Source organism: Chaetodon trifascialis, chromosome 1 (genome assembly GCF_039877785.1).
Source record: "Chaetodon trifascialis isolate fChaTrf1 chromosome 1, fChaTrf1.hap1, whole genome shotgun sequence".
NCBI lineage: Eukaryota > Metazoa > Chordata > Actinopteri > Chaetodontiformes > Chaetodontidae > Chaetodon > Chaetodon trifascialis.
The window spans coordinates 23889562-23961650 of NC_092056.1; the positions used below are offsets into that span (position 1 = coordinate 23889562).

A 72089-nucleotide genomic window follows, 5' to 3' on the forward strand; every position below is an offset into this window, starting at 1 on the left:
AATATGTAGATTTAGATTTGTGTCTCGAGGCAAACAACCCTCAAGCAGCACAGTATTTCATTTCATGCTGAGCATTCAGTTGCAGTGCCGCATAAATATGCATGAGGATTCCTCCAAACCCATGATATAAACACAAGAATATGGCCAATGACAGGCATTGGCGAATGGTCCCATTGGATCAAATAGAATAACCTGTCTTTGATGCTGCAGAGATATCAGCATTATTACTGTGATTATAGGACATATATGAGACAGAATAGGACTTGTTAAAACACTGCTTCCTCTGTGGCTCATATTTCAGAATCAGTTTTGCCATAAGCAAAGTAGAGTTCAAATGGGCTGGGATGATTAGAGCTGTCTGTGGTAACCAAGCCATCCCAATAATGATCTGAGGTCAACGTCAACTGACTGCTGAACTTTTGAAAAAGACAAGTTCATGCATTTTGTATTTATGAAAATGAAAGCTACTGTTCTCATCACACCCTTTGTTCTATTCAGCTGGCCACAGTCATTGCAAACTGAAGTTAACAGGGTAGGTTTGCAAATATTTCGTTAGAAACCAAAGTGCTTGATACTTTAAGATTATGATCTGATGATGCTGCTAGATGGAAAGTTAAGTGATCGCAAAGTTATTGTAATTCATCCTGAGGTAAGCATGAATGGGTGTACCAAATTTCATGTCCGCTAATAGATGCTGAGACACTTAAAACCGCAAATGGACACCATGAATGTCTGTACTAATATTCCTGACAATCCATCCAACAGTTGTCACAACATTCCACTAAAAAGCCAATAATGTCAACCTGCTGTTGGCGCTGGCAGTAACCCCACAGGATCACCAATGTCAGAAGGTTTTCATCCTCTGAGGATCATGAATCTCTGTACAACAATTCATGTCAGGACAATCCATCCAGTGGTTGCTGAGATATTTCAGTCTGGACCAAAGTGGTAGATAGACCAGGACACCTCCATGATTCACAATTTATAGCCAATGCCAAATCTCAGTGCCAAAGCAGAAAGCTAGAGTGTGTGTCCTGTCACAGACCTGAGACCAACTTTGGACTTTTCATTAACTGAAACCACAACTTTGGCTGTTATTTATTTGGCTTTTGCTGATACTGCAGAGAATTAGAATTGTGAACACTGGCATTGGTCTCATACGCATTGTTATTCAATATTCAATAGTCTAATGTGGATGTTCTGGCAATGTGTGGCTAGGTTTTGCAACAGTCAGTCGTCCTGTCAATCTCATTTGTTTCCCTTCACCATTTCACTGACTGCTCTCAAAGTCAAAAATGCCAAATCCAAAAAAGGTATTCACTCTGCAAAGATAACTTTATGCAATGGAGGACGTCAGTCTATCACTTCAAAGCATTTTGCTGCAGCACAGTATAAAATACTTTTGATGTTCCCAGTCACAATCAGCTAATGGGACAATCGCATGTCCAACTCAAGTAGAGACAAGTATGAAGGAAACATTTTGAAAGAATCAGAACCAGATAAAAATGTTTTTAAAATGCAAATGATACACAAACCCACAGTCATGCATCTGGATTCATTTTGATGAAGAAAAAATAACTTGATTCTATGAAAAACTGCACCAGCCTGCAACATAATGAGCAAAGTTCATGACATTCGTCATTTGACATTGCGTAGATTGTACTGAATCATACTGCATACATACATGACTGTTATTTCTTTTCATCCACTCCCTGCCTTCATCATGTTTTGACACTGTGCTGAGAATAGGTAATAAGCTGTGTGACTGTGCTCTCTTTGTATGATAAGGTGACAATGGCCCTGTGAACACTGTAATTTACATGTGGAGCAAAACAAAGACCTGCTTCTTCTCTGTTAACACTGAGAGACAAACAAAAAGACGTTCGTCCTGACATGTTACAGAATAACTGATTGCATCCTACAAGAGCCCAGAACTATTAATCATTATGCATTGGACGTTCATTACAAAAAACTCATTACGCTGGACCATTTGGAATATGTGCAGCGCTATGGGGCACATTCATAATATTTTTCATGAGCAAACCTTTCTGGCGTAACAGATGTTCTGTCATAGCACAAAGTAATTAAAATTTTTGTGGCATACTTCCTGCATTGAAGTAAACTAGTGCAGCGCCATTCAAAACATGGCCGATCTGAACAGGTCAACTGCTTGGCCTCTGGTATTCCTGCTGGCAGCTTTCTCGAGAACCGCTTATCCAATCAGCTTCATGCTCGACACTGCGCTTCCTGAGTAATACACCTGCCATGACATGGTTGCATCTGCTAGCAATGCTAAAGTATAAGCATCATTTGGGTACAAAAGCTCAGAATTGTGTTCAACTGAATTCTGAATGTGAGATAATCAATTGGCTGCTGTCATTGCTCAGAGCTAGCAATTTGGGACCAGGCTATTTTAGGAACATCAGTGTTCATTCTGAAAGTTACATCACTTACACTTAAACATGCTTGAAATGTTTGACTTTAGCAGAACAATGTAACAGCTTACATGAGTTTGAAGGACAGAGTGTGTGTTTGGGGAGATGGAAAATGCCCTTCAGTGGTGTAACAGTTAATATGGGTCCCGTCTCCATACACTACACAGTGTGTACTTCTGGCGGTACTAACACACTACAAATAAACATGCCCCATAGATCTCAGGAGCTCGCACTCCACACTGCACTTCCCTGGGCCCTCAGCAATACACCGTCCAATTGTGAAGTCGATCAGATGAACGGTTGTCAAGAAAATTGAAGGACAGACATAATTCAGACAGACAGATAGAGACTCCCTCCAATTTAGTTAGATATTTTAAAAGACAGCAACAAGACATGGATGTTTGAATGCAAAGGTTTCATTTAAGCCCTGAAATGATTGTTCTGATTATTTTACCATTTAAAATGACTAAAACACAACAGAAGACCAAACTATATGTAATGAGAGTCATTCCATCTAAATCTACATTGACATACTACTACTACTAATAATAATGATGATAATAATATTGCAAATTTCCATAGTCTTGAGATCTCTGTCTCTGAGATGTCACCTGCCATCCCAGTATAACAGCCTTTAAGGGAATGCTGTTGTGATGCTTACAGCATTTTAATGCAACATTAGGAAAACTCAACAGAAAGACAACTCCCCTGCCGTGTACGTTCAATAAAGATAGTTCCTAATGAAATCTGCTGACTGTGAGGTAGATGTAGATTCAGGAAGGTCATCTATGTGCTGTAGCTGCTCAGTATGAAGAGACATTCAGGCCTTTTTTTGAGTGTTAAATCAGCCAGTCAGTAAATTGGGTGAAGCGCAAACTTTATCCTGTGCAAATGAGTCAAAATAGAGAACGTGCCTAAGTCAGTGTGTTCCACTGTGAACAGCAGCTGCTTTATTTGACTTACTATAGAGTGATCAGTTATCAGTGAAAATGTGGTCATTATGGAGTTATCATGGTTGTCTTCTAATTAAGTAATATTTTGCAAAATCATCTAGTACAATGAAAAAGTGTGTGATGTGTCATTCAGATTTATACATTTACTTATTTCTTATTATTCTGTTCTTCACTCATCGGTTGAGCCAGTGTGCCAGGGTGGGTTCTTGTTTGGATGTTCATCTCTTTTTCCTTTTACACGCTATTAATGTGGATAAATTTAAAGAAATTAAACAGAAAAATCAAAAAACCTGAGGAAATCTGAAATTAGTTAAAGAAAACTGAAGCATATAATGTAATTACTTCTCGGATTTAAGGGGATGTCAATCAAGGGCGTATCTCGGAATCGCTTAATGGGATATTGAAATATCCTCTTCCAGCATGTGGCACGGAAGGCAAGTGCTAATTAGTATGAATGACGAGTGCTAAGATGACTAATGCTGCTGAGGACAGGTTTTAATTGAGAACAATATAATGAAGTGTCCTGCAGATTTGTCAGTATGCAGTCCTTGTTCCTTATTGGTCCACAGAGGCAAAATAACAACAAAATAGCCAGCGGTGTGTCCAGCAACAAAAAGTGTTTTTTTTTTTGTTTGTTTGTTTGTTTGTATGTTTTTCTTAGTGCACAGGTGTCATTCATTATTATTTAATCTGGGAGATTAATCCTTTAATTTTGTTAGCAAATCTTAAGCAAATTTTACACATTGTCTTTACTTATTAGTATGTTTCAATTCAACACACAGTATGAATATTAAGTAGGATGGGGAGAAACTGCATTCTGAACCCCATTTCCATCCTCTGATGTTTCACAGATAACATTTGGTACAGTATACCTGTCAGCAGTCTCTGAATACAACAGTATGTCCATGAATTCCAAACAAACAGTAGCTTGGGGCATTAATTATATTACACGTGTTCAAGTGAAAGTCTAATAGGCACAGATATGATTCAACAGTGCAAATCCAGTTAGAATAAAATGAAGCTTGTTTACCTTTAATGTCTAATCTCCCTCATTATTACTGAGAAGTGTAATATAGGCTATGGGTCCCGAGGGCTCAACATAAAACACAAGCACAGAGGTTGGAAGAAGAGAATAAGGGTGAGGGTGGGGGCTGAAGCCATTGCAGGGTGAGTTATTTTGACACGCTAGCTGCTGTATGGAGCATGCAGCAGCCTGTCAAATCCAGCAGTTTCTCAGTTTGGTTTCAGGAATCACTTAAAGGTACTCGCTTTGGTGTTGATGGGAGTGGATATGTATGTACATATATGTATGTACATATGGACAGCTCCTCAAAGGTGAGGTCAGTGGATGCAATGTGGACCAAACTGAAAATCAAAGTATACATCAAAAAATGTTTTCCCCAAAGATGGTTTCTGTCACTTTAGGCAGCTCTTAACACACATCATTTTTCCTTTAAGTGTAGTTTTAATTAGTTATTAGATGTTGGGTGGGTGTATAGGCAGAATCTTGATACCAGGGCTCCATCCCCTCATTACTACTGTGCAGACTCTGGTTCAAAATGATGTCACTTGAGCAACATGGCAGCGCCTGTACCTGGAATATATATATTGACAGTGGGAGGATGTGGAGACGTGTCTTCCATCTTTATTTACAATCACTGGAATGGACCAAAACAGCTGAGTTGCAGGCACTAAAAGCAAAACAGTCAGCCGAAAGATGCTAAAACAGAGGGGAGCGGCAGAGTCAGTTAGATATAAAGATGGTGGCACTGTGAGCGACATCTCTCACTTGACATATACTTACATTTTGCACCTTATTAAGTATTTATTGCAGCTTTACCTCACAGTGCACTCTTTGGCTGATCCGTCCTGCAGAACTAGCCTGAACAATTTGACTGATCAGCCTTTGTTTCATTCCTGTGAACTAATCAAGAATATCATTCAGCATGCCACCATCTAAAATGAGAGTTTAGTCAGTGAATGTTTTCAGACATCAAGAACTTTCTCAGCTGCATGACATATCAAACTGAGACCTTGGAGCAAAGCTCTCCTTATACATAGCAGAGCTCCTCTTCATGATCATGTTGTAGCTATTATCATTACTTAAGGAATCTATCCAAGAGGGCAACAGAAGGATAAAGATGATGTGTAATGACTTAAGGCCTGAAACACAGTGTGTGCAGAGAATGTTCTCTGATCTACTAAACAGAGTATCACTGCTGAAACAGCCATTGATTAGGTTTTATTGCTTTTTTCCCATTCAGCCTTACAGCCTTTTAAGATTTTTAATAAAATATGGACAGTAACTGAAGAGCATAATTATTATCAGCTTTTATATGGGGCATATATTGTATTCAGAACAGCGAGTTGTGTTATGGCTTGCTGTGAGGTTTGGAGTGTGTTATGCCTTAATGTTTTCTGTGTCTAGCTGCAGGCCACTGTCTATCTCTGAGAGGGTGTCAGACTTAAATTTGTCAGTGATGAGTGTGTGTGTGTGTGTGTGTGTGTGTGTGTGTGTGTGTGTGTGTGTGTGTGTGTGTGTGTGTGTGTGTGTGTGTGTGTGTGTATGTGTGTGTGTTTTAAGTCTCAGTGGAGTGGCTGTTCAGTAACACTCCACAGAAATGACTGCGCAGCCTTGCTACTATGCTCATTTTTACTCCTCTAATGGCATGATGTTTATCTGAGAAGAGAACACTTCATGCTCTGAATTCACTTAAGTTTTTCTCTGCCTTGGTTGTATGATGTTTCTTGAAAGAAACAATGTCCACTCATTGCTTCATAACTAATAACTATTAATACTCCTCTCAAGGAGTAGATAGTAGCAATGTTTTTCTGTGGAGCAAAACATTGTAGAGGTAGTTAATTAACCCTTTTACATGGTTTACTGAGCCGCTGCCAGTCAAGGTGAAGTTCGAGCTGTTTTCTGATGTGCAAACAAAAAAAGTAAAAGTGGTTGTGATAGAAGCAGATGTGGAGCCAGTTCAGTGTCACTGCTCACCGTCAGAGTATTTGTCAGCGCTATCAGTTCATGGGCAGCGTATTGAAATGCATTATTACTTTCAAATAAGGGGACGTGCATGTTCCAGAAATTCATTCATTCACTGAGAATAATAATTAATAATTTATTCAGGTAGAGCAACTTACTAGTGGGCTTTCTTCCACTGTTTTACAGTTTCCAAATGATTATACTGCTTCCATCACTTACTCTCCATTTTAACTGCCTTCAGCCCCAGTTGACAAACTAAATTCTGACTCGGACTTCAGTTACTCTTTTCACTGATGTGGCTGTTTATCCCACCTGACACAAACTTCCTAGTGATGTTCACTCAGTGATTACGCTTAAATGAATGCATCAGCTTTATTACACTTAAACAGAATCTACAGCTTCTTTCAGCACTTCCATTTTCACCACTACTTCAACCACCAGTTTGACTTCTTGCAGTATTTCCACTATTTATAACAGCAAATTACAGCTGCAAGCTCACAAACATGTTCTGAAAAACATATTAGCCCTCTCTACTTTTAATTATTTCTTACCTTTATTTTACTTTTGCTTTAGTGTAGTAGTGATAACTATAATAACCTATTAATAATAATAACCTAATCTCCTCCATCTCATTGTCTGTTAAACACCAGATTTAGCTGCATGCATAATCTCTCCGTGATAGTAATCATAAGAGCTCTGAGCATGACAAGTACCTGAACATCAAATCTGAAATGATTTAAAATGACAAAAGTGAGATGGCAAATTAGGTATTTGTAACACAAAATTGTCCTCAGTGGAACTTCAGCTGCAAACATCAGTCCGCAGTTATTTCTAATGGTGTTGCACATTGACAGAATCCCACATTTAATATGAAGAGAATTGTACAGTAAATAAAGATCATTGGGTTAATTAATTATTTTGCATTTATTACTCTTTTCTACCTTTGTATAATTACTCTGCGGTGCTTTTATTGAATCCGAGCAGAAGCCAGCAGAGGATAATTTGTTTTCACGTTACCAAATGGTTCGAGTGTTGCCAGGCTGAGAGGAAATGACATATGGTAGAAAAGCATAATTCATCTGGCTGAGACACTGATACCCAACCATCAGAAAAGAAATTAATTCGGTTCCCCAGCTGCACAGCCAAACAACATTAAAAACAGGAATAAATAACAGCAGCAACCGATGTACACACACCACACTCATGTGGTATTGAAAACCAAACATCCAATAACCGGGCTGAATTGGGAATGAGGAGCTTGCTTATCTGATATGCAGTGTGTGGGAGACTGCGTGGGTTTCTTTTTTAAATGTGCGTATGTGCAAGAGTGAATGAGATTTGATTGGGTGGGCGTATCAGTGTGTGTAGTATGTGAGGGCATTGCTTCGTTATGCATGCAAGAGCCACTATCAAACAGGAACATGACGAAAAATGGTTTGCATATGCATCAATGTGTCCATAATTACAAAGTAGATTTCTTGGCGACTATCATGGATTGTTGACCATCTCTAAGCAAGCACTGGAGAGCGTTCAGATGAGGATTATCTCCTCCAGCACAGCCCAGCAGAGTTTACCACTGTATGTCATTGATTAAGCTCGCGTATAGTGCATGCCAACACACATCCCACTCGTGCAGTGTTCTCTTCTGTCTCATAACAAGTGCTTAAATGCACCCTCATCTAGCAAAGACAAACATGCATACTGTCTGAAAGGTAAGGAAGTATAGAGTATATTTTAGCTTATTGCTATTATGTATCAATTAATTAGTCAGTGTGTGGAGTATAATTCATAATTGTCTGGCATAGCAAGATTCAGAGGTCTCGAAACATCAGTATGGCACATGACCTATATTCTATCTTATATCCACAGACTTTGTATGATAATTCCCAGAGTTAAAGGGCAGAAGTAATTTCAGCTGACTGAAAAAGGAGAAAACAAGACAATGAAGTTGTATGAGATACATATGTATTTAATAAAGGAAAGGTCATTTCCAATTGCACATACTTTGCCTCCAGGTAATGTATTTTTAATACCAGTTGCTAGAGTTATTTTAATTTGTGTAGCAATAGAAAGTTTACATGCCTGAAATGTACCTAAAATGAAGTCCTGGATAATTGTTTTGTAATTGGATAGTATGAAAACAAAAAATCATGGTGTAAATGCATCCATTGTGCACTGAAATATCCAATCATGTAAATCCTCTCTCAAGCTGTTCAGACACACATTTAGTCACAATAACATCAACCTGTGAATGCAAGGTTGACATTTATCAGAGGTATAGAAATGGAAATTCCTTACTTTACTTTTGTGCACATATTCAAGAAGAAAACTGTGGTTACGAACATACTTGTTAAGATTTAAGAACACTGCACATGATGTTTTCCAATGTTCTGTTACTTTAACAGCGTCACTCTGTTACTGAGCAGACGTCTCATTACCTCCACCTGCATCCAGTTAACGCCCAAAGTAATTTCATGCTATAGACCTTGGTACTCCCACCGGACAGTGAATAAGATGTGACACTGACACTGTAACATCACAGATTATTGAATGGGAGAATGGTTGTGATTAAACACAATCTACTGTCTAATGGTATAGAAGAAACATTCTGACATGTTTCAAAGCAGAGAGGGTAAATAAAGAAAACCTGACATCTGCAAACAAATATGACACATCAACAAAACGCTGCTTATGTATTTTCATGGCAGATAGCATTGATTTTCGTGTTTATTCTGACTATTCTCTCCACTCTGCATAACTGGATGTGGCAGGTGAATGAAAGGGCTCGCTTTGTGTGTTTACCGCACAGCTCGGAGTGTAGCGAGCATTATTTAGCGTTTTATATGTGGAATTCTTGTCTCCGGCCATTTTCAATTGATATGATAGTTTGTGCTAGAAATTCAAAGTGTACATGGTAGTAATAATAATAGGCCTTTTTCATGGCAGACATTTTGATATGTGGTAGCAAAAAAAAAAGAGGTGTAATTGATAGCATTAATTATGGCTGTGCTCCGTTCAGGTGTGCATGTTCCAAGGTAATGGTACTGTGCATGATGCTGTCTCACTGACATGGCTTACTGGGACACTTTCATGTAACACAGCTATCATTAATATTATTAATCACACATGTGCTTTTCCCACTATGTCAAGTCAAAATGTCTGCAGTGAAAAGGACTGTGCTATATATAGGTTTTGGGTGGATTATCTCTTCAATGTTCCACTAATGAACTATTCATCTTGTCTGATATTCACAACAGCAAATGTCTTAATGACATTACAATATAATTAGGCAGACTATTTAATTTAGCTCCTTTCCTGTAATTTCCAGTAAACAACAAAGTCCTGTTCCTTGCTTCTGTCTCTTAAAACTCTTCAGTGACCACTAACATATCAGTATTTTTTACTCCGCCCAGTTTTACAGGCTTTGCTTTTTATTTCTTTATGACTTTCTCGTAACTCAAACCTTTCAACTGTTTCAGCACTAAACCACAAACTATTTTTACTTTTTCCTCATACTTACAGTACAGCTACCTGTGAACCTGATCATTCTTACAGTTGGTGGGCTTCTATGGATCCCTGGTGCACTGTACACCAATTCTCCCCCAGCGCTGTGAAATACGTCAACTCAAAAATAATATATCTGATCTGGTTATCTGGGAATAACAGTTTCCAGCTGCTGCCTAAAAGTAACACTTGCACAACCTTTTTGTGTTTTGTGACTCAGAAGCTGAGGAGAAAACTGAGGAGAGTATTGAGAGAACTGTACACACACCACATGCACAAGGTAAGTGTTAGCATGGTGTTGTCTGCAGTGTCAGTATAACCATAGACAACAGTATGTGGTTGGATACTCGATAGTGGGGCAGCACTGAAACCTGCAACAACAAAGTTCCATTTCATTAATAAAGAGTCAAAGGAATGATGAGATATGACGAATGATAATGATTAGTTGTGATATTTTTGTTCACGTCGGAAGGTGGCATTGGAAGAACATTCCCTATTTAATTCATTCAGAGGTGGCTCTGTAGCTGTGGATGGCAATCAGATTAACCTCTGGGTCATTCTTTGAAGCAACGCTCCAGTCAAAGCCAGCAGCAATGCAATAGATTATGTTTCTTTCAAAACTGTGCAAATGAAAGGTGATTGATGTTATTTTGGAACCATGTGTTTCCCATTTGACCAAGCACTTTTGTTTGCCTAAACTTTATAATACATGAATAACAGTGCTGTCAGGGCAGAAAATACTCACATGCATCCATTTCAGAAAAGGCATCGGTTGTTTTCTAAGACTGTTAACACTGGCAAATACTCATTTTTCTAAAACACATATTCATATCATGAAATAAAAAAAAAAAAATACTTGAAAATACTATAGTTAGGATAACAACAATGGTATTGTTCTCTCTGAGCACCTCCACCCCTCCCATTAGCTGTGGTACTTTCTCATATTTTTCCTAATTTTTTCCTAATTACTGAATAGACTGTTATTATTGTTACTGCATCTCACCATTATTCCTGTATGTGGTCTGAGACCAGGCTAGAGTCTGAGCCAATTTGTAGCTGATCTGGTTTGTGGAGACATTAGTTAGTGCCTGAGCACAAGCTGGCCATGACTTGCTTGCTTGCGAGGAATCAGCATTTCAGATGAAGAGATGAATGAAGTGTATCGACATGATTACATTGTCCAAATGTAGATAAAAGGATACTGGATATTGTAAAAGTGCAGATACTCTGAAGTTAGGTGGCGAGGTCAAAGGGAAGACAGGACCCAGGTGAAGTTTAACTTTCATTTTAGGAATAAGATAGAAGAGCAAGGAATTATCAAACAGCCTTAGTTAGCCAAATGATAAAACCACTGATGGCTGATAGAAAAAACAGTAATTGTTCAGTATAAGGTTAATAACTGCTTATATACCAGTTTTATGTCTGGAGTAACTAGTTAACGCTACAGTGCCATAGATCAAACCCTGTTTGTTTCCCCTCACATAAATGTGGTGGTCTGAAACTAAAAGAGTATTCATGAAGTGAATTTTAGAGGTGGTACAAAGGTCAAAACAAAGATGTAATTAGATGCAAACACTTTTGAGTTTCCCTTGAGGTGAAGACCAGGCTGGAACTTGCTAGCTAGTCACAGCTAACATCGGTACGTTAGCTGTTTGAGGCGAATAAACACCGACTGCGAAAATGTTCCAGTAGTCAAATGTGAGTAAAAACGTATGAAAATTCCCAGATGTCAGATGAAATTGCAACAGTGTGCGGGTGTTTTCGCACAAACAAACAAACAAACAAACAAACAAACAAACAAACAAACAAACAAACAAACAAACAAACAAACAAAAACTGGCACCAGCTCCCTGTTAGCTAGCATTCAATTATGCAAGTGAAAATGGAATGAAAAGTAAAGTTATATTTGGCTACAGCCTGTAACAGGACGTAAGTGCAGGAGCTTTATGTTTAATAAAATGCATGCTGTCAGTCCCCGTTGACATAGACTAGCGTCTCTTAAAAGCTGATGCTGAGACAAAACACAGAAAAGAAGGATGTAGTACATGCCTTAATAAGGAACATAGACATGGAGGAAAAAGAGAGAGAGACTCCAGTAATTGTAATTAATTATCATATGCCAACATGTCACATGGACTTAAATGCAGTGTTTTCATGGGAGTGGCTTCGTGTGTTTGGGGAGTGGCTGACTTGTTCACACATTTTGCCTTGTTCATCACAACGACAGGCAGAGCCGAAGGCAGGACTCGTACCGCCGCTGTACTACATCACGTTCACTAATTGCACCATCTGTGGAGTGTTGTTGTGCTTGTTTTACAAACCCTCCAATCGCTGTATTTAGCAGGCGGGCGCGTGCGGCCAGCTAGCTACTTCCTCCTCGAACTGCTTCACCAACTAGTTTCCCAAGTTTGAGAAATAAAACTTCTGAGAGACACAGCGGAGGATACGGACGCGTTTCTCGGCAAGCGTACTGTTTCGAGCGTGCGGACTTTCTTCGCGGTTATACTTTGTTACAGTTTTCAGTTTTCCTGTGTATCTGAAGGGGGAGGAAAAGGAGGTGGACCCACGCTCGGTCGCCGGTCTCGTGGCTTCTTTGTATACAGCAGCAGCTGTGTGTAAATGCATGGGCACACTGCGTCCACCGCTCCTTGAGGGACAGCGTACTGGGCTCAGTCTAACCTTCTTGTGGGCTTCCTCGGAAATGAAGCGGCCGAACCAGGTGTAGAGGAGGAATACCAAAACTTTACCCGAACCTTCTCCTCCTCCCCCCCACCCCACCGCAGTGTCTCATTTAGCTCGACAAAGCTTGGGTCAGTTTCGCCGCCTCTCGTTCTCCGTCTCTCTGTGTGCGCTTGGATTGTAAACGGCAGAAACAAATTGATCTCCGTGCAGAGCAGGCTACAGCTACAGCTGCGCGGCTCCTCTCACACCATGGATGTAAGGTTTTATCCGTCTGCTGGTGGGAATTCTATTCCAGGGGATCCACCAAGCCTGGATTTTGCCCACTGTTTGGGCTACTACAACTTCAATAAGGTAAGGAGAAAACCTTGTGTTTTGTGCTGTGTGACCACGCTGGTGCTGAAAGCACGAGTGCGCCGTAACTCCGGGCTGATCAGCCTTAGTGGCTGAAAATGTGCCCGAAATGAAGTTGAATCAAAACTAATCGCATGTTCATTGTCTGAGTTGCTTCCACTTGTTTCTCCCTGACTTAAGCCAATACTCATTACTGCCTTTCCGGAGTTGCTGCTCCGCCCTCCTGCCACAAACTTTGTTGTTCCGTATTAGTAATGGAAATTAAAGCAAATACAGGTGTAGCGGCACAGTGTTACTCTTGCCCAGCTCAAAGCGGCCACGCTGCACTGCTGAACTCTCTCCAGAGTGATGATGTGATCCACAGTCATGGACGCTGCTGGCCACACATGTTCCCAAACATCAGTGATGGATCATTGCAATCACACCCCTCATTACAGTATGTGCATCAGAACGTGATGATAGTGAGAGTATCCAGTGTCAAACAACCTGCTCTGCTGGGCTGATCATGTTTCATGAGCCACCACATGAGGCAGTTAAATGCCATGTTGCAGGGACACTTGGGCATGCATGTCACTCTGTTTGTAATCTAAATCAATGTCAAAACCACTCTCACTCATTACAACTTCATTTAGAGTATTCAGCTGGCTTTGGCACACCGGGATTGCTGGTGATGTGTAGAAAACGACTTTTCTGATGATCAGTTTCCACAACAACAGAAAGAGAGATAGACAGCACACTTTTCATGGGTTCAGTATGAATGCATTCATTGTCAGCATGGTGCTGTGTTGTGCATTTATCTTATGCATGGCATCAGTAAACCCTGAGACTGTCATACTAAGTCAGCCACATGTACAACAGTTTTATCTTCTCTCTCCCTATTTTCTGCATTGTTTACAAGTTGCTTTATTCATTTCCCTCCATCTGTAGAAAAGCAACCCTGTTTCTAAACTGTGAATAGGAACATTGCTGAGGTATGACAAGTTTATTACATCTCAAACGAGAGGCAGAGGTTATGTAAAACACAGATGATAGTTTGTGATATTTTGTCAGTGACGTAACGCTTGAACTATTCAGCCCATTATCCATCATGGGCTTGACTCCCTTGTACCTCAGCAAAAGGGAACATCACCATGACGGAGAAATGACACAACTGCAGCGTGCTGTTTTTATGAAGTTTAAACAATGGTTACACCCCCCTCTCCTCCACACACACACACACACACACACACACACACACACACACACACACACACACACACACACACACACACACACACACACACACACACACACACACACACACACACACACAGCACCCCCTCCCAAATTATTCAGCCCTATAGTACAGCTCTGTTTGCCCTTGCAATCTGATGCTGCTCAAAACGGTTACCAGGTTTGTCTCACTGTTTCATCAGCTCTTTGTCATGTGGCCAACTTGTCATATGTGCCCAATTTCATCATGTCTTCATCAGCCTTGAGAAATTTTAACTACATTGCTTTGAATTGGTGTAAGAGTTTTTTATTCCTGCTCATAAATTCCCCAGGTCAAGTGAAATTTTCCATCTGTAACAGTAATTGGCCACAATGCGAAAGGAGACAGAGAGGGAGAGGGAGGGTGGTGAAAAGGTGCTTATCCAGTATCTCCACGTTATGTTGGAGAGCGAGGGAGAGAGTACAAAGCATGCATTTCATGCTAATTACAATGCCTTTCCATGGTGAACAAATAGGCTCTTTTGCATGCATCTTTCAAATAATCCTCCAATTTATTTGAATCAGCTCAATGACAGGTAGCACTACGCCGAGCGGTTTGTCATCCGAAAGATGTGGCACACTCGCAAGTCATACAGAACTGAAGCATTACTACTTTAATCTATTTATAAGCTGTCAGAGCATCTTTTGGAAACAGCAAAACTTTCACGAGATGTGCAGTTTTGATTTGAAAACAGGCAATACCCTCTCAAAACGCTGGCACAGGAAATGTTCAGTTTTAATGACAACAGAGACAGACTGGCCCAGAGGCACTTTGACACATCAGAGATTCCTTTAAATTTACAGAAAAATCCAAACGAGTGGCACAAACTTAATTAGGCGCTGCAGTCATGACTAATGAAGCTGCCTGTTTTTTGGCACTGAGATGAAGGAGAAACAGCAGCGCTGAAGAGAAACATGCCACAACTTCACACAGTTGAATAATGCTCATAAAATAAATTTAGCAAGAAAAATCTCTGTAATCTAGAATTACACAGAGAGCCGTTATCAAAACTTTGCCCAAAGCTGAGTTTCTGAGATTTAAACATTAAATGCAGAGTGTTCAGGTGGGTGACAGGGCTGTCACAGCAGGGTCCGTTTCTCTTAAACTACCTTGACTTAAGGTTGAACACGGATCAGCTGTGCTCAAGGGCATACCCGCCAAGGCCCCTGCTTTTACTGATTGCCTGTAACTGATTGTTTGTTACTTCAAGTTGTGTTGTTTTCAATTTATCTGTGATAATGACTCTTAGTTTTACTGGCTCTTTGTCTTGTGTTACAAACACCTGGTTGTAGTCAGTGAAATGTATAAGAGCAGCTTTTTAAAGATCGCAGAACTTTAAATGATTACATGTGTTTGTATGTATTTATGCATGCAGCTCTCATGTGCCCAATTTCTTATTTTGGTGATGCCAGTGATGCAAGACAGTTAAAGTTATGGTTATGGTTTTTGTGGGCAAGGTCCACAGTCATGCACAGCATTAATCAAAGAACAAGGAGCAGTTTAGATTCCACTGGGTTTGGTATTTGTAAAAGTCAAATGTGATTGACTTTAATGGTTTCATGAAAGGGATCCACTGTTATGCCTGTATTTATGACCATCTGGTCCATTATTTCCTAAGGTTTAATAATGTTTCAGATACAGTATCCATTTAGTGTGGGCTTTCATTACCTCCAGGCGCAGAGAGACTGAAATTACCAACAGATGTTGATACAAACTCTTCACCTGCACTGGTGCTAACACTTGAGGTTTATTTGCAGAGCTGATACCACCACTGCTGAGACATCATAATTCTTAGTAATTGGGAATTGGCCATACATTGCAGTATTTTAATGACACTATTGCAGAAGCATTTAGATAAACACGGGGACAAATAGCACACTGTAGATGGAAAGGTGCAAACTAAAATCATCTTGTGTGACATACTGTAGTTTTGGAGTTGTTGAGCACTGTTAGAGGACTTTCGTGCTTAGTGAAGCATTTCAAAAGACAAGTTATCAAATTTCCTATCAAGCTTCTGTTGCCTTAAAATTTCTAATCCCTTCGATTTTCTTGGAATCAAACCCCATTTTTGTTCCTATTTTTATTTTTTGTACAATAGCCATTCAGTGTATTTGCATTGAGTAATTACTGCTCTATTTGTTAGTTTTCATTGGTAGTGGTGGATTCAAAATATTTTGCACCAAAATGGGACAAAAGGCAAAAACACTTAATTTGATCTATTGCATTGTAAACAGATACGCCAGTTGCTCGTTTGTTGTATTTCTGACAAAGCAGCTGCTGTGTTTGGCGCTGTATTAAACCTAATTTGCTGTTACTACAGCAACCACGATTGTCACCAAATCAACAGGTCTAAATTTTAGGGATTACAACTAAGACCAGTTCATAATAAGGCAAATCCCTCATTGCTGCACATATTCTACTTTACCTTTTTAGACATACGAATATATGTACCATGTACCATTTTCTCTGTATTTTATCTTTGTATTTTAACACCCACAGACTAACTGTGCTTTTAAATGATTACAGAGTTGTTCAGACTGTAAGACTTGACATAACTGTACAGGGCAGCAGCTGCCATTATCAGAGGATTTTACTGAGCCTGTAAAATATAGAGTAAGTGAAACAGAAGACTGACCCATGTATATGTAAGGAAACTAAAAACAAAGATTTAAAGGTGGGGTGAGTCACTCTGGAGAAACATTGTTGATATTCACTGAATTTGAAATTCACGGTCTGCTAGCTGTCCGTCCTGTGTGTGCCCTGAAATAAAATCTGCTTTTTGTGCACAGCCCCGGCTCTGGAAATGGGAAACAAACAAAGTGGCTCGGACCGAGCCACACAGCACTTTTCCAGCCAGTCAGCAAAAGGGGGCGTTCTCGCTCATGCAAAAGACAAAGGGGAGGGGGGGGGGAGATGGGGGCAGTTAGAGAGATGGCAAATCTGGCATGCTAACGTGTCGCATTCTGAGGAGAGATTGCAATATCAACGAACTTTCTCCAGAAAGACCCAGCCCACCTTTTAAAGAACCGAAGGAACGACTTAAGTGACTTCTGCAGTAGGGCTGTGTCATATCATCTCGTTCACAATAACACCAGCATTCAGTATGTCATTCTGTTACGCACAGCAAGACAAGCATGGCTGAAAGTGAAAGAAAGGAACATTGCCAATGACTCCGCGATGGAGGAGTTAGTTCCTTTAAGGGAGCAACTTCAGTCGATGAGAAGTGGTTTGGTTATACAAAAGATCAGATGTACAGCAAACCACGGTAATATGAAAGAAGTGCAAGAAGGCTGTAACAGCAGAAGAGGGCAACACAACAAACTCATTTCACCACCTCAAGCAGGAGCACCTGGTTGAGTACGAGGAGAGCCAAAAATCCTGTGAGGAGAGCTCACCAGCTATTGTGAGTTCTGGACCAGACAGACAAGCTGCATTAGCTCAGCAGGCATCGGCAAGTCTTTGTAGGGCCCCAAGAAATCTGCTTAAATTCTTTCCAGATTCCATTTGATTTCCTCCTAAATTCCTTTTTTCTGAATTGTGTTTTATGATTGAAGCACATTTTGTAGTGAGAAAGGGTGTGTCTGCCAACGTGGTGCACTTCTGAGAGATGGTGAAACGATGAACTCTTGCGCCGCCTTTCTCTCTCGCAGATGACCCCTTCAATTCGACTGTGTGTGCATGCATGCGTGTGTGCGTGCGTGCGTGCGTGCGTGCGTGCGTGCGTGCGTGCGTGCGTGTGTGTGTGAGAGAGAGACACCAAAACATGTCAGCATAGTTTCTGCTCACCCGGCTTTGGCAAAACACTTCTAATGGTCGGGACAACCATGACTTTTCTAAATTGCATCCTCATTTCTGCATCATTATTGCAGAAATATTGTGATATTGTTTTCGAGCCATATCACACACCGCAGCAACAAACCTTTGCACAGTGACCTCTTGTTGTGTCCAAACCATAGTGGCCTAGGCCTCTTTTATCTTTGCTGTCCTTCCTGCTTCATCAGGAGTGAAGGGGTTAACACTCTGCTCAACCAGGGGGCCTTGTGCATCTCTCCAGTGTACACAGCTGGTGCCATTTCATCACACACATTCTAAACATATCCAAACAGCTTTTAGTGTGTGTGTGTGTGTGTGTGTGTGTGTGTGTGTGTGTGTGTGTGTGTGTGTGTGTGTGTGTGTGTGTGTGTGTGTGTGTGTGTGTGTGTGTGTTCTCTTTTTGTTTGGGGGGGGGGGGTGTTAACCTCAGAGGCTGTCTGCTTTGTCAAACTCAGCAGTTGATGGATGTGACTTCAAGGTGCATGTTAAATGTTTAAATGTTGAAGAAGTGAATAGCTGATGTGTTTTGCTGAGTCTTTTAATTGCAGCTTGTCAGGAGATGTAGTTCAACAGATTTATTAAACACCTAATTTTCCCACCGAGATTACAGAGTGTTATTTTTAGTCGGCCTGCTTGAAAACATACTGTACTTTAGAGCTCCTGCCTCTGAGAATGACTGCTCTGTCTGAAAGAGTGCACGGCACACATGTTTGCATGAGGCAGATGTTAACGTTTTGTTAATGCACAGCTCTCCACTTCCTGCGTGATGCCTTAACACTTATATCCGTTGAGCAAACCTGATGATAGTTGTTATGATCCACGCTGATGCGGTAGCAATTGAGACATACTCGTTGAAACTATAAATGTTTAGAAAACAGAGTTTTAAGGGGACCACACTGACCGCCTCTGTCACTCTCTCTCTCTGAGATGCTGACACATGGCATATTTGTTGCTGTCTTAGCAGTATAATCTCATGATCTGGACCAACAGTCTGAACCTGTGGGAAACATAAGACCAGGATGTGTGCTTTGTTTACGAGGTGGATATGACAAAGGCTCTGAAATCTTAGACAGACATAGACCATTACCCACATCAGCACTTGTACTGACCTTCTGTAATGCTGCCATCACTGCTCATAAATCCACTTCATTACATCTCTGCGTACATTGCTCAGTGCTCAGTTCATTTGGGCATACCTCACTCTAAAGCTGTTTCTCAGCTGGTGGGTTGCGGACCTACCGAGCATCAGAGGTACTTCTGACGTGGCTGTAGACAAAGAACAGCTCGCTGTCCTGAGTCGGCTGTAGGTTAAGATCTTATGTTCCAGTGTAAAACCAGTCAAGAGTCCGTGCTTACATTTTGAAAGTCATTACACAACAGGGCTACAGTGCGTGTATCATTGTATGTTCTTCCTTGAGGATTAACTCTGGCTGTGTTTGTCCCCGCTGAACAGAAGCAGCCTTCTCTGTGTGGACTATTTGCGGCTTCATGGCTGTTTCAAAAACATCTCATACGGTGATACAAAGAGGATGAATCCACAAGAGAGTCACATTTGTTATTGGATTTTTATCATGTACACAACATCACTATATCATCCATCAAACCATGCAAGTGCCTGAGAGAAAAATGTTTTTTTGACAACCATGAAAGAGGAGTTGGTTTTTCCGTTGAAGCATCTAAAGTGTTGTCTGGTTATCTAAATGTCCTGTAAAGGACCATTAGTTTTTCTCTGATTGCTTATATTTTATTTGTTAACTCATTTCTGTGCATCCGATGCACAGTATATAGTATACTGTGCATCGGATGATGTAGATGTAGATGTAGTGCAGTACAATCACAGCTAAAGTGCCTCTTGCTTTCGTATTACTTTCCTCCAAAATGTGTCATTATTTGATGCATTGTTACAGTGCCAAGGAAACGTGACGCAGTGATAATTCAAATGTTTCATTTTGTTTGATGCTGACTGAACTATCTACAGCATAAAAGAGAAGTCCACACTCACTCCAGTTGCAAAGTTGTGTGATACAGCTCAGACATATTTAAGCTGAAGTGTATTTTGTGAGTAGATTCGCAAAGCTACAAAAGCTGAGCTCTCACCACAAACATTCATAAGTCATAGTTCCACACAGAAACAACTCAACTATGAGGAAGTTGTTAACCTTATCTGCAGCTCCCTATAAAAGAAGAGTAGATGACGCTGTCAAGCTCAGTGTGGGGTTGAGTTTTAGTTTTGAGATTTGATGATCTTAAGACAAGACTAAGATACAACCTGAGTCAAGTACCAGAAGCACTTCAGTTACTGGTTTGCTAAGTTGTATATATGTCACTGACACAAACAATAGTGAATCTAATGTTTGGGTTAGTTTATCTTGTAAGGTCAAAGATAAAATTAACCCCCGGTGTTTGCAGGAGTCTCCTCATATTTCTGTGAAATACTGTGGCCCTTTGAATCAAAGCAGGGCCCCCACAAGAGATATTCTCCCCTCCATGATAAACTGTTTTAATCTGGTTTTGGTTCACTACATCTTTGACAGCCTTAACCTTGCTGACTTATTAAAAGGAAGGGAAAAACTCCCTGTGCCCCAGAAAACTGCTTTTACCATGAATTAAGCAGTTTTCAAAAGGACCAGTCAATCACTTCTGGTTGGCTGATTCAATAAGTGTTGTGTCCCTTTAGTGGTTAGCCTCGCTGTTAAGACACATTCATTTTTAAAGCTTTCCAGAGAGGCAGCCATTCCATGTTTCATAGATCTTATGTCCAATTCTCTTAATGGGCTCACAGGCTGTATCAAAACATTCAGCTGTTTTCCTTTGAACTCGACTTGCTCGACTTAAACCCTTCTCCTAAGCTCTTTTCAGGGAGCACAGGCCACTGACGAATGTCCCTCATCTTCCACAGTTAATATTTTCTAGGTTGGACTAGTTGAATTTATTGCTGCTATCTCCATATTGGACTTCTTTCCTCCAGCTGTTCCTTTTATTTACCAGGAGTTATTTCTGTAACACATAAATTAGTCTTGTCAGCCAAACAAGAAATATTGTCTGGGTGTAAGATTTCTTAGGAAACTCCAATTTGGCTGTGGCCACTCAAGCTAAAGCAGCTCAGTCATAGAAATATTAGTTACTGTTAAACATTGTTCATGTGTCAGGTTGAGTGTGAGTTTCTTTCTCATTAGCAGTGTATGGGCTTCAGGGGTATAAAGTATTACATGTTACACTGTGCGATTAATCCACCTCTTTTCACTTGCCCCCTCCTACATCACACATTCCCATGATGCAGTGTGTTACCAGGTTGCACTAAAAGGCTTGACAATAGCAGCAGGTGTGCAAATATCCCTCAGACCCACTGGGCAAAGAGCTTAAACAATGGGAGTAAATAAAAGTTTTATTTGAATTGTCAGATAGATGACATGTTGGAGCAAACTGAGACAGAGTTCAAGAAAGACTGATTTTCACATAACATGTAGATCACAACAAAACATGTAAGTATCACGAATAGTGCTGCTGCTTGCAGGTAAAGTAACCAGCGTCGCTCCTGCTACATATTTAGCATATTCTAGACAGTTGTGCTTGTCAAACACTCCTCAAACATAAAGTCTGTTTGTAGCAGTTGGATTATGTTAATGTATATCTGTGCAGTTACTGCTGTAGCAATAATAACGCAGCCTATAAACCTACTTCACCCCGTAAATGAGCTTTAATAGTCCCCTAGAATTGGAAGACTGCCATCTCACTCAGCCACACTTTGATTGGATCTTTTATGTACATGCATTAGCTTGTCAAGAATATTCTCTGGCATGAATGCTTTGTTATTTGCTGTAATTCATGTTCAGTTTGAGCGATATCAAAATATCAGGATGGATTGTCTCGCTGTGCCGTGATGAATAAAGCAGCTGTTCTTAGAAGCATATGTTGGCCCTCTGTGTTCCTATACTTGGTTTGTCAGATGTCACGTGTGAAACGGCCCTTCTGCACCACAATTTTACAACAGCCACTTTATGTTTTTCTTTCTGCCCTCGTTCTTGCTGAGTCACTAATCTATCACTAATATTTACATTTTTTTTTACAAGCTTTTAACAATTTCCCACCATGGAGAACTTTTATATTTGTGCAGACTGTGCAAACCTGACTTGAGGCATGAGACAATACTCAGTGACCTCTTTCAATATTGATCTAAGATCACAGTCTTCCCCGAATTCTCAACCAAGAGCTTCGAGTTGCCTAAACATAACCAGAAAAAAGTGAAATCATGCTTCAGTTGCCAGGACTGGATACTGTAGGCAAGCCAAATCAAAGATGTTCTGTAGAGGCGACATTTTTTGACTCAATAGCTCACTCTTACATCATTCTATTGGCTATAATTAACTAACAGTTGTCTCTATTTGAATGAGTAAAACTCTCGACATGTTACTGAAATACCCCAGCTTTGAGGATTCTTTATGTCAGATTTCCAGTGAGATGAAAATCATGCAGTATTCATGAGTCTGGCCAGCTTTTATTCAGTTACATGATCAAAAGGAACAATGAACATGGCCTCAGGAAAAGCTCTAGCCACATAATACAGGTCCAGTCCCTGAAACCTCGACTGGGACCGTGAATGGGGTCCATGACATTCTTGAGTCGACTTCTGTTATTTTCGAGGGTTGAAGTCGGGGCTCATTCACAGCATGTCCTTGTTTATTGTAATGTGTGTGTTTCTGCTGGCTTGTGGACTTTCACATGCGGTCATAGTGTGGTATGGCAGGAGTAGAATCAAGATCAAGGTCTCAGCATTGGCAGGGTTTCCCTCCATGGACTACCACTGACTGACGATCCTTTCAAATTTGGATTTTAGTTCCTCGTCTTAGGAGGTTCTGACTCATGGTGTAACTTTTCTAATACCTGCACAGGCTAGGGAAAGGGATGTCTCTACATTTGTGCCCACTCCCGCTGATAAACAAGAAGAGAAGCTGAATGATTACACTGTTTCAAAGGCATTACAGGCAGCTGATTAAAGTGTTAGGTCGGAGTTAGCCAAGGTTAACCGTCCATAATGAAACACTTTGAAAATAATGATACGCTGCATGGTTTTATGAGGGTTTGTGGCTGCTCAGCTCAGCAGTGGTGACCTTCACCAGTTCCACGAGCTAACCATAGCGATCCCGGAGCACCCCCGTAGTTTCGAGACTCCATTAGCTTCTGATATGCATCTAGGAGAGCAGACCTCATACAATTGCCTGTCTCTGTAACCATTCTTGTGTCACTGAGGTGGCTGAGCATCTTCATTTTCTCACTCTCATCACGAGATATGTCTTCAGCGACTGCTTTGATTTGTCAGAGTGGATATGTGGCACAGCAGGCCAAGATGAAGATGTCAGAAAAGAGCAATTTTACATTATGTTTTATGTTGTAGGCAATCAGCTGACACTCATCCAGAGAAACCTAAATGAATAAAAAGTGATTGTAACTTTAGTTCTGACACCATAACACAATCAACAGATTGCATAAAAAATGACTGAACAATATTACATCACTTGTGAGCATTTGTCATCTGTTATTGCAGGGCATGTGGTCTGTTATTAAAAACAGCTGCATATTGTACACCTGGGTAGCCTGGATTATACTCTTGCCAATACTTCAAGTTTCATATTGAAATCTGGCTGCAGTAGCATGCTATATAATTACTGAATAAGTAATACCTGTCTAGAAAGAGAAACAACAATATTATTTTTGGTTGAAAAGTCTGATTAAATGTGAACACTGCTGTATATTCATTCAGCAGAGTGGTGTTTGGCCTATTATTTATATAATGCTCACCTTTTCCCCCACCTATCACAGTGTAGTACCTGTACTTGTATTTACTTGTACGTGTATTTATATGTTTGACCATAAAATTCTTCGTTATTAAAACAACTTTTAAAAGGGTGTGTCAATCTCATACCCAAAAGACTAAGAGGCATATTAGTAATTGACAAATGTGGACACTTTCGCTTTAGAAACTGTGATAAACTGCCACAATATTTGTTCTTAATGACTCATTCAACAGCCCATAAATTGTATTTGAATATAGTTGTTTATATCAGAGTCCACAGTTTTCTGTAAATTAGTACTGCATTTTATGTCATTTGCTGATTTGTGCCATTTGCTGCTGTATGGGGGTATGTGGGATGCATGTAAATGCATAAATAGATGTTTTTTGTTTGATTGTTAGTTTGGGAGATTTCCCGTTAAGAGACAGCTCATGTTCAGTTTCACTATTGGTGGGTATTGATATGTTTTTTAGAAGAATGCATTCCAAACAGGAACTAATTAACAAATAAGAATAATTGCCCGGTCCTTTCATTCATCACCACAGTCTCTCATAACAGGTGAGCTTCAAGCAGAAACAACAAAGTACTACATAAATCAAAGTAGTTTCCTTTGCCAAGCCAAAACCCCCTGGGAGGTACCTTGGTGCTTAATTAAAATCCAGAAGGATCATGTTTTAAGTGTAGGTGAGTGAGCACTGAATAACAATGACAAATCATGCCCCAGAGCATTAGTGGTGTGTTTTGGAAAAGAATAACAACATCTCTCTTTGTTCTCTACAATATAAATGAGATTTAATGTGAAAGAAAGCTGTTTTCTGTGCAATGTGGCACGAGAACTGTGGTAATTAATATAGCCCTTCCTGGCTGCAGAACCTGCCAAAACCAGCATTGACATATTAATCTCTTAATTACCCATACAGGATTATAATGAAACAACTCATTATTAGACATGATTTGATGGTTTACCCTTTTCAGCACACTGTTTATCATCCTTTTAAGCCTTTCAATCCCTCACATACATGTGTCTGCGGCAGGATATATACCATACTTCTGTTTGTGTGTTTGTCACGGGTTTTCACATATCGATATATATTTGAGAAGTCTCACAGGTCCAACAGGGTGCAAGTTGTGACAGAAAGGCAATGGTTATTATAATTCAAGAGATTTTCATTGAAATGTTGCCTCAGCTGTTCAGAGTGATTGTATGTATTAGCAGACCGCAAGAATCAGAAATTCAGCAAACTGACTTCATAATGTCCCTCAAACGACATGTATCTAAATCGTGCTAACATTAGCTAACATTAAGCCACCACAAGCTACTGGCCATATCAAATAAGACTGTTTCAGTAAAAACCCTGAGCATATTCAATTCTTGTTTTTTCTTATTTCTCTTATGACATAAAGACACCTCAAGTGGCTAGTACAAAATAAATTATAATATATTAGTAGTGGCACAAAGACATTTGCTTCAACATTCTCCATATTGAACATATTATGGCATGTCGGAGGCCACGGTGGCAGTTTTCTGGGCTGTTGTTGTCCCTGATCGTTGAGTTTCTAGATATGACAGTTCTGGACTGACCAGACCAACTACCGATGATTTGTGTCTGGACTACAACCAGAGATACGTCAGTAAATGATCAGACCAAACACAACGTAGGATCAAATTTTCTAGGGACGGCAATCAGAATATAACTTGTGCTCTGTACTGCTATTTCTGCAAACGTTGTAATGTGCACTGGCTCTTAGGAGAGGCTAAAAAAAGAAAAGTACATTATAAAAGGGAAATGTGTGTAGTTATCAGCAGAAAAAACTCTCCCAAGTCAAATCCGCTCAATTACAGAGCTCTGGAGAGCTATCCCCAAGCAACCCTTCCATTGGCTAATCAGTCACAGCAAATTGCAGTGGTGAATATTTCAGACTCGACAGATTTCAATAAAGACATCATGATTATTTCACTGTTGTACACTACCCTCAAGTAATTTTACAGGCCTTGAGCCAGAGCCAGCATGAACTGCATAACTCCTGATTTAAGAAGGTGAAAAAAGTCGAGGGAGAAAAGACAAACACAAGCGCTGTCAGTCAAAGTGGCAAGCTAATTGGGTCGATCTCTTTAGCGAAGATGAATGAAGAGATTAACTCTCCCTGTGTGTCCAGTGAATCTGCCCCTCTGGCTCCAGGTAAATTAGCTGATGACAAGTTGACAGTGGGAATTCTGTTCCTCACTCTGACTTAAACCTGCAGTCAGTATTTCCAGCATTGAAATCTCTTTGTTGTTGCAGGCATTGTTTATACATTGATTAATTGGATTAGTGGGATTTGTTTTTCAGGCTTTATTAACTGAATGCTCCCGACTGACATGAGAACGACTTTTACATATATTTTAGGCATTTAGAATGTTTGGTTGTGTCTTACGAATCATTTGCATTCACTTGTTCCTCACAGCTGCATATAAATGACAGGATGCCAAGATATCTGGGCTACAGTTTGCGCTCTGCACATGATATATACTGGCAGAGAATTGGAGAAGCAGGTTAAACGTGAGCCTAATGAAGACAAATGAAGAGTGATGGGAGAACATGTGCACGGAAAGGTGTGAGTGCAGAGCAGACTGTGACCTGCTTTCATTTATTTTAAGGGAGAAACTCACAGCATGGTCCTAAAATAGAGGTCAAGGCTCAAATACAGAAAATGTCAGTGACCCCTTTTGTTTAAGCCGCCTGCTCTGGAGAAATGGGCTAGAAGTGCACAGAGGGAGCTCTGGTCAAAGGAGGAAATCAATACAGCTGTAAAGGGTGGTTGTACAATTACAATGTATACGCTTTTTTCCAATTGTAAAAAGAGACAGATTCAGGGTTATTTACTGGTACACTTTCGTGTGCAGTTATGTTGGAGGAACATGCACAAGGGACAAACCCTTGTGTTTTTGTACATTATTTGGATTACTAGTTATGTTTTTTTAACCACATATTAAATTTACATATCCCAGATCTGTGTGTTTATTGGATGTTCACCAATAGTATAAAAAGGGGAAATTCACTCCAGAGAAAATGGTTGCATTTGATTGGCCACACACTGACAAATGCCATCAATAGACAGGATTTTTGCAAAGAGCTTTCTACTCTTTTTTTTCCATGTGTAAACATTTTGCTAACTTACCTTGTTCTCTTTAAAAAGCACTGCTTCAACAAACAGCAGACCTCCAGGTCTCCATGTGCCTTTGATCTCCAACCTGTCATTTTACACAGAGGAAAGGAATCATTTTTTCATTATGACTAAAAGATGTGTAGCGTTGTCTTTGTTCCAAATCTGTTGAAATGTCAGCGCAATGATATGGAATCAAAGTTGAAGCTTAGTGTTTGTAATTATTCAAAGCCGGTATCTTAATCTCGCAATGCTTTTGAAGTAGGAAATGTTGAAGTGACATTTTAAGTTTAAATACTGTTAAAAACATTAGTGAAGCTCTTAGCCTGATGGTTGCTGTCACAAGAAAAACAATGTCTCCGACTCAACAGCCGTCAGGTTTGCTAATGATGTCCTGGTGTGCTGTCAATCTACCAGATGAACGGACAATAGTGGGCCAAGGAGAGAATGCTTGAAAAGGCTAATTGCTTTTAAGAGCCCGCTCAACCATTCTTTAACTACTATGTGTGTGCACAGATGTCTTTTCCAGCTGCTATTCCATTATGGAGCTCAAAGTCATTACAGACGCAATGCACTGGCTTTATTTGGGAGCCTTTGTTGCTGTACATCAGGTCATAATGATTTTAGATACAGTATTGCAACCACAGGGCACGGGGGAAAATGGCACGTGCGGGAACAACACAAAGCACAACATCTATAGATGTGTGCATTTTATTATTTCACCTAATATGCCCCAGTCATTCCGTTAATCTCTGCCAACTTGTTGATTGTCAGTTTGGAGACACATTTCTGGAGAGGAGCCCGAGAGTATTTGCAGCCGGACCTCTGTCAGTAGCGCCAAGCAACACAGCCACAAATTGGAATGTGGTACAGCTCCGGGAAAGCAGCCAAGATTTAAATTAGACAATAACCTCTGCTCTCTCTATATTGCCTCTCTTTCCAGCTGCAGGCCTAGCCATTTGTTTAATACAGTCAGCCCTGTAGTATATAATAGACTGATATATGAGTCACTGCTCAGCAGTTTGTGTTTTTCAGATTTATAGAGATTGAACAACCGGTCGGTTTGTGCTTACTGTGGGCTTATGGTAAGAATAACAGAAAACACAGGTTGCACACCAACTACGAAAGTACTGTCACAGTAAACACAAGATGGTTTTACAATCTATAACTGGAGTCAGCAATTTTGATCAGCAAGTGCTTGGAAGAGACAAAGAAAATTCATTTTAATTGCTAACTTTTTTCCTGAGGAATAGATTGTTTGTTTGTTTTTTTTACCATGTCACATATCCTACAAAGAGTATCTTCTATATTGCAGTTTATGTTTGTTTGTGTCGAATACCATTGAATTTCAAAGTAAGTGGGACAAAAGCAAGCTAGCCAATAGGCCAAGTTGCTATACTGAAGTATAATTTTGTTATTGCTTATAATACTTTAATTTAAATGCATGTTATCTGCCCCATTTTAGTCCATGTACAAAACCATAAGACTTTTCTGCCATTACTTGATAAGGAAAAGAGAATTGTGTTGAGTCCATCACTAAAAGCTCTTGACTGTGCACATTCCCAAAGCCAGTTATAATGAGTGTATTAGCCAGTAACGGCACACAGGGAATAGAAAAATGCATCTCTGCTGCAAGAGCAATAAGAGAGGACTCAACTCCCAGCAGCTTTCAGCGGAGCTTTATGTGAATCCAAGTACCAGAGCTCATAGCCATCCGACAAACCAAGAGAAGTAGCACAAGCATCACCGTTAGCATCACCAAAACAAACCTATTTCCAGAGGCAGAAAGCTGTTACTCTCCCTTATGGCATTTCACTGTGTCATTTTTAGTTATCAGCTTCTTTAACCCCTCAGCAACCTCTTGCTCCATAGTGGAAGTATGGTAGAACAGAGCAGAGCAAGCTTGCTTAATGCTTAAAATCCACACCTCTGATACCATCTTGAGTTGGAGTTGCTTCAAAGCTGCTGAGAGTATACAGCCTTGAGACATGGCTTAGCAGTAAAAGCAAGACAACACCACCAAGCCAAGCCGTTCTCATGTTGCTTCCTCAAGAGCTGTGTGTCCATGCAACAGAAGCCATTGTGAGAAAGCTACACCATGTTTCTGAGACCCTCTCTATTGCCTAAGCTCCTTTGTGGCTGTGGGCCAATGGCTTTGCACCCCGCCAGATCAAAGATGGAACCCCATTTAGCTTGCGCTTTCTTTTAGGATTTGCTCTTGAAAGTACAGAGCACACTCAACAGCTAGGAATAAAACAGGATGTTGAATGTTGACCTGCATAGTATTGAGACTTCAGGGCCCAGGTTATGGGTCCATTATGACAAATGCTGAGACCATCTTTGTTTTGGCAGTATTTGCAAGTCTTAGGCCTTAGAGAAAACATAGCTACAGGCTGAACCTCAGTGTATTTTAGCTGTGTTGTGTAACCTGGTGTTGGATGTGGCCATGCTACCACATTATGGTGTTGATGTGTTACTGTACTGTAATCTTGTTTACTCTGAAATCAAAAACCTGATGAAAGTTGTTGATGTTAAAAGTTTGGGGAGATTTAATTGAGAATAAAGAGTACATTTAGTCATACTAGTGGTGTTGCTCAAAGGATGGCTGTGTCACTCTGTCAGTTATTTCTAATAACTGTCAGATGGATTGCCAAGAAACTTTGTACAGACATTCGTGGTGCCCAGAAGATGACTCCCATTGACGTTGGTGATCTTCTGACTTTTCATTTAGCTCCGCCGTGAGTTTAACATTTGTGGTTTTGAGTGAAATGTCTCTACAACTATTGGATTACTCCAATACTTTGAACTAAATATAAGGATAAAACCAAGGACATTGCTGTCAGCCTCAGCTGTACTTTGTATGCAGTGCTAATGTGTGTGAGCATGCTAGCATGTTAAACTCAGACTGAACATAGTAAGCATTACCCACTAAGCATCAGTGGGTATTTCCATGGTGTTGTCACGCTGACATTAGCATTTAGCTCAAAGCACCCCTGTGCCCATGGCTGTATTTGTGTGTTTAAATTGGGAGACCCATTGTTAAATTACATCATATAGGTGATGATCCCAAAATTATTTTGGTAATGTGTTCTCACCCATTCAATGCAATAGTCAAAGTCGCATAACACTACTGTGGTGTAATATAGGTGAAAGAGTATTTGGAAAAAATGTGCAGCATGTGTTTTAACTTGTTGTAAAAGATGAGTGATGAGACAGCGTGTGCCAAGTTTAATTTTCTGTGATTGACAGCTTTTCTGCCTGAACTAATGTACTGATGCAGTAAACTCGCCTAATCTCATTCTCAAATACTTAAAAAGAAATGCAAAGATATTACAAATGCTGTTTCACCCTGGTCTGTTTGTGTCTCCATGTTATCACTCACTGCCTCTGTGCTGAATATAAATGTAGCCCCAAGGAATATGCTGAACGCACCAACTAAAGCTCGCCTTTTACTGTCTTTCAACACTGCCATAATGACTGGGAAGCTTGAAAAAACATAATACATATTTGCTGAGCTATGAAATCGTTTAAAGTTTTTCCTTTATTTTGATAGTTAAGCTTGTCATTTTGGTTGGATATGCAAACTTAGTTTCATGCCCTGTGACAGAACTTGAAGAAGAGGCTCTTGCCTTTGGGTTTTGTCGTGACAGCCTCCCTCTACAATTGCTTCCTCACATACTATTTTGGAGACCTTGATGATGACATCTTCCAAAAGTTAATTGTCCAAATTTCAACCTGAATCCTGTACATGTCAAACACTCTCTGATCAAACACTGAAGAGAGGTCTGTTGTACCAGGAAACATGGTCTTCTGTGGCAGGTTTGAGATCTCTGCAGAGGTTTAAATGATTCCTCTAGGTCTTTGTTTACTAAAGCAAACTGTGATGGCACTTGTTCAGGCCACAGTGTGGTTTGAGAGAGGACATAATAAGCACACAGCCTGAGCAAAACTGTCATCAGCTTGATTCAGATCCCAGATAAGACCAAGACTTTTTCTCACACCGGATCCTCTGGACTACTGTGGTGGCACTCACACTGAGAGGCAGAGGAAGAGTGAGATGCTTACAATGAACTTCCTCTCAATTCTACCCTATGCAGTTGAGGACTAGCAGTCCTAATAGTGGAAGACAGTGCTAGGCTTGGTGGTGGGGTGGGGGGTAATGATTTTAGCTTTAAACTGAATTACCAATCGATTCGGCCTGCAGTTCAGAACACAGGTTGCGAGCCGACTGTGTGGACATGGTGTGTTGTGGACTCGCTTTACAAATTGACTGCTGCACACATAGGAGGAAATGTATCTCTATATGTCAGCTTGGCAATGCTTGTGCGGCGGCCTGCTGGGCGTGAATGGGCCTTGTGATAACCAGAGAGGCAGCTGCAGAGTGTTTATGCTGAATTGGGTTGCAAATGAGAATGTATTTGGTCAGGGGGATCTCGGGAATCAGACAATAACTTTTCCAGAAGCTACAAAAGGCCTGACCAGGATTGCAGGGAAGAAAACGGTGCTGCTCTTTTAAGTCTCCAACCCCCTTCACTGAATAAGAGATTTGAACCTGGTGGTAGGCTGAGCTCTGAAGGAAATTGCATAAAATAATATGTAGAATCAGAATCAGCTTTATTGGCCCAGCATGCATACAAGGAATTGGACTCTGGTTTTTCATAATATAATATAGCAAATTGCAGTGGGTTTTTCTGGATTGGAGGTTGAGCTTTAACTGTGGTATTTTTGCTGTCTTTTATGGAGACCACTGCAGAACATATTAGCACAAGTGTCATGTTCCAGAGAACATATGCTAGGCTGTGATTACTGAGCTCAAGCTGAACTGTAAAATCGCTTGTCAGCAGTTGATATGTTTCTGGAAAAGCCTGGACTCTTGATTCAATTAGTTTGGTGGTTTTCAGTGGGGAGAAAGAATGTGTCCAATTTGGTTACCTGCTGACAGACAACACTCATATTGGGACTTTTTGATTGTGTTGGAAAACCAAGGAAAACCAGTCTGCTGAAGGTGATTTGAAATTCAGATCAACGTCACCGTGCATCTTCCCTAGTCATCCTTGATCATTTAATCACCATTGACAAAGCAGTATTCAGTGCTCAGATGAGAAGGTATAGGCAAGTGCGTGTTTATTTTCCATTTGTATGCATGCAGGGATGACAGCTGTGCTATCAGAGGCTCTTCAGGCGTGTATTCTGTGGATCTTGGTCGTCCAGTTCATGTTTACTGATAGGATCTGTGTGGTTACTCCATCATATGGAGGGTGAGATGGGGTCATGTTGGTGCAATATTGTGTTCGCCCTGAGGTTGAAATAATTTTGTTTGTTATAATAGCTGTAAAACACCTTATTTCCCACTGGACGTTCTTTCATACAAATATTCCTGCGCTGGGATTTAAAAGGTGGGAGGGAAATTCAAGCATCAAAATTACGCTGGCTTCAGTCAGAAAAATAAAAAATGGGCAATACGCAGGCTGATGTTGTTTAAAATTTCATTGTGACTCGTGTCTGATAATGAATAACTGAAGCTTTCACAAAGATTCAAAGAATATCCCGCAAGTATTATCTTACCTTAGAATAAGAAGAAAGGCAGCACTGTGCATTTACAGAAACCCCTAGAATTTCATATTCATCCCATTCACTGCGAGGTTGCTTGGTTTTCTGTCTGCCTGCGATCATGCAGACAGTGGAGTCTTTTCACGTTAGGATCAGGGTCCATGTAAGCTCTTAATTCTCTCCTGTTAAACAGTTATTGAAGAAATGTGCTGGTGGTGCAGAAGGAGTAATAAAAACACTGAGTGCCCAGTGTTTGCTCTGCCATGTAGCCATGTCTGGCTCTTAGAGCGACTCATATTACAGAGCACCTTTAACCGTGAATCCACTGTTAATAAAAGCCTCCTACCCACAGCTATTTTAAATCACTCTTTTCTATGGCTTCCCTTTGGGTCCCTTCTAGAAGTACAAGGCTGCTTTTTGGAAATGTGAAGATGTGAGATGCCGGTTTCTTCAATGCATGTAACATTAATGCCTGAGCTGTTGCTGTAGTGCTGGTTGTTTCAGGAGTTTCAGGAGCATTTATTTTGCTAAAATCAATTGATTCCACTCCTCAAATTCTCCCAACTTTTAATTTGTGCGACATCTGATTCCAAAATGCTTCCCCATGCACACACACTGTTGTTTGGCCCCTCACATGGACGCCTCTGCTCTCGTCTAGCTCGTCACATCATTGTAATTACAGAGCCTTCATTGTCTGTGCTGACCCATTTTAGCACGATCCCTTACCGTCAGCTGCGCGGCCCCTCCAATCACACTTAATTTCATCTGGCATTCGACTCAATCGGCACTGCCGTGAACATGAGCGCCAAATGCCTTTCCGTCCCAAAATGAATTGGGAATAACAATAATAAGCTCCACTCCCTGCTCTGGTCATCCGCGAGGCCTGCGGCCCGGGCTGCGCCGCCACATGGTACAGCTTTTAATGGTGAAGATTGATACCAGTGGCTGGGGACATTTCTTGGGACGTTAGTCACAGTTCTCTGAGGAGATGTGGAACTGCTCTTAAAGGGCCCTGGAAACACAATAAAACATGACTCACAGAGACAGAGCCCAGGGAGTTTCACACCACAAATTAGCACTTGGACTAACTTAATGTTGTTTTCACTAATGAAGCTAATGTCCATGCTTATAGTATGTAATTCAACCATACCTCTCAGTGTGGTGTTTGTTTTAATGACACATCACTTCCTGGTTCATAAGTACTTACATGCTCGTGAAGTTGTCTCCCACATTAATCAGTGATGTGTAACATGGCAACTAATTGAGTTGAAAATGTGTGACTATTCATGCCCGCGAGAAGTTTGCGCATAATGAGATGAAAGGACCAGAAACATTTCTCAGCTTGTTTTCTTCCACACAACAGGCAGGGAAGTATACAAGCATCTGTAATAATAGTAGAGATTTCTGATCTGTGTGTATTCCTCTAGGATTCTCCGGCAACTATTTACAATGAAGGGCAATTGTCTGCTCACTCTTAAAAACCTTATTCACATCCAGAGAAGACACATGGATAGAAAAAACAGAGACAGCAGTGCACGAAGCCCTATCTCCCCCCACAATCAGAACAATGTTCCTAGTGCTTGAAAAGAGAGGGATATCTCTGAGACTTCAATTTGTTATCTAAAAGAAGAAGGGGGACGGAGTAACACTTCCAAGATAAGCCCAGCATAAGGTTAATTACCAGCCGAGTGGCTGACGTAACCCAGCCATGTCATGTCTCAAAGTTACACACAGCTGGGAAATGAAGGAGTGCTAGCTATTGACAGATGTTCCTCACTTGAGGTGTGTGTGTGTGTATATATGTGTGTGTGTGCACGCATTTGTGCAGTCAAGTAAACCCCCTGTGCTTGAGTCAGATATAGTTTAGTGGGGCAGCTCCAGGTAAGACGGCACCGGAGGCCCAGACAGAACAAACCACCTGCTTCAGCAACTGCTAGCAGAGCTTGTGGCTCCCCTTCTCATTGGTGCGTAACACTGTTAACATTGCTGCTGATTCCCTACTCTCTCTCCAGGGCATAGACTAATTAATGGATACCATTCGCAGTTGATTAGCAGCAGTTCTTTCGGTAATTACATTCGCATACTAACCACTCAGAAGAAAAGGAGAAGGGAAAAAAACACAAAGGGCTGGAAAATATATTAATGCACTTCTCAGTTCGCTCTGATCTTAATTTGTTTCTACAATTGTTTGGCTTCTGCTTAGATAAGAAGTCATTTTTTTCTCTTTCTCTCCGTCTATTGGAGTTCTTCGTCTCATAATGTTTTAAGAGAGTGACTTTGTAATAAACACACAAAAGAGATTACTGCAGAGCTTTGTTGAAACCGTGTTCTCAGTGGAACCTCATGAAGACGCAGACGCATTGTGACTCTTTCTCCTTTTCGCCGTGTAGGCTGGGTTTTGCTCTCCTCACTCACAGAGAGGTGCATTGTGCTCCTGGGCCCAGCTGCTAGCCCATAATTCTTCATTCTATGTCCCATTGTTCCTACCTGTCAGCATGGTTGTGTCTCCAAAGAAAGGAAGTGGCTGCCATTTTGCCAGGGGGCTATGTGTGGGTTGGGGTGGCGGGGGGCGGGGTATGTTGTGAAAACATGTTATTGCTTACCAAAGTAAAGGGTTTTAATAGCTTATCACCGGTCTTAAACACTAACCCGTCTGTGCAGTGTGACACTTACATTGTTGTTACTCATTATTATTAATAACCAATTCATATCAACTGAAATGAACAGGTGACTGCATGAGGAGAATACACTGTTGAATGTTATGTTGAAATCAGATTCTTCATGAGAATGGATAAATGTCAAAATCCTCTCAGTGAAACACACTGTAAAACACAGCTCCCATCAACCAAAAGTGTACTCCATCCATATTAAAAACACTCTCCACCTCCTTATTTCCCCTCAGTACCGCTCCTCTCCCTTAGATTATTTGAAGATAATAACCTGCCACTGCATCTTGATACTTGGCTTTGTGATGCAAACATATCCTTAATTGCCATCCCATAAGAGCTGAATAGCCAGGCCAGATTCTCATTACCCTGGTTTGAATTGGCCTGGGCCTCTCACATGCCTCTCGTCATGTCACAATAATGGCAGAGTGGCAGAATGCGCTTGTGCATGTAAAGAAAGGGGTTAACTCAGTGTGTAAACATTCAGAGCCAAGTGCGACAATCTGTTTGAGTGACAGGTGTACATTATGAACGGGGAGGGAGCTCAAGTTGCACCGGATATTATCAGGACACTAGTAGGCTCATTGTGGGTTTTGTTTTCTTCATTTGCAGTTCCAGAACAACAACTACATGAACATGGCCGAGGCGAACGGTGCCCTGCTCGCTGCTGGTGATGTGAGTATGCTTCACTTTTTTCCATATTGAAATTACCTTTTGAATATGGAAAATTTAGCTAATGCAAACATACTCTGCAATACAAATCAGCCAAGCACAGTGGAGAAAATGTGTCTTTCCTATTTTCTTACTTGGTAACAAGTAATTTTGGTGTCGTGTCATTCTCTAGTTAAGGGAATATAGATGGGCAAAGTTGGCAGCAGTAAAATCCAAAATCAAAAAGGCCTATATTTCACACAGTAAAGCAAAGCATCCATAATGGCTGATTCCTGTTTGAATTTCGCCATCTTTGTCATTGGCAACTACATTATTGCTTGAAATGCTACCTTTCTTGAGATCCTCACAAGACCATGAGCTTACAGAAAGATGAGCTAGGCTCAGCCTATATTGCCTTATACGCTGATGTGATGTGACTGTCTTGACTGCACTCTGTAAATTAAAGTGATATCCCAGAAAGCTAAGGATGAACCTGTTTTCTTCCTCTTTTCAAACATATAATGAAGGAGCCCAAAGAGATTCTGTAGTTCTGTCACTCTCGGAGCCACTCTATGTTCTGCCACTTACTAAAAGTGAAATGTCATCAACAGTCTGTGGAGCTGCTGGAATAACTGTGTACTGTACTGTTGCATTAAATAAGAAGGGAATACTGTAGTTGTTTCTCTGGAGGTATATAACCACCACTCTGAGCCACAGTTGTCCTAACAGTGTGCTAAATTTACCCGTTCTATTCCCCCTCCACCCACTCCGCTGCCCTGTCATTAGAGACAAGTGCACCAAAAATACCCATCATCCTCTGTGGTTCAAACGGGCCAATCTCATCCAATTTGCAGGGGAGATTGATCTGGCTTCAAAACCCACAGCAAAGCAACATTACACAGCTCCAAAATACTGAGATAGATGTCATTGTTAACCTCATTGTTTTCATTCACGTCACTTGGGTAGTTGGGATGCAGCCGTGACATTCAAGCTCCAGCAGCTACACAGAAGTCTTTGGAGTATATGACCTCGTGTTCATAAAGTGGCAGCTTCACAGAGTGTTAGGGAAGAAGTTTAATTTTCCCCTACATTTACGCTGAGTGGGCACATCCTCTGTATCCACTGGCTGCTGAGGCCCACTGCAGCGGGGACCACGCCGACACAAGCTGCTTGGAGAGCGTTCAGCCCCCAGCTGTGAGGGCCCACTGTGGCAGTCAGAGAGAGGAGGGCTGGGCTGGTGGGGGGGGGGGGGGGGGGGGCTCCTCGAAAAAAAAAACAGGGCTACTCATTTGCATTTTATCAAAAGGAACAACTGTTTCCAGTGTTAGGGCACAGATGGTATTGTGCTTAGGAGAGAGAGAGAGAGAGAGAGAGAGAGAGAGAGAGAGAGAGAGAGAGAGAGAGAGAGAGAGAGAGAGAGAGAGAGAGAGAGAGAGAGAGAGAGAGAGAGAGATTCAGCATAGATTGTTATTTTCAAGCGATGGAGTGTCCAGAGTATTATTTGTTGCAACCTGAGCTAAAGGAAGATTAATGTGACTTCCACTTTGAGTTGTGAGGTTTCACACTATCTCCACTGTAATGCTATATTAATCTACTTAATGTGTCTGGCTTGGGCTGAGGATACACTGGGAAAGGAAGTCTACATTATGAGGGCTCTTTGATAAACAGCTAATCTTGACAGCAAGGCTACATTTATGCCACCACATTTGCTTAGCTATTGTTTTCAAATTGAACCAGAGGGTTATTGCATAAAAATATGCATTCACTCCTACATTTCTGTGTGGCCTCTCTCAAATTAGGTCTGGAAGGATTCTAATTAGCGTTGAGTTATTAATTGGACTCATGCAAAAAAAGCCTGTGTAGGAAGCCTGAGTACTGAACACTAACACAACTTACATTTTGCTCGAAAGACAGCATGTACATGTGTTAGCATAGCTTCAGCCTGGTGAAATTTGACTGACAAGTTTTGGCCAGTTTTTTCCAATCAGCTGATTTTAAGTGAGACCATGTAGCTTTTGCAGACAGCTGCCACTGTGTTTTTTGTGTGCTACAAGCATTGCCGCAAATGCTTTAAAGCTAAATATAAACCTGTTTACATTCAGCTACTATTCGTCTGCAAAACACATACTGTATTTTTAAAATTGCACACAGTATACATGTAGTAGTATACAGATTGCTTCTACATTAGAACAACAGAGCTGTGTTTGCTGTTTAGATGGCCAATGTATCATTTACCTTATGCACTTAGAGGATGAGATAAGATGACCTTGGTGTGCCTGGTAAAGCATGCATCCTTGCAGAGAAAGCTTGTCTACTTCCCTCAGGGAAAAGGATACTGTACACAGAGATTGTCTTCCACTCAGATGTATCGCTTTACTTTCCCAATTAAATTAGAGACGTGTAATGAACTATAAATATGTAGAAATGGACTACAAATGATCCAAATTTGAAGTAATGTTGATTAGGGGTGCCATGGTTGATGTTGTCATTTGAGTAGCTGCACTCTGTCTGTCTAGATATTTGAAACCGGATCCTCAATCCTGCCTCTATTGATTCTGAGTCCTATTATATGCAGTAATTGCATGCTGCTGCCTTTAACAGGTCTTGGTTATTGCATCTGTGAATTGCATTACTACGTTTATTGAAGGACTGGGGATATTGCCTGAAAAGCTTTTTCTTGCTCTTTGTCCTCATATTGAAAGAGCTCCATGGCAGCACAGGGATGAAACATTGGAGGGAGAACTTTAGTGATACACATCCCTCTTTGTATGTCTGTGTTTTTCTATTTTAATTATATAAAGCAACATACACTGTTTAACGCACTATTTTGTAGACCCTTTGTGCCCAAGTCACTTTTAGCCATGCTGACAGCGTGGCTCTAGGGATGGCAGTTTTGGTCACCGCTTTGGTCCAGACTGAAATATCTATTGGATGTAAATTTTGTGTAGACATTCATGCTTCCCAGAGGATGAATAGTCATTTCATCAGTCGGACATATGATAATAATATAATATATAATACAGTATAGTACAGTATAGATTGGTCCAGGTTTAAGACTTCCAGTGGACACTGAGGACTGGAGATTTCCCACACACCTGCTCAGGATGCTCATGCTGGGTGCATCATGTCTCTCTGTTACAAGCCCTGCTCTGCCCTCATACCACTGGACCCTGCAAGTGCCAATGGACACACACACGCACACACACACACGTACTCTCTCTCTCTTTCTCACTGTTGTGCTCTCTCTTGCCCACCCTTTAACATGTACATGCCTACACATCCCAAGCCAGCATCTGGCTTGGCACTTGGCTCTGCTGAGCCTTTCAGAACAATTTAAACGGATAATCAAGCTGGTGATGCAAAGAAAGTGGATTGTGCATCTCTTAATCTCCGATCAGAGCCCCCTAAGCTGCTCCTGGTGCAGAATTAGACTGGTTTTATGAGAAATGACACTAGACAGTGTGCAACATTATAAGACTGTGCGTTCCAGTAAAATCTGGCGAGTCTTCCCTGGGGAGAGAGCCTTTTCTTTGCAGACAGCTGACATCTTCCATACCCCCCAAATGAGACACAAACGCCATGTCTCCATTATCACTGCCCCTGGTGCAGATGTTAATTTGTATCATCATTAACAAAGAGGGGCGATGCACACAAGCACAGTCTTTGATACTGATCTTGCCTTGTCTTCTCTAGCCCACAGTCATTTTTCTTCTTCTTCTATCCTCTACTTCCACTCTGTTTAGCAGACACTAAACACTAGCATTCCTGTCCTCCAAGTTCATGTCTGTGTTTTGTTCAACGGTCACAGTCATGCTTGCGCTGCTCGCTTACAAAAGTGGAGCTCAACTCAGCCAACCTTCTTCTTTGACATCCCAAATCTCTAGGTTGGCTCTGTAATTCAGGCCACAGTGCACCAGCCTATAGGATCCAGTGGCCTATATAGTGCTGCCCTGATTTACCTTACACAGTGTAACACCACAGGAAACCTACTTACATCAGCAAACAGCACCCACAGTTGAGCCAGAGAAAAAAAAATATGAGTGATATGTTTCCTTCCTCAAATGCATTCCTGCAAGGGCTTATGTGGATAAATGTGGCCAAAGTATCACAGCCTGTTCAGTGTATCTGACTGTACTGGACAAGGAAAGACCATGACAGGGCTGATACTGCTCTGTCAGAGAGATTATAATAGTGTGCCAGTGTTTTCAGACTGCTGCATGATAGGATACAGATGAGACTGGGGCCACAGATCTCAAGGCTGGTGTGGAGCTTGACCCTGCTTCACAGGAGACACTGAAAAAGATGAAGACCATGATGACAAACAGTCTCCAGTCCTTTCAATGTACTGCTGGAACTCTTTGTCCATGGCTCATGACAGTTTTGCTTTCTATTTTTTATAAACACTCCTGTCCCGTGCTGCTGAACAGGCGTTATTGTGAACTAAGTTCCAGAGGTTTTTGAGTGGACTGAAGCATAATATGACAGCAGAGGACTCAGAGTAAATGGTTCCTCCTGAAGGTGCTTGTGATTTATTCTGCACTCTGCGAGCCAGAGGCCAGGGCTGTGATGAATATGACCTTAGCTCCATCTGAAAGGAGAACTGATTCGCTAGCTGTGAAACAAGCACTGAAAAGTGAAACAGTGGTAGGGAGAAGGAAGAGAGAAAGAAAACGGGGGGATGAAAACTCTATTAGCTGCCTCCGCCACTGGAATTCATCAGTGCTTGTCAAGACAGCTGCCCTGAGTAGGCAATGAATTAGTTTCAAGTGTCTGTGTGCTAAAGCAGGCAAGGGGAACATTAATACTCCCTAATCAAGGGCTGTGATGGCATATTCCCTCCGTTGTCTTCCCTCTGTCATTCTATACCCTACCGGAGACAGAAAGACAGAGCCAAGGAAGACATGCCTGGTTAGCTTTGTTGTTGACCATGGTTAGCTGTGCTGGCAGGACGTGCAGCTCAGGTTTATAGGCCTGAGGTTTGCAGGATTTCACCTCTGTTAGAGTCGGACAAGCCAGGAATGATTTTTACATGAGGCTAAATGCTGTAACGTTGTCACATTTTGTTTAGAGTGATCCAACAAAGACGGTGAGGAAAACCAGCACCCCTTTCAAAGGATACGGGTTTATCTGAAAAAGTGAGGCATGATCATGTCCAGGACTCACAATCCTGTTCAAAATGAAATGCAGGTGTGTGAGGAGGGGAAATCGCCTGCAGGAGACTCATAAGTGCCTGTCGGAGTTGGTATGAATGCCTGTTTACTCCTGTTTTGGCATCCAAGCCAGTTATTTTCATTTTGCCAGGATTGTCTAAAATTTCAAACAGTTGATGAGGTCACAGATTTCAAACAGCGCTTTAAAAGTGACCCAAGGCTGAGACAGAAGTGTTTGAGATCAGCCTGAAGCACTTAAATTTTGTGTTTCCCCGTAGCTTCTTGATGCAGAGCTGAGTTTCAATTCAATGCTGTTCAGCACACCCAGTAATGCTGAGTTTAACCTGATTTTAGCGTCATGCCACTATGCTTTCAAGCGGTATGCCAAGTGCTAGCAGTTAAAATCGTGTCACTTTTAGTAGGAGACCTATGCTTTGAAGAGGTTTTCAGTAACTTTGCAGCAGCAGCAGCAGCAGCAGCAGCAGCGGCAGCCAAGCCCAGCACCTCAGATAGCAAACTGTTTGGCCCCGTGTTCAGCTGCATGTATGTGGACCTGCAGTGTGGTCATTGTGAAGATATAAATATATTGACTTTGCAGAGAGAAGCTTAATGCAATGTGCAGATGAAAACAAGACCCAAGTAGGTGAACAGTCCCATCTCCAAGAAGGCGCATAAGCAAATTAAGTGTGACCAAAAGCTTTAATTCGAAAGGCAGAAGGATTAGGCTGTTTGATGAGCAGATTTAAGGGTGCAGGCAAGGGGAACAAAAAGAAACACTTCTGGCCAAGCGTAATAATCTTTGAAAATGTTCTTTAAACCCATCTCCCTGTGACGTGTATTTTCACTGCACTTCAACCCAACATCTTCCATCCTCAAGATTAAGGGCTTTTATCATGTATCCTCTCTCTCTCATGATTGCTGCTTGATATTTTTGCTTTTGACGTCTTCTTCCACACTCGCCTTCTTCCTTCTTTTTCCTCAAAGTGGACTTAATAGGTTTAGGAAATGTTACATCTTAGTGCACTTACAGACAAGTGTATTACCACTCTACTAAAACACTCCCTCTCTTCAACAAAGTTGTCTGATTTAATCCCTGAAGATTTCCTTCCAGCATGTTAGATAAGGCCCACCTCAGCGAATGCTCATCAGCTGTTTTGTGTTGCTGGATTTCATGATTTTCCTCTTCTTTCCTCCTTCTTTGCAGACTTTCCATACACCCAGCTTGGGAGATGAGGAGTTTGAGATTCCTCCCATTACACCTCCACCTGAGACAGAGTCTGGTCTGGGTCTGTCAGAAGTGGACTCACCTTTCCCAGCAATGCCAGAGCCCCCAGTTCCACACAGGGGTCCCTTAATCCCTCAGTTCCCCCCTCAGAGCCTGGACCTGCCCTCTATTACCATCTCACGCAACATGATGGACCAGGAAGGGATGTCTCTCAACAACGGCCAGCCTGTGGTGAGCACTGCTATGCATATACACTCGAGTAAATCAAGACGTCTATTTATTTTCTGCAACCAGAGATATGTTATCCTCATTTGTGAACACACTCAAATCCTGCACGAGTGCTGCTCCAGTAGGTGTCTTGTAGCTTGTAGCTGCTTCTCCAGATGGTGGTTTTGACAGTGAATCCAAACCAAAAGTCACCATTTATGAATATATACAACTGGAGAGCCCTGATATCAGAAGAATACAGTCCTTAAATGAGCCCTTTCACTGTCACCTTCACAGTTTTTGTGCGCCTCCTGTTGTCAGTGCATCTGGCACAGCATCTGGCCTTGTTTACAGCACAGGAGGTATATGATCACATTGAGTAAATGTCATGATATTCTGTTACGTACTGTGAGGGTGTTTTTAAGAGCACACAGAAATCGTGGACGGTCCCCCTCTGTAAGGTGAGCAGATGTGAATACATCACAGGTGTTAGAGTACAAAGCATATTCAGGCCCAGAAGGACAGTGAAAATGGGACCCAAAAGTGCCACAGTTTCACATGCTCATATTTAATTCATGTTGCCTCCAGAAGCCTTTTTTTGTGCTCTAAATGCTGAGGCATGCTCCTGGCCAATGTCAAACGAGGTCTGCAGAAAAGATGCACGCTTTGTTTGGAGTTTCGGATCAGCTTTGTCTCTGTGTTGTAGAGAATTACCCTCAAAGACAGGACTGGGTGAATGCATGTTTAGCTTAGCCCTCCTTTTCTGAGATGCGAATGGTCAAACACGCAACGGCAGACAAAGTAATCACTCTCTTTATGTTGATACTGTTATGTGTTGTAGATTGTAAGATCGTTGTCTTGGGGTGGAAAGGCATTTTCAAATGCCACAATCATAGAAGCATTGAGGAGGAAAAATGGAAATGTCACTGAGTTGTCTTACAGACCTATTACAAAAATGGAAGATTCATTTAGGAGAAAAGACATGAAAGGACAAAGGCAGAGCAGAGAGATGATGATGTTGATGCTGAATTTTGCTTTGTGAACCACAAAACACACTGCGAGGAGGTGCTATGATCATTATAACTGTGGGAATAAATGAAATGTGTTTTAGACCCCCCGCACCCCTCCACCCCCTTCTCTCCAACACATTTGTTGAATCACACTGATATTACAGATATTTATTTACATTCCATATGAGAAGGGGGCTATAAAATTTTACAGCTCTTTTTCCTGCTTCCACGCTTCTGGCATGTAAAATAATTGCAGCTTTTAAAATATCTCTGCCGCATATAGTAAGTGAGCCCCAGAAGGCTTTTGCCTAAAGAATTTTCATTTCATGGTCAGTTAAGCTTTCTACATCTGGAAGAAACGGAACCTTGACACAATTACATTCCTGACTGTTCTCACGACTTGCTGGAGGATTAGATTTGATTCTCAAACATTATTCCTCTTTAACACCATTTGCATGGCTCATGTCTCTGATTGTGCGGAGACTCTATTAAAAACTGAGGGGAGAATGTGGGTTTCTGCTCCCTGCCTCGTGGCATTGTCGTCGGCACACTACTCACTCGTTATCAGTCATCACACATTGTACCGCAGGAAAGCTCGTGGTGGCCCTTCATTTTTTTCTGTAAATGGGATTGATCTCCAGAAGTCTTGCGCCTATAGACATTCTATTCATCTGTGGCTTTAGATGAACGCAACTTTTAAATGAGATAAGTAACAGTGTTGTTCACAGCGCTTTCTCTATACAGACACAATGATTTACGAAGGCCCTAAGAGAGGTGTTTTGTCATTTTGTCACTACACTGATAAAGGAATGACAACCTTATATACATGATTACATTCTCTGTTATTTGTTATGGCTGCAGGGGCAAACAAATAAACCGTGCACTATTGCAATTACATTTTTCATCAAGCCACCATGCTCATATTTCCCAAACACTCGTCTTGGTTTTCTTTTCTGTGTACGAGCTTACTGGTGGAGAATATTTAGTGCGTGTGAAAGCCTGTCTCTTATCAGAACTTAATGAGAAACCAAACCAGTGAATATACCTGGGCTATTTTCAAAAGCTTCTTCCATGTCATTGCATTGCCAAGTGTTCTGCTAATTCCTCTCCCCATAATGTTCAGCGTATGTCTTGCAAATTGGCCACAGATGCCAGGCTTCTACAAAGAGAAATACATTTTCTCAGCTGCAATGTGCCTGGCAAGCCCTGAATCTGAAGTCATTATTTATTTAATCTGCTCTCCTAACAAGCTTCTGACTCTCATTTTTGTCTCCCAGCATGTGTCCTCCTGATTTGTGATTGAATCTCAATAGTGCCAAATAGTACTGGAGTTAGAGCTGCCAGTATTGCTTTATTCACAATTTCTTCTCGATTTTCTCCCTGCCGCACAGCGAGGGTCTCTGGGTTCTATTTCAAAAAACACCTGGTGCCTTCACCACATTTTACGTTTTTTTTTTCTTTTTTCTTTTTCTCTTTCTCTTTTTCGACACATGTAAGCATGTACTGAAATGTCCTCCACGATTGGATTCGAAACCTGCACGAGTCAACTACTTGTATTGGATGTTAAAATCAATATGTGGGAGATATGAGCCTTGCTGTCCTATCGCATTTAGCCCTACATGGTGATGCATTATATATTTTTCATTACCAAGTAGCTGTTTCATATGCCATTAGCTTTACAGCAGCAAAGGCATGCTAATATCAAATACAGAATAGTGCATTTTGACCACATGCATCATGCAAGATGAAAGTGAGGCTGAAAAACCCATTTGTAGTTTGTTGTTCACATGGTTTGATATGCCTTGATGTTGTGTAGATTGCCATTGAGTATAATACCCTCAGCTCTGACTGGTCAAAAACCACAATATCCAGAATTAAATGGAAAATGTGAGCACTGTTGCAGAAAGCATGTTTTTCTACACTTCCCTCTTATCTCCCTTCCAAGCCAAGAAACACTGACATGAGTTGTACATCAATTTAAGAGAGTGGATTTTTTTCCGCTCCGTTTCTTTTTTCTTTTCTCCCTCGACAGACAGCTATTGTGACATATTGGGTCAGTCAGAAATGAAAGATATTCATGCAGGCATGCAATACTTGTAATGAAGTCTCAGCTTGACCTTCTGCATGATTGATTCTGTAATTTACTTTTCTCAGGCAGCTCTCAAAATGAAATGATGTCATGTTGGCCAAGTTTTAAATACCCATAATGCACCAGGAGAAATGCTGGAAAGGGGTATGGGTCAGTGGCTGCACCGGACCAAGGGGAGGGAATCTACTGGCCTCACAGTCTGAGGGGGGCTGGGGGAGAATGGGGGAAAACGCGGGAGAGGGAGAGAGATTTGTTTTTAAGTAGGGGTTAGAGGTTGGGAAGATAGATAGGCTGAGTTTGCACACCACAGAGAGAGAGAATGACAGAGAAGTGTGTTTGACTGAGACAGGGCAGGGGAAAGAAAAACAATTTATCTTCATGCTATTATAGCTTTTACTGGCATTCAAAATTCCATTTTTCTCATTTGGCTTAAGCACAGACTTCAGCAGGTTGCTGAAAATGGAGGAAAAAAAATAAAATGATGTAGCCGTTTAGAAGCCGAGTAAAGGAATATGTGCAGAGCACTGATAAACTATCTTTAATAGGACTGACCTTTCATGCTGGCGAAAGTTACTGGGGGATTCATCCTTATAATTACCATATAGATGATTTTACCCCTCTCCTTCCATGGAACATTTCCAAGAGCTCTGGCATTGATTGAATGGAAATTGAACTTGTTAACATTCTTTTCAGCCTGTTACAGCTCAGTACATGGTGCCACTGTTCATACATTCTCTCCAAATTCTGATTTCCAGTATCTTTAAGAACAGACTGGAGCCAGCTTTCATTAACATCACTGCTGAGATTTTTATCACTCGGTGAATGCGTTATGTTGCATTTTGAGTCCAGCTGCTGTGTTTATTGGCCTGCGTTTATTGTGGAAAGGGTTTCACAACATTGTCAATAGTGTTTTTTTTTTTTTTTCTCCTAGTTTTCAGCATGCTCTGTGTGGAGTGTTTACTGTGTTAAGTGTGGATGAGGCCAGCAATAAAGTACAAAACAAGCTATTTTTTTCTTCTTTTTGCAGCATATTGTTGACAGCATCATGTTGTTGCCACCTTTTTCAGCTTTCACATTAAAAGCAGCACAATGGGGAATATTACAACATGAATTTACATAAAAAAAAAACAAAAAAAAACTTTATTGATCAGCTCGGTGGTGTATGACATATAAACACAGAGACCGCACACCTAGACACACAGACCTCACCAAGAAGGGCACATCTGGCCACCGTGTACTCAAGATAAGGACTTATTTGCAGATTTACGATGACTATCAAAATATCTAGTTAGATGTCTGCTGTGACTGCTGACAATACTGCAATCAAAATGCAAATGCGAAGGCAGGGGGACATAAATAAACACCCTTGCACCAGATTCATATTCACAATCAAGGCAACTGTTACTTAAGATGATTTCTTTCATTAGCTGTTATCTTTTCATTCAAATCAAACGTGCTAGTGGTGGTGTTTCACTGGTGTATCTGTCACTGCTCTTTTGGGGGAATGGCTGCAGCTCCAGTTATTGCTATAATATGTGAGAAAATACGACATTTAGAAGACTGTTGAACGCGATATAATCAAGTGTTTAACTGCAGTCATCAGTGCATATTTTTTTCAAATGCACAACATCCAAAGGCCATTTAGAAGACATCACCATATTCCAAACAAATGGTAGAATGGGCCATTGCTCTAAGTCAAGACTGCATCATTGGGATTGGGCGAAAGTGTTATTATACAGATGGCCACGACTAATGAGCTCAGTGTGTGTGTCTTTGATGTTCACAGCGAGCAGAGAGCAAACTGCGAGCCATCGTGTTCTCGGTGATGAAGATGACAATAGTACTTGGAACATGGCGGGTTACAGATATGTAAATCACAGTCATTTGGTCACTGGCTTGTTTATTACAGCTTGTATTTGTGAAAAAAACGAAAGCTCCCATATTTGAAGAATCACAACAATATGTCTTCAATCTCCCTCACCTTTGCAGAATCTTCCTCGCACTTGTAAATATAAATCTGCTCGCACTTCATAGATTGTATTTATGATTAGCAGTAGACATGGCATATGAGAAAGAAATGGATTGTAGAACCAATATGTGCCCGTCTGAAATGGTGTTACAATATTGTTTTTGAAGGCGCACATTCATAAGGTTCTTTCAATAAAGCCAGGTGTGTGGGTTTATGATGTGTTGATGTTGGGAGAGATTGGGTTTGTGCTGCTGAATACCAGATGTATGTACCCAGGGAGAACAAATCACCTTTTCTGTTGTGTTCACGTCCCTTCCTCTGTTCCATGTCAGCTCTGCTGGCTGTCTGATCAGTCTTCCCTCTGGGGAGCTGGCAGTCCTTGTAATTTCATCCTCACCACAATCAATGCAAACATGTTGCCCGCACCTTTTCTGAGACTCTTTCACAAATCAAATGTTTTACGAGGAAAAAAGTGAAAGAGATGAAAATGTTATTACATTATACCCTGGATGGCAGAAGGGAGGGGACCTGTCCAAAGCTCGTAAGCTTCATACCTTCAGTCAGTTGATTTATAGAGCTGGTTATATAGAAGTTTTTTTTTTTCCACTATTTGACAGTCAAACATGATCTATGAAAGGTGCCTCTTTCACAGCGCTATAACCTTAAAGTAACGTTACACTAAAGCATGTAGGCTTGTGGCCACCTCAAGCTAAACTGACATGTTGCTGCATGCACGTGATTCAAACAGTCTTTTTATTGTGGCATTTGAAGTATTGTACCACAGCATGGGGAACTGAGTCCACTGCTCCCCTCCAGGGACCAGGCAGTCAAAAGCTGTCTCACAGATTTCCATACAATAGAGTTTTGAAACGAATCAACTGAGCTGTGTAGCCATCTATTACTGGCTTATAAAGTTGGCTCCTTGGGTGTCAAGATAATTCATCATGGCCAGAGAGACATTTAAGACGCAGGGCATTGTGACACGCGATCTGCCACATAACAATCCGCAGAATCCAATGACCTGATTCCTTCCCTGGTGAAGAGATACAGCTTTTTGAGCTTCGTGTACTGGGCAGTAGGACGTCTTAGTGAGTGTGGAGATATCTTTGAGCTAGACAAATGAGGTGCAAGTCCATGCAGACAGAACCTCAAGGGAAGTGTGAAAGATGATGGCAAGGGATCAATAAAATATTACATTTGATTATTATTTTGTGACAAGCCCCCCTTTGCTTGTCCCTTTACAGAATGTTGGACCAGGCCATCTTCGCCAGTACCCACCCAACCCAGCCATGGTGATGAAGTCCATCATCAACATGAACAGTCCCAATGGGATGCTATCACGGAATCAGCTGACCACCATCAATCAATCCCAACTCAACGCACAACTGAGCTTAAATATGGCAGGACCCAACATCACCCATACTTCTCCATCGCCGCCTGCCAGCAAGTCTGCCACGCCGTCTCCCTCCAGCTCCATCAACGAAGACGACCAGGACGAAGGCAACAGGGTGAGCAAAGTTAGAAATCATTCCTATGACTGTATTAAATGGTAACTGCTTGGAATTACGAGGTTGATGTTAAAGATATTTTTGTACTTTATTAATGATTGTGATCATTGCAGGTCATTGGGGAGAAGCGACCAGCCCCCATAGATCCCACAAAGAAGCCCAAGACTCCTAAGAAGAAGAAGAAGAAGGATCCCAATGAGCCACAGAAGCCAGTCTCTGCCTATGCCCTGTTCTTCAGAGACACGCAGGCTGCTATTAAGGGTCAGAATCCTAACGCCACCTTTGGAGAGGTGTCCAAGATTGTGGCCTCCATGTGGGACGGCCTGGGAGAGGAGCAAAAGCAGGTACTGCAAAGTTTGATTATTCAGGCTGGCCAAATGTATCATCTGGAGTAGTTAAATGAGTTACAGGAAGTTAAATCATCAGAGATCCAGACTTAGGTGAGAAAGAAATGTATATACAGTGTGTGATCTGTGTAATGCACTCCAGAATGTCTTAGGTAATGAGAATCATCTCTAATTAAAATAGAAGCTTTATTTGTCCATTCACACGTACCTTTGTGTCATCACAGGTATACAAAAGCAAAACAGAAGCTGCCAAGAAAGAGTATTTAAAAGCCCTCGCTGCATACCGTGCTAGCCTGGTTTCCAAGGTGAGAAACGGTTCCTTCTTTTCGCCTGACAAATGTGTGAATTTGCCTGAAAAGTGAATTCAGTTTTTCAGATTTCCTTGTATTGCATTGTGCACTGCGAGGCTGTAGAAGACTCTTTTTCAAGTGAAGCAGTTTGAGGTCTAGAAACTATACAGTGTACTATAGACAGAAAAAAACTGGCTTTGTTGATGAGTTTTGATTTACTTTCCATCCAGGCTGCAGCAGAATCAGCTGAGGCTCAGACTATCCGCTCAGTACAGCAGACTCTGGCCTCCACCAGCCTGTCCCCAGGCCTGGTGCTTCCTTCACCCCTCAACCAGCACCCCTCAATGTCATCAGCTTCCCAGGCCCTCCAACAAGTCCTACCACGGGCCATTGCCCCAAAACCTCTGCAGATGAGACTAGGGGGCAGTCAGATTGTGACCTCCGTTACAGTCTCCCACCAAAACATGTCCTCCGGGATGCCACCGCAGATGCTCAGCCAGATGGGTGCCGGAGGGTCCATGGTGGCGGGTGCCCAGTCCACAGCGGTGTCTCAGATGAGCCCACCCATGCAACCGGTGCAGCAGCATGCGATGCAGCAGCTCCAGCAGCAGCAGCAGCAGCAGCAGATGCAGCAGCACCTCCAGAACCATCAGATGCAGCAGCAGCAGATGCATCACCAGCAGATCCAGCAGCAGATGCAGCATCAGCATTTCCAACACCACCTTCAGCAACAGCTGCAGCAGCACCACATGCAGCAGCAGCAGCAGCAGCACCAACACCAACAACAACAACAACAACAGCAGCAGCAGCAGCAACAGCAGATGCAGATGCAGCACATGCAGTTGCAGCATCAGCTGCATCAGCAGCAGATTCAACATCTCCAGCAGCAGCAGCAGCAGCAGCAACAACAACAGCAGCAGCAACAGCACCAGTCCCAGTGTTCCCCACCCCAGCACTCTCCTGGTACACCCCATTCAGTGGGAGGCTCTGCATCACTTGGCAGCCCCCAGCCAGCCCCACAGCAGCAACCACACCCCTCCCAAATCCAGGCCCATGCCCAGGTCCTGTCCCAGGTCAGCATTTACTGAGCCAAAAGGAATCCTATCTCAAAGAACAGGAATAGAATAAAAGCATCATTCCACGTTGCTTTTCTAAGTTGCACTTAAGAAGTGTTTAAGATTTAGAATGTTATACAAAGAACTTGTCCATTGTTTTAGACAGATATGCACACGCGTGTACAGGGGGAATCCATGTTAACTGCGTTATCTCTGTCTTAGGCTCAGCTACGACAGAAGCCTGTTAGGGCGAGTGCCCAGCGATTGTTTATTTGTTTGTTTGTGAGTTCTTTCAGTTGTCAATTTAAACTGACTGGGCACACAATATGTTGAAAGACGTGTGTCTTTCACTGTTTTATTTAACAATAAAGCTTTATTTATGAGACCTGAGTTGTCAGTTCAGCGCAGCACAAGGACGTTTTGAATGCGTTTCAGCAAAATGATTTCGATCAGCTCTTGCCTGGACTGAATGACTCACAGGATCCTTGCTGGAAACCAGTAACCCACACATCAGTCTTTGTTCCCACACTGGCCAGTATATAGCGAGACTTTCTTTGCTCCAACCTTTCTCTTTCACCCATCATTCTCGCAGATGTAACTGTTCAACAACTGTTCAATGTGCAGGAAATGGTTGATCATATCATCACATGGTGGATGCCCAGTGATATATGAACATATGAAGACCATGTCATAAATGCAGGCAATGTCTTGAAGAATAAGGAGAAGTGAAAATAAAGGGTCTTTGGACATATCTCTGGATGAATAAACAGACTGAGAGAGAAACTGCCATAAATCATTTAAGTCATCACATCGTCAAACTGTAGCTGTAATCTGCTGTACATGTTTTGTAGAGTGGGGAGACCTCCTTTATCCAGTAATCGACCCCCCCAGATGATTTGCCCAAAAGCGTGTAACTGGCACCCCCCCCCCAAAAAAAAAATCTTCGTTAATCTATTTGTTCTTACTTCAGATGTTTAACAATTAAATTATGTTTTTATTTTGTGTAACAAAGGGGATATTTTATGGTAAATACAAATTTCCGGATCAAGGCAGATGGTTTGGGGATTGATGTATTTTTATTCTGCTCCTTGATACCGTCATTGTTTTAAAAAGGAAAAAGAAAACTAGCAGAGCCAGTTTGTTGCACTGCCAAAGCCAACTGAAAAGGCATCGGAGGTATTTTTGCCAGCTGTACAGAAGTCCCTGGAAAAAAAAGCAAATGTTGTAAATTTTTCATATCACCTGTTGTAAAGTTTTAATATGTGAGGCTTTAATTAAAACATTGTTAAACGACCTGTGGATTGCTATATCACATAGTGCATTTCTGCTCTTTTATACTTTTTTATGAGTTACAATAGCAGCAATTAATTTTGTTTGTATTTTGCTTACAAATCAACTGCTTTTGAAAACTGTCCATAGAATAAATGCATATCGGTATGGAGTTCTTGAAAAGTTGTTTTCAGCTCACAATAGGAAAAGTAATTTAATGTTTGCGTTTGTGCTCGGCCATGAAGACGAATCCAGAGACATTCCATCACTAATATGATAGTAGCCATAATTTTGTATGAAGTACAATATATTTCTTTGTGTCTCTGTTCAAAATTAAACTATCAATCATAAATATTTATTTGAAGGAATCAGTTTATTTCAAAAGTTCCATTAGCCATAATTCCTCGGAGGTATTTCTTCACGTCTCCTTGTTAGCTGAATGGACACACTGACACGTGTTCATAGCACACGGTTCTTTATGAGAAAAACAAATTTGTATGTTTTCTATGGAATAATTCTATAAGAGGAAAAAATACACTGCAGGGTTATATGAGCATTCATGTTGGCATTATTATAGTGTGTGCTGTTTCTCAGTGATTTGAATGGAAGTCCATTGTAACTGTGTGTAAAAACAGTGTTGATACTGGACAAGGTCAGCATGTAACTGGTACTTGTCTCAATAACAGTCCCCTTCTCACACACTGGTGCATTGGATTCTGCCTCTTTCTTACTCCCTTCAAAATCGCTTCATTTCCAAGACATCCCCAGGGGTTTGCTGAGCTCCCTTGAATAATATGGTGAGCGGGGGAGGGAAGGCAGGCAAACAATAATTATCATATCTTCACAATAGCCAGTGACTGCACTGGTCCAGAGAAGGGCCTTTTTTATTTCAAAGGCAGCTGAGACATTTGAAACACGATTTAATGTTTGTTACAAATTAGAGCGAGAAGCTGCTCCCGTGCTTCTGTGATAGCAGCCTGATAGAATTTTCAAATTTTGGTTAGTTTTCAATTAGTTAGTTTTAGGAGAGCGTTTGTAATTTGGGCCGAGGCCCCGCCGTCGCTGCTGCTGCGGTGATCAGCTCTTCAGCTCGGAACGGAAACGATGCCCATTTCTCTGCTGTGATTAATTGCAGCATCTGTCCTGTCAGAAGCCCGAGTGAAGAGGTCTGCAGCAAAACTGCGAATAAGCGCTGGCAACAGTCTTAAAGTGCTTATGATGAAATGAAAATTAAAAACAGCAAGTGCCGTGCATGACCTGAATCTTAACGCAGGGGGAGAGGAGGGGAATGTGAGAGCGGGTGTCCATGGATACCAAACACATGCTTTAAAAACACACAGTAATGAGGCTCTGGGAAATCGCCGTTATTATTCTGAACAGATTCACAGCGGAGCCCATTAATAATGCATGGAGCTCCTTGTTATTCCATAACCCCTCAGTACTGCGGTCACTGTGTGTACAAATATCTCACAGCCAGGGTTGGAGTTATGGGACTCTGCAATAAAAAGGTTACAGATATTTTCAAAACACTGCTAGACACACACACACACACACACACACACACACACACACACACACACACTCACACACACACATGCAATTTACAAGGATAATACACTGCTCCTCCTATAATGGGAATTGGTTTAATTTGAATAGGTGAATAAATCATATTCACCTGCTTTATGCTGGAGATAAATATTTGTTTTCAGAGTGCGGTATGATGCAATCATAAAGGCATGAAGCAATCAATGTCAGCCACTCTTCTGTCTTTCTGTCCTCGTCATTAGCTAACGCTGATGACATGCATGAAGGGCACTGAGACATTAATATGTCATTTGAGTAATGCAATCATGAGGTGACCTAATTGTCCCCCTCTTCCCCACTGAGGTCAGTTGCTCGGCACTGTGCCGAGGATGACTAAGGAGTCAGATGCGGAAGCTAAGGGATTCTGCATTTTAATTATTTATTTGGCCCTTTTGTTGTTTTCCCGTTCATCGCACAGATACAATGTGAGCATAACAAAAGCTCTGCTGACACTGACCATCTGACCATCAGACCCACGCTGCAGCCAATCTCACAGTCTGCTCTCAGGTCGCACATGAAGGACCTGCCACTCTGCTTGGGCACGAAACTTTGCCTCCATGAGAAAAAATGTCTTTAAAAAAACAGGCTTTTGCCTCTGATCGGACCTGGTCCAAGGAAGAGCAGAGACAGCTGACCCCACAAGTCCAATGCCAAGCTTTGTTTACAGGGAGGAACTCAGCCTCCAGTCAAATGGCTGACCATGTTTCAGGAATTCTTGACCTTGCGACGATGAGCTTCGTGGAGAGAACTATTGACCTCCGAGATGAATAGTGACCTTTGTTTGGGGGGCTGTTGGCTGCTCTGTTGCCTGGCTCGACTGTTGATGTCCCTGACCAATGGTAACATTTGTTTAGAGAACTTTTGACCTGCCAGACTAAAGAAGCACCACAGACAATGCCTCGGAGCCCAGCTGATAGTATATTCAGGGGGGATAACATAAATATTATGATGCCCTTGCACAATATTTCTGAAACTCTAAATCTTTGAATTTAATTTATTATTTGATTTACACATTACTTCTAATTAGATCTAAAAAATCAAGTCCTCATTTTTGATGAGTTATCAGAAGAAAAAATACAATCCAAATGCACTGTTCTGCAGAAAGTAATCACGTGCGCTCTTTCTTCTTCCCTCTCTATCTTCTTTCATCTCTCACAGCCACATGCATGTACACGGAACATGCAAACTCACACATACACGCCACTTTCCATCCCTGGATTTCTGAGCAATGATGTTGCCTTGGTGACGCAGTGATTCAGCCATTAGGCTTATCCCGCTCTTTTGTTGAATTCTGTTATGGTAAGTCTGATCTGCCAGTCTTTTGACCTCTGTCAGCCTGTGAACCATACTATCTCCACTCTGATACAACCTTTCTTACATACAGAAAACCATCCAAGCACTGATACTCCACTTATGTGTTGTATATTGCCAGAGGATTTAGGTGCAGCTGTTAATTAGTCCTGTTTCTTGTAAAATTTAGTTAACAGAATGTAATCATAATCAGAGGCTGATATGGATCTCGGTGAAGGAAAAAACCTGCTGCTTATGTGATGTTAGTAAAGACGAGATGACACTGCCTGCCCTGCATTGTTTTCAAATGCCCTAATAGTCATTAGATACTCAAATAATTTGATCTCTCATACTAATGCCAATGGCTTTTATATTTAAGTGTGTATTGTGCAGTTAAGTGTAAGCTAGCATGAGGGTAGATAAGCTAAGCACCATTATTCTGCTGTCAGCATCATAAAGGTCATGGAATAAACATTTAAAGCCCAAAGAAAAACTGTTTATTGGAAGCAGTCGTCACCCTAACAATAACAGCAGTGAGTATATGAGAAGCTGGTTTGTTTCAGATTATTATGGTTCACTCACTGTGTTATTGAGCATTGTCAGTATTTAGCGGAGCAAATTCATCTGAAGCATTTATTTTCTGTTGTTATACAGTTGCTCTGGGAAAAAAAAAAGAAAAAAAAGCAGAGCGAGCTGTCAGTGATTTGAAAAAGCTTTCTTTATTGTGACAGATCATCATGCCCCAGAGGTTGACAGATGTCCCTGCGTTGCATGGAAACGATAGCAGTCTCTTTTTATTTGGACTTGTTTGGTTTAAGAATGTAAAATCCCCCCCCCCACTGCCACTTTCCAATTTATTTCATCAGTATTTTATAGGCTTTGTGTTCAGCAGAGGATCCCAACTCTGAAATTGCCTTTTATTGCAACTTACTTAGCCTGTTATAGGCTATTACAGAGCCAACATGTTTCTATGGCAACAAAACTGATAGAGTGTACCAGGAGACTAGAGTGATAGATTACACATGCACGCTGTGTCACATCCAATTAACTCAAACTGACTGTACACCACATTATGCCGCGACTTGCAGGAAAATCAATAAATATGGACGGTACCCAACAAGGTTCCCCCTCTGTTTCTTTCTTTCATCCCTCACGATGGCAGCGAAGCCAAGACAGATCATGCCACTAGGATGTCCCTGCTGCTACAAGAGGCAGGTGCTGTGTAGACACCATTCAAAACTTGGCCTATTCAGTCCAACTCCTCTAACGCTCCATTCATGCATAGCAAAACACCATCTGCTCCTGTTTTGCCTGGAGCAATCACAGCTGACCAAAAAAAAAAAAAAAAAGAGAGAGAGAAAGAAAAGAAAAGAAAAAAAAAAGAAAAAGAAATCCATGATAACAGCTGTTGCCAAACAAAAGCCAAACAAAAGGGGGTAGGAAAAGGTTAGAGACAAGTTAGACACCAAAAATGACTCACTGGATGGTAATAGTCAGGGAAAACGGGATGCCATCCAGCAGAGAGGCAGGCAAAGGGTTAAACGTGAGGCATTCAATCCGTGGGCCTGGCAGAGTTGAAACAGTACAGGATCAGGTGATAATAGATTCAAGCTGGGGATGATTCTTTTACACAGTCAGTTCTCAGAGTGCAGGAGCAGAAGCAAATGAGACATAGTCTGCTCTCACTGTATGACTGCTGTCTGAAGAGCATGCAGATGCAGGTATGGATGCACTGCACACTGACCAGCCACTGTTCTTCACTCTCTCTCTCTCTCTCTCTATATATATATATATATATATATATACACACACACACACACAAATACAGAGAGAGAGAGAGAGAGATTAGGTATTAGGGCTGCAACTAACAATTATTTTTATTGTAATTGAATCTACAGAGTTTGGTCTTAAAAATGTCCAAAAATAATGAGAAAATGCCCATCACAATGTAGATACGCAGGTCCCAACAGTGGTAGAAGAAGTACTAAGTACTTTTGCTTAATTACTGTTTGTGTAAAATAAAAATACTCCTAAAGTAAAAGCCCAGCAATAAAAGTACAAAAATGGCACCTTTCATTATACCACATTATATTTACTTTATTATTATTATTGATCCATTGACATCAACAGTGTTTTATTGTAAGAATGCACAATATTTTACTCATTGATCCTAAGTTTACGTAGGTCAATGTACTTTCCACTGCTGGTTTCCTATCACAGAAGACTATGAAAACAAGAAAATGTTTACTTTGGAGAAGCTGTAACCAGTCCATTTTCGGCATTTTTGCTTGAGAAATGACTAAAAGAAATTGTTGCCTCTCAGTTTTCTGACAATTAACTGATATATTAATGGACTAATTATTTCAGCTACACTGCATTTACAGTAAAGCCTCAGTCTGTTGAAAGCAGTTTATTAAGTCCACAAGGACATGCTAGCAAAGACATAGAGTAGGCAAGGCTTGGTTTCCCATCCAAAACTGTGCAACTCACTAATAATAGGTTTTCAGTGCATATAAATAATTAAATTACAGTCAATTACGCAAAAAGTCTGAAATAATGACTCGCAAAACTCATTCACAAAAATAATTCAGATGCATGCTGTATCTGGAAAACAAATAAAAATAACGTTCTGTAATAAAATCAAACATGGATTGAAATGTGCCATTCCTTCAGCAAGGCGTATAGTTTCCACCCGCCCCTGCTTTATGCTGCATTGTGGTGTGATTGGCACCGGCTCGTCGACCCTGTGAGGCCTAGCTTGATCTAATGGATGGCCGCTGACCTGGGGGAGGGGCCGCGAGCGAAGGTGAAAGACCGAACAGCTTGAATGCCTCCAGACCTCAGCTGCCCATGCAGACGGTGAGCTGTAAAACCACCGTTTGAGCCGCACACAAGTGTCGTGGCAGCCGTACACACAGGAAATACACAATACGGTGGTCTGAGAAGGAACAAAGCTAAAGTGGAGGAAGAAGAAGAGGAGGGAGGGATCAGTAAATGATGATGATCTTACCCATCGTCCCCTCGGGGATAATTAAGTTTTATCTTATCATACCTTATGCTGACTATGAACAGACCTGGATCTAATTGCATTTTGGCATAATTCATAACATTAAAATAATTCCTTAACCTCAGAGTAGCAGATGGTGCATTCTGCAGCTATAAAGCAACTGGATTCGTAGAGAAGCTCGAGACAAACACAGGAAAGCAGTGGAAAATAGATTCTTCATGTTCCTGTGATGTGATTTCTAATACTGTGCATTACCTGTATTTCCAGATGCTGGAAGGAGCAGTGTAATAAAGGCTGCAGGTGATTTGCAAATGTGTTTTTAACCAATTTGACTATGAAACATGCAAATCTCTGTGTTGGACCTTGATGCTGTGAGAGATTCATAGGCACAGCTTTTATTTATAAACAGAGGCTCCTGTGGCAGTTGATCAGTCAATTTGCCTAACAAATATCTCCCCGACACATTTTCAGTTGGCTGCACACGATGGCCTCTTTGTTTGTGACACCATTTCAGGCAGCCTTGAACCGAAGCAGAGAACGAAATAAATGTAAAAATGAGTGATGCTTGGAGAAAGAGCGGACAGCTGCTCCTTAAGGTCACGTCCTGAGCTATGAACTCTGCCGAGCAGCTCAACATGGCCGAGTGGATGCCTGGACAGTGTACAGTAGACTTGTAATGAAGAGGGGAGAGACGGGACAGAAGACAGGCTCCAGCCTCACGCCATTAGAGGTGATTTGTCTGCCAAACTGATTCCAGTCCCAGTAGTTTTATCAGTTTAATGCGCAGGCAGCGTTCATTATTTCTTTGCCGGGAGGGTCAGCCTCTCTTCAGCAGAACAAGTGTGGGTTGTGTTTCTGTCAAAGAGGGAGGGGGGTTAGTGCTTGACCCGCAAAGCCATTCAGCTCTCAGAGTGATCCATTGTTTGGGTCCTCTCTTTGTTCAGTGCCTGCAGAGAGAGATGGGGCCAGCTAAAGGGGACGGACGGAGCAGAGCCGGGGTCTTGTTGGGTGCCAGGGGTCTGCACTTACCCTCAACGCATTCTCACCTACAGTCTTTTTAGTCCTAAAAGGCCACGCAACCTGATGTTTATTATGGGTACCTGTGTTTTGGCACACACATACACACACACAGTGAAGACACTGCACCTCAGACTCACACTACAGGTCAGAATTCTCTATATGCAGCTGAAATATTTAAAATACCGACATGATCCGAGCATCCACGCAGGCAAGACAGAAAAGAGCACGTCAGCTCTGTGTTGTTTTACTTATTGCAAGGCTACTGAAAGAGTATAGAAATGTTTGAAAAGCAGACTGATCTCACTGATGTCAAAGCCTCGTTTTAAAAGCTGGAAACGAAGGATATTAGAATCTGCCTGCAAACAAATTACAATGACATTGACATGAAAGAGGCAGAAACTTGCAAAGCAGTCTTGTCTGTTTGGAGATCAGACGGGTCCAAATGTACTGTAGTCAGGTTTCAAAGCAAAAGTGATGCGAATGGTTTGATTCAATATTTTACTGTCATGTTTGCAATTGTAGCATTGATTGGAATTTTCCTCTTTGCAGCTTTTGGTAATGATGTAAAATCTAACTGCTTTGCTCTTAGATAAATAATGGCCGTCTCTGGCTCATCCTTGCAGTATCTCTCCACTCTCTTCTATGTTAAGGAAGAATCCAGCTTCTCTCTGAGCCTGAACATGTGTGCTGTTGCATCCATCTGTTTTTGAGCACATTTTCAATTTGAGCACCTGAGTGAATACTGAAATATTGCACCGCTTGGCTGAGATAGCAAACTTTGTGCATTGCTAAAAACAAAAATTCTGGCATTGGAGACTGTAATATTCTTCAAATTAATGCAAAAACGTCATATTTCCATTGTGTTCGTTTACATTGTTGTTGTTTGTTTGATGTTTGAATGGTACTGTCTTAATTATGTGACCTCTTCTTCTGCAGAACCCAACTGGAGAATTAACGCCATCAACTGTTTATGCTGATGTGCATACTGGATTATATTCAAACATAATATATATACAGACAGCAGATTGGATTTTCTAAAATGCATTTAAAACTTGTGCACAAATTTGGGTGGAAATTTTCTTTTGAAAGCAAATTAATGTGCGGGATAGTTAACTTTTCCTTTGTTTCACTTTTGGACATATTCTTTTAATTTTACTGACACCTTTAGTGCTGATTATAAATTCAATTCAATCAAAGGGACAAATTACTAGAAAGAGACAAATGGCAAATAAATTGTAATCAAAGCAGTCACTGGCTTTGTGTTGTATGACGGCGCTGAACGTGCAGCCACTTGAAGCCACCTTGCGCTCTGCAGGCAGTGGTGACAGGTGCTCGATGTTCCAGCTTCCCCACTGTCCTTAACTCTGTTCAAATTGTTCCAACTGAGAGAGACTCCCTTTACCTTCACTGTCATGGCATAAACAAGTCAGCCATTAACTTGCATTTTAATTTCCAAGGTTCTAGCTATTATAAGCAAACTGCGGCAAAGTAAGGCAAACACTACTCAGGGCACTCACAATGATCAACCCACTATACCAGTTAGTCACCGTAGATTCACTACAGCTATATATTTGGGGAGGAAAAAAAAAAGATGCTATTGTTATCATTGATGATAATAGTACCAATAGCTTTGAATCTCCAAATCAATTCACATTATCACTGATTACTGTAGGTAACAAATGGCTCATTAAGAAGTTTTCTATTTCCAGCCTTATCTCAGCCAGTATCAGTGTCAGATGTGGGTGTGCAGCCAATTATCCTCATTTTGCACACAGAAGTAGTACTATCTCCTCTCATAAAGCATGTTCACTGTTTGCTTTAAGGCTGTGTGTGTCTTGGGCAAGTTAACTGCAGCAATATTGTTGACAATACACCAGACAGACTACTGAGGCTGATCTTATCATGTCAGACAAACACAGTTGCTGTGGCTCATTAACTCAAAGAAGTTAACAGTAGCTACAGCTGCACAAAGTCACATATCTGTGTAGCTTTAGAACTGCACTGAACAAAATAAATGTTCAATTGTTGACTCAGACATGTTTGGAAAAGACATTCAGTGGCTGAACTGTGTGTGCAGAAAATCAATCTCCAACTTTCACATGCTTTTAAAACAATAATATGAATAATAAGTTTTCAGTTATTCTGGCTGATAAGAGTGTTGAAAGCTGGATGGAATAATGCTAAGAACTGGCAGAGGTCACCAACCTCTCCATGTACAAGTAAAATGATAAATGTGTGAGCTGTCTCTAACAGGTGCAACCAAACGAGTGAGGGATATGTCAATCCATCTATCTCAGTACACACCCACAGGGTCCTGACGAGAGGTCTAATTAGGCCAGTAGGTTGTCAAGTGAAGTTAAATTCAGACGGAGGGCCAGAAGTGAAAAACTGCACTGGACAAGATGAAGGAAAGTTCTTACTGTGCTAGTTCAGATGAAATTAGGAGAGAAAGGTATAAACAGAAAATCAGAACATGTTGGACATGACCTTTAACCACTTGCAAAGGTCTGGTGAAACCCCACTAAAAACGTGGATCATCGTGAAACAAGACAGTGAACGTTATTTACGTTCCCTGTGAAACTATTAACGCCAATTTAACAAGTGTTAGTCGTCTTGCTTGTAGCTGTTACTTTAAATTTGTCACTGTGGATTTAAAGCAATAGCTAATGTTACACCATTTCCGCCATTATCCAAGCCATTTTTCCCACCTTTTTTCTGTCAGTGTCTTGCACTTTTCACCCTTATGGACATCAACTTTTGCTCCTTGTGCTTTCTTGGTTTGATCGATCTGAACAACTGTAAACGATGCAAAACATCAGCATTTTGAGTGTGTTATAGTGTTTCCGATGCAGAAAATCACTTCTGGCCCTCCATCTGCAGTTGGCGCCACAATAAAAGAGTGACATGATGTCATGTGCAAACAATCTATAAGCTATAGCTTGTTACAGTTGCCCCCAGTCTCCCTTACCTAAATGATCTGCACTGTCAAGATATAAACAGAACAAATTTGCTTTGTAGATCCGCTAATTGCAGGAATTCCATTGAAGTTAAATGATTTTGTGGTCAATTGTTGCCACTGTGACCATTGCTTTAAAGTAATATTGTATGAACCTCACTTTTAGGCTCCAGTGTTGCCTAACTTGGCACTGTGGGCTGCTGGGTAACCCTGAAGAGCTGAGCTAGAGGTTCTATGCAAATGCATGCTGGCTTGCTGAAATCAGCTGAAGTTGCGGGTGCAGTCAAATTGCTCAATAGCTGCTCTTTGAGGTGATTTGGGGACTGGCTGGTGGTTGGTCTATTTATCATACAAGTTCTAATGTGCTAATTCTGTGTTCATAATCTGAGGCAGCATCATCGATCAACATGGCTTTGACAGGCCCCGTCCCCCTCCCCCTCTCTCAGAGGCTGTTCTCATGCATAAAGGGGTCATTTCTTCACAATGTCCTAAATTCAGGATTTCACTCCGGAACAATACAAATGAGCTTGCTCTGCCATTGCTGATTAATGGAAAATCAGATCCCCTCAATCTTCTTTGGTTATTATAGGAACGCCTGTGTTTTGGATAAATGGAGTTTGTAGAAGAGACGCACCTCTCTGCAGTTCTTTTATGCACATTTTACACACTGAAAGAAGTAGACACAATGATTTTTGGTGCACACTCACTACAAAGATGCAGTGTCTTAATATTTATCACATCACAGCTTAAACTGGGTGGAAGAGCCTCCGTGAGTATTCAATTAAGATATTGTAGTTCATTATTGCCATCCTAATATTCACATACAGCACACACTCTATGCCTAGTACAGGATGAATACTGAACACACTACAACCACATGAGACCCAGCAGTGTGGTGAGGTCTGATTCGGGAGAAATTAAAGGTGACACAGCTAATTCAGCAGGCAGACATCAGACATGAGTGCTTGCTTTGACCTTTTCTATGACTATGAGAACAGAGTAACTCACATGGGGAACTGTATTAGAAAATAAATGAAAGGTCTTGGAGGAAAGGTCAGAACACATGTTTCTGTGATGTGGAATAAAGTCTGTTTATAGAAAAGGTTTGGCTCACTGCACCTCAATACAAAGAATCCCCAACAAATCAAATCTCTCAGTGAAATACTTGTGCATATACTCTAAGATGATGTTTTTTGTAAAAAAAAAAAAAAAAAAAAAATATTCCTGTGGTTGACAAGTTAAGGCTGAAAATATTGACATACACAGCTGAAATATTTGAAGCATTTACTCTTGATTAACTGATATTATCTTCTTTTTCATCAGATATGTCAAACATCACTGGATTTATAATGATCAAAGCTGGCCAAAAGGCTGTGATCCTGCACTTGTTTATACCTGCATGGTGTACATTTCCCTGAGGAAAAAAATCAAGCTTGGAAGTATCCCCATAGAACAATTAGAGTGGGCCAGCAAAGACCAGATGTTGGCCTAATGTGAGTATAACTTGTGCTTCGCCTCAGTAAGGCTGTAACACTGCAGAGAGAAAACATCATAATGCAACAAGCAATGCAGATGGACCGCTGAGTCGCTGCAGAGGTGTCTGCAAAGCGCATTTGCACTTACGGTGCAGTGACAGTCATGCAGCACAACAATCAGGGTGCATCACGGGCATATCATCAATGCTAATATCACACATGCAATAACAACAAAAAATGATTTTTCCTCAGACGTCATCATTTTCGGTCCAAGACATTAGCAGTGTATATATATGTATATATGAGTGTCACAATTTTAGTTGAAGGTTGTTTTTTTGCAATAAAACCATTATTATCTCAAGCATTGTTCAACTTGATTTGCCAAAATTGACCTAACATGCAATAATTACAGGGGCATTTTAATAGACAATGCTGTGTGTGACTACCCTGAGTTTGCATAAGGAAATCAGTGATGTATTCAGTGGAGCACAGTGCAGACACGACCCTCTGTGGAAACAACCCTGATACTTTTAACGACAGCAACTCGTACAGAACAAAAGTGATTCGGGACCAGTTCATCTGATTCACCTTTGTATAAATGTCAATTTTACACAGACACACACAGAATTAAATTGAACAACAGCCTAATTCAAATCTGTCGTTATATTTTTAACATAGCAACAGTGTTAGTTTATTAATTTCCAGCATTTCTCTGTAAAATAATTATGCAGCCTGATATTTATTTTCATCACAGTGTTAAACAGCACACACGTCAAGTCTGTGTGAGGTCAGATAAACCTTGTTAAAAACAAACAAACAAAAATGGGAGAAACGTATAGTTTGCACTTTATTTAATCATATCAGAATCAGAATCAGTGTTCCTTTATTGATCCCTGAGGGGAAATTGGCTTTAGGTGCCTGAAGCAAAACTTTCCATCAACATTAACTGCATGCAAAGAAAAAAACTGAGGTCCCTAAAAGCAGAAACCACACGCCGGTCAAATGTGGGTCTATCTTTGAAACTGTTGCAGTAGTTCACACCACTGTGACACACCGTCTGACACAAATGGAAATTGGAGCTTGTCTTATGCAGCATACTGAGGGGAGGGAATGAAAACACCAGACAAGGTTTGCTGCCTTTGGTGGCTGTATGAAGAATAGAGATCTAAAATTAAACATGTACCATTTTTAAAAATGTGACACCTGTTTTTACACAGTGGTTCACTTTTTTGGATTTCTGAGTTGTAAACACAACAGTGACATATTATAACCGAGGGGAAACGTGTCAGCAAACACTCTAAGTTACTCATTGAGCTGACATGAAGAAACATTAATATCAATTTAAGATCTTGTTGCTAAACGGTGAATGTAAGGCCATTATTCACCTTTTAGCTTCTGAATGCTCCAATATGTTCAGAATCTCGTGGCTAACTTTGTCATCTGTTTGGTGCTGAGCAGGTGGTAAACAATGAGTTTATCAGAGAATTTCCACTGAAAACAGCTTTGTACTGCTTACTTTGTATTCTTTTCCTGCTGTTGATCATATCTGTTGCTTTTGATCTACAATCTGATGTGTCCCCAGACAATAGGTTTCATGTAGCTGATTTGGTTTTGTTTGTAGTGGCTGAAGGTAAACTATGCGTATGATGACGTGCAAACACATTAAATCGCATTTGAGAGTCTTCAAGAACACAAATGAAAATATTTTAGCTGGTCATAAAAATGGTCATTCATGATTTTGCCAAAAATATTACCAACTTAATGGAAACTATTCACTAACCTGCTGTACCTTATGCCAAATTAGAAACATGATAGACGACTGCATAGCAACAAATCTCTGGAATAAGAAAGGTCATGTGGGCAATAAATCCACTGCCTCAGTAAAATGAGATTGGTCCCCTCAATTGTTGTCCAGTCTCTCATATTTTTTCCACCTCTCTCTCTCTCTCTCTCTCTCTCTCTCTCTCTCTCTCTCTCTCTCTCCCTCCCTCTCTCTCCCTCCCTCAGTCATAAATAGTGATTCACAGTTCTGATTCTGACCAAGCTGATGATTTTAATTTTCTGTTTTCAGAGTAATAAACACTGACATGAGAATGAGCCTCAGGCAGAGACTTCTAATGAGAAAATGAAATTAGTTTTTCAGCTGACTGATCAGAAACATTTCATACATTATAATCAAGCATTTATTTGACGTGATTTGTTCTGTGTGTGTGTGTGCACGCATGCATGTGGGCACTGTGCTGTATGTGTGTGAGGGGCATACGTGCGTACATGCGAATACATTATTCATGCCTCTGTTTGTGCCATGCTACTGCTTGTTATTGCTGCACCAAGACACAAGTTATGACATTTTCCAACCTTTTGTACCAGAACTAGCTGGCTGGCTGTCTTAGTATATGTAATTTTATGCCTCATCTTTCACTGTTGCATCCATCAAAGTCCATCACACATCACTATACTGGTCAAATAACCAATTACAGCTGGCTCTCTGGTTATGGGGACTGGGGTGTGAGGGAGGGCTGCTCGATTCACTACAATAATGGACAAAACTCTTGACACTTGACATCATATCAGGAAAACAGGGTGGATAAATAAGAAACAGCTATTCTTTGTGCCATGCACTGAATAAATTACATTTTGTTACAAGTCCGCAATTTATATGATGATGATTTAAATGAATATTTTCTATTCGAATCTCAAGGCTTGATATAAAAGACCATGTGGTGATCATTTGAAATCCATTAGATTATGTCCTCAATGGACATTCACTGACTGAGTGGCCGACCTTAAACCCAAGCTTTAATTCTAATTAAATCTGTATTCACTGTTTGATCTCAAAAGCATAACTGCCTGCAGATACTATGCTATAGATACTGAAATTCAAACTGTGGAAAAAAGTACGACTGGAATTGGATCATTGTGATATTAGAATGGCTCCACTGTTCATGAAAACAGATAAAAGAAAATCTCGGTAATACTAACCAGGCCAAATATGTACCACCATCGGTTCAGTGTTTTCAGTGCTCATCCTCGCTCATGTGAATATCTTTTCTTCCATACTTTCCTTTAAACTGTTTTAATCCTGTTGCCAGAGGCCTGTACTAGAACATCATGTTCATTAGCATGTTTGCTGTTCCTGCTGAGTTCAAAGTGTTTCCTTTTCCCCTCCTTATATGTGGATAAGAGCCTGAATTACTGCAACACTACCTCTAGTCTCCCTTGGTACCATTTGCCAAAAGTAGGGCAGCAAGAAAAACAATGGGTGGGCAACGTCTTTATTGTTGTGTTACATCATTCATTTGATCCTTTGCAGGAATTTTCTGTTGTCATAGTGTGTGTGTGTTAGTTTGATGAAGGCTGAGCTCAGCTCTGCAGGCCTGTAGAGAGGTGTTCAATTAACAAAGACAAACAGGATGCCAATTTACACATAGACGCTGCTGTAGCAAGTGCTGGCATGATGATTAACATGCCCATTTTGTGACAGCATTACACAGCCTTGTTGATTCGTTTTGTTACCTGTGCTTCCTCACATGGAGGTACTGACAACTGCCTAAAACATTCTCATTTGATGGTTTATTAAATATGAATTACAACCCTCTTTCCAAAAAAAAGTTGGGACTGTGTAAAGAGAAACAGAAAGTGATGATTTGCAAAACAAAATGTAACAAAATCTTTTTTTTTTTTTTTAATTATATCCTGATTTAGAATTTGATGCAACATGTTTCAAAAAAGTTGAGCAGCGGCAGCAAAAGACAGGAAAAGTTGTGAAATGCTAAAAGAAAATACCTGGCAGAGCATATCGCAATGAATGATGTTAACTGGCATCAGGTTAGTAACATGATTGGGTCTGAAAAGAGCCTCCCAGAGAGGCTGAGTGTCAGGATCTGCAGCTTCCCTCCCTCTCAGCCTAATGTGCTCCTGTGTTTCCCTCTGCTTCTGTCTCATGTCTGTCTGTCCCCTGTCTGTCCTCTGTGTGTGTGTGTGTGTCTGTGTCTGTGTGTGTGTGTTTGACTGCAGGGCGTGGCTGACAGCTCCGACCCGGCCTCCTCCTCTCCTGAGCACACCTGACCTCAATCATTCCATCAACCCTCATCAACCACCACAGTATATTAGCACCGGTCTCTCCAGCAGTATTCATTGAAATGTCTGCTCACCTTTGTGGTAACACAGTGATCTTTTGCCTGTCTGTCCACCAGCCTGCCTCTCTGACTTGTCATGTCCTCTGTGCTCAGGTGCCTGCCATGTGCTCTAGCCTTCGTCCTGCCTGTCTGTGTCGTGAGTAAAGACCCGCAGTCTGGATTCCCTTTTGAGCTCGATGCCTCTGACCTGCTCGTCTCCTCTATGGATTGATTCTCTTATGCTGACTGTGATAAGATGAGGAAATTACCAGTAAACTGTTTAAACTTCTCTCCTTCTCCCACCTCTTTGTCTGAGTGACAGCAGGTGGGTCTGTACACTTGCCCAAATCATAAGAGTCTTTCTGAAGTAAAGATGGGGAGGGGTCCACCACTCTGTGACAGACTGTGCTGGCAAATAGTGAAAGAATAATCTTTCTCAGTATTAAACTGCAAAGAATTTGGGGATTTCAGTCTCTATAGTACACAATGTCATTAAAAGATTCAGAGAATCTTAAGAAATCTCTGTACGCAAGGGACAAGGCTGAAAAACAATATTTGATGTCTGTGATTTTTGGGCCTTCAGACTGCACTGAAAACAGACACATATCTGTAGTGGACATCATTGTGTTCACTGACTAATGCAAGCTCAAACTCTACCATGCAAAGAAGAAACTGAATACAAACCAGATCCATGTCACCAAGTGACATCACTTGAGGCTTTCTGTCAGACTTGCGCACCTCCCCCTGGAGCCACATGAGGCCTTATACTTTTTTTCACATGTGCAGAAGAACTCCCAAAAGCATGTTAACAGACTGTGATGTGAAAAGTCGATTTTCCCTTTAGCTTAATCATCAGTAACTGCAGATGTTACCAGATCAAGCAGGACTGAAATCTTAAGGATTATTACACTTAAATAAAATTACTCAAGTCTGAACACTTTAAAGAAAGACTGGTTATATTCACTTGATCATCTACCTTAATCTCGTCAAATTTTATTTTATCTCATTTCATGTCATTCAGTCTAATCTCGCTGCATCTCACATGCTTTCATTTCATCCATTCTTACTTACTCTGCAGAACAATGCACTAGAACATTCTGCAAATGCATGCTCAGAATTGTCTCTAATTGCAGAACTTTGAGGTCAACATGCTGTAATAATGCACAAAAACTGGCACAAGACTTGGGGAAATCTAAAGGTCACAAAAGCAGTCTTCCATAATTAAAAAACACCAACAAACCCCCCCCCCCACTCCAGTACTACATGCAATGCAAGCTTTTCCCAGCAGGGAAAAACAGACAAAAACAAAATGCGGTGATAAATGCATGAATAGTTGCCTCATGAGCTGGGCTTCCATTATGAGCTGAACTGTGGTGATGAACAGCCGTTTTTGGCATTAAGAACAAAAGGAAGTCTTGTTGCTCTCACACAGAGGCTTTCAGTGAAATGCTGAAAGAGCAAGACTGCACATCTGGAGCAGAGAATAGCAGAACACGTGCTGAACCTGAGCCCTCTCTGTTCGCTCTCTGCTTCCCTCTCTCACTGCTGCATGTTCTACTGTAGGCCATGAGGCCTGCTTCCTGCATGCTTCACTGGCTCTCTGTGGGCTCACTGTCCATCTGCTGTGGGGAAATGGCAGAACTTAGGAGACAGGACAAGTTACTGTTGATGTCAGGGAACAGTGGGTCACTCACTGATTATTGCTTCATATTGATTAACTTTTAAAAAAACAAATACAAGCGGTGCTCTTGGTGCTTAGCAGCTGTAGTCGCTGCCAGACAAGGCTGAGAAAACTGTGATATTTTATTAATTGTCCCTCAGGGTCGAGCATGTGATAACTTAATGCGAGCATGTCATTGCATTATTAGTTGCCTCATTTTTCTCACAGCTGTACACGGTATATGAAAGACTTCTGTGTAAGCCTGTAAACAGCATGCTCATCCTCCGTAGCCACTTACACAGCTGACTGTAACTGATGTTTATGGAAAAGCTTATTTCTATTGCTAATACAGACTATATGGCTGCAGTGTCCTTTTTTAATTGAGAGCTGATTTTAGTAGAAAATCATTTTTAAAAACCATTTTTAATGGCCCCCTGGGGTAAATACATCTTCACACTCTGATTAGCACAGTATCACACACACACACACACACACACACACACACACACACACACACACACACACACACACACACACACACACACAGATACAGAGAATCCTATGTGGAGAGTTTTAGAGTGGGTCGCCACACAGCAGCACCCTGAGCAGCTAGGGGTTAGGTGCCTTGCTCAGCACCTCAGCAGTGTCCTGGAGATGAACTGGCACCTCTTCAGCTACCAGACCACCCACATATCAAGTAGTCCATGCTCGACTCGAACCGGCCACCCTTCTGTCCACAAGCCAAGTCCTTATGGAGCGAGTTGCTGTCCCCATGAAAGCTGTGCAGAGTTTAAAACCACAGGTTTAGACTTCTGTCTCAAAGTGACAGACCAATTATCCTGAGAAGCAATTTGGTTTCACTCACTCTGTCTCCCACAAATTATGTTTCTAAATGACTAATGTGCATCAGCAAATACACTTTCAGGGAAATGTTTTCTAATGAATATATCTGCCGTTACAAAGTGTTCATACTGAAAACAGTCACCAACAACGCAAGGTTTTTTTTTCCTTTAAAATATCGGCTCCTTTGAGGACACGCACTTGTAACGGCTAAATCGTGTTCAACATGTTTTATGGTTATGTTCAGTCGCTCACAGCACTTGGTTCAGGCTAGTGAAAGACCATAATCTTGATTGAATATTGAAAAGTTAACAGGGGTTTGAAACTGACATCACAATTTTTTCCTTATTTTAATCAAAGTGCTTCTGTTGCCTAACTCAAATTGAGCCCATCCTCAGGAGAAAAACAAACATATAGGTCAATTTGCAATAAGGTTAATATGACCCATAATTATGTTGATTGGTAGCTGCCAGCCTCTTGTTGCTGTAGCAATTATGACACGAGCCAAGGAGGAAGTCAAGCGAAATAGTATAAAGAGAAAGAAAGTCTGCATATGGAGGAAAGTGTGGTGGATGGATGGGTCAGACAAACACACTTACCCCAAAAACAATACATAGCATACTTACGTAACATACTTCTTTTAATGCAAACCATGATGTTTTCGTGAACCCAATCAAGTAGTTTTGGTGACTAAACATGAGTAAACTGCAACCGTTTCACAGCATTAATTATATGAGGATGAAGGTCCAGGCCTGTCACTGGTATTGTACTCGCCCTCCATCCACCACAGCAAGCTCCATCTCACACTCAGGGTGGAAACATCACCCCCTTTAACTTCACTTAATTCTACACATTAAAGTCTTTAAAGACCTACTCATATTTGCTTCACTTCAGGTAGGTGGATTATTTCATGAATCAGACTGTATAATTACAGCAGTTCAGTCACATGTGACACAACATAATCAAAACACCAAATTAAACAAACTAAGGACGCTCCAAATAGAACAATAATCAGTACAAGATGACTTAAAACTAAAAGACTTTTAATACATACAAGGATAGTGCTTAGTTATATAGTAATATATTGTACATGGTAAGTGCAAGTTTGAATACTGTGTATTGTTTGGTTTTGGTATGGCAAGGATTTGTTTTGGAAGCGCATTACGCACCTGTTCCAGGTAATGTATAATTTGGGTTTCAGTCCCCACTTGAATTCATCCACATAGTAATTATTTAGCCTCATGTTCTTTGGCAACTGTGTTTGGTGGCAACAATATATGATAGATTATAACTCATAGTTTGATCCAGATTTCCTCTTGTGTGGAGGTATGTGCATGAATTGCACTGTGAAACAGGATGTTTCTCCTGGCTGGGGTTATTTTAAGATGCAGGTCCTCTGCAATTATGAAAAATTCCACTAAATTATAACCTGATTCAATCTGACAATTGAACCCCAAAATACAGCAGTATTATTATGTTGGTAATTTACTGACTGTGTGTATATTAATTATTCCAGATAAGAGTTTAGCTGAATATAAAGCAGCATACTGTTAGATTCTTATCACATCTGATGGGAAAACAAAGTGTGGGCCTTTCTGTTTCTACGAGCAAGTACCTTTTCTATCCACAAAGCAACTCATTCATTCATTCAGCCTCTCTGCTTTTACTGACTTTCTGTGTTACAGATAAAACGGACAGGGTGCTTACCATCAAAAAGTTTTGTTTCCAGCCTCTTGGCCAGACTTTTGCTTAGGAAGTCTAATCGAAGGTTCCACTACATGAAAAAGCAGAATTTGAATCTGTATTTTTTGCACAGCGTGTATCAGCAAGTTATTTACAGTGCATGTTGAATTATGTCTGCAGTGGGAAATGCCAGCGCAAATCATTTTCATTAGGTCCTGACCCTGCCTTTGACTTTTCATGAGTCTCTGCAACAATCACAGTTGGTCATGTTAGATTTACTGGGACAAGTGAAGAAAGGCACAGAAAAACTTAATGAAAGCAGAGCATATACCTACGGAGGACAAACGCGCTCTGACCAGTCCTCAACATAGGTCACTGAGTTGCTAGTCCCATTCATAACACGTTCAGATTATTTCAGTACCTTATGTTACCTTATACATCTATTAAAGTGTGTTGGATTGCAAACCTGGAGTGAGTGAACATGTTTACTGCAGTTGCTCACTAAAAGCAAATGTTGTGTTGCCTGAGGTGTAAACAGAGAGATGAGCACACTACATAACA

At 41.2% G+C, this 72089-nt stretch overlaps 1 protein-coding gene across 1 annotated transcript; it reads left to right on the forward strand.

Moving 5' to 3' along the window:
* Positions 1-12083: 12083 nt before the first annotated feature.
* Positions 12084-52596, forward strand: tox3 (TOX high mobility group box family member 3). The gene is made up of 7 exons (XM_070969923.1): positions 12084-12911; positions 35738-35800; positions 42131-42382; positions 48671-48934; positions 49048-49278; positions 49506-49586; positions 49802-52596. The coding sequence occupies exons 1-7, from the start codon at positions 12810-12812 to the stop codon at positions 50657-50659; spliced, it is 1851 nt and encodes a 616-aa protein (XP_070826024.1). The 5' UTR covers positions 12084-12809; the 3' UTR covers positions 50660-52596.
* Positions 52597-72089: the final 19493 nt, after the last annotated feature.

Excerpts from the sequence above, each read along its gene's own strand:
- tox3 (XM_070969923.1), top strand. The coding sequence starts at position 12,810 with ATGGATGTAAGGTTTTATCCGTCTGCTGGTGGGAATTCTATTCCAGGG. Across the intron at positions 35,801-42,130 it reads CCCTGCTCGCTGCTGGTGAT|ACTTTCCATACACCCAGCTT; the intron begins GTGAGTATGCTT and ends CCTTCTTTGCAG. Across the intron at positions 49,587-49,801 it reads GTGCTAGCCTGGTTTCCAAG|GCTGCAGCAGAATCAGCTGA; the intron begins GTGAGAAACGGT and ends CTTTCCATCCAG.